Raw genomic sequence first — 72089 nt, 5'->3', positions numbered from 1 at the left:
TACACATCTCACTGGTTCCCAGCTTGCAAGATTCAGAACCAACCCATTAGAGCCTTTTGATAAAGTGAATATCGGGATTAAATCCATCTTGGCTAGCCATGTCATACAATCGAAGATCTTGGCGAATGCTCTTGACCATCGCAACATCTGTAGTTGAGTATTCCTGTTTGCACATCGCAGATAATAAAGAGCATGATTACTATAATACTGGCACTAGTGGAAGTCAACCTGCAGCTCCACTCGATGATTCAATTCATGCCACTTTTTCTGCAGTTCGCCTGAAATGAAGCAAAGATTGCATCATTCAGCTACGGCTCATCTTGCAAAGGCTAATAAAATGTTGGACGAGATTACCAGCAGAATTTGACGGAGATTTTGGAAACTCCAATCACCATTTTGTGCAGTTCCACCAAAATTGAGAGATGTTGCCCATGTAACATTTTAGTTGAACTGCACAAGACACTCATTCCAAAAAAGTGTTTTGTGCAGTTCACCAAAAGGTCACAATAGCAACAAGGTGAAATGGATATCCCCATCTGCACAAAAAGATAGAAAGTAAACAGTTGCTGGTCAATAAGAATATACGAAACATATACAAAATGAAAAGAAGCATCTTAATTATGTTCATGGCAATCACGCAAGGACAGTAGAAATTTTAAAACGTCAGCAATGCTTCATGTTACCAGAAGTATTACGATCAACAATGAGATTCCTCAGACATGGGATTACTTTAATGGTGGCATTGCTTGTTTACGAGACACAGTAAAACAACAGCAGCTAAAGAGTTGGTTTAAGGGCATGGGATCGTGGGGACACCAGGACACTCAGCAGCGTAAAGGAGCAACTTACTTATCATACTGGGGAAAACAACAGGAGTGCCATTTGTAACACAGTTTAATTGCATCTTATCACTGGAGGCGTTAGATTAACAATAACACTGGTTAGACATGTCCCTAAGGTAACAGTGTGATCGCTTCATTTTACATGCGCCCTTACATTAACAACAGCAAAAGGTTGGTATAAGGACATGCGATAGTGGATGCATCAGCACAATGTACCTACAAGCTGGCATAAAGTGGTGATGCCTAGTTTGTTCATGCTATGTGAGGGCAGCAAACCTAATCCTGGAGACCTTGTACTATGTGAGGGCAGCAAATCTAATCCTGGAGACCTTTTACCATGTGAGGGCAGCAAATCTAATCCTGGAGACCTTTTACCATGTGAGGGCAGCAAATCTAATCCTGGAGACCTTTTACTATGTGAGGGTACCAAATCTAATCCTGAGACCTTTTACTATGTGAGGGCAGCAAATCTAATCCTGAGACCTTTTACTATGTGAGGGCAGCAAATCTAATCCTGGAGACCTTTTACTATGTGATGGCAGCAAATCTAATCCTGGACATACTCTGTTGACTTGTCCACCAGCCGCCACTTTCTATCCTTTTTTTCAACCAATAATAGATCTGTTCCTTATCCAGTTTGTACTGCGTTTTCCCATTATTTCCCTTTTCAACCAAGAGACCGGTTGGGTATCCGGTCTCTACTACTTTCACCATATTATTTCCTCTTTGAATCAAGTCCTAGATTCATGCTACAACTTTCCCCCTTTCTTCATTGTTTGAACAAAGCCCTAGATTCGAATGCATGAAGTAGCTTTACCTCTAATAATACTAAAAATTTACGTGGCTTTGGAAGAGCTGATGGGAGTAGAAAAAGATGCACATGCAGACACGTGGGGAGCTGGGGCAATAGAGCAAGGCCGCTTTCGAAGAACTTATACCTGAGGGTCGCCGGGATGTCGGCGGCGGCAGGTCGGATCTGCGGACAATACGGCAGGGAGGAAGAAGGGTCGGAGGACCTCCCGAGCCGGTGCTGTGTCGGAGAGAACGGCACAGGGAGAGGACTGGGCCCCTCCGGCAGCTGTGGGTTTCCTCCCTCGGCGGCGATGACCGCGTGAACGATGCACCTTTTAGTCCTCTACACACACCGGCCGAAGGGATCCGACCGGATCTGTGACCAGCGGTGAGCAGAGAGAAAATGTCGCTACCGCTGTCTTGTTTATATCTTGAGAGGATGAGAGAATGAAGAGAGCAACCCTAGTAAAGCAAGCGCTCAGGCCCCTGCGTCCATATATAGTGGAGTGATTATCTTTTTTCTCTCCACAACAAGCGTTTCAATTTGTGTACGTGGCATTAAAGAAATGAAACTCTCTATTTAAGGTGACTACTGTACGACTCCTACTTACTACTAGTAGTACTACAGTATTGTTCACTTGTGCTCCCCGCCCCTCCATTCATTGAACAACCCCACAGGTGAATAAACATACAGTAAGTACTGTATTTATATAGAATGAACAAGCTCGAACTATTTTCGCGTAGTTAAAAGTTGAGGGCGGGGCTTTTCCCGAGCAGTACGCGCGGCAGTTTTCGGGTAGGCGGTTTGACAAAGAGGCGAGGAGGGTGAGTGAGTGGGGCTGTGCGATTTGACGGCGCGTTACTGCTGGAAAGACTTGTGATATGACCACTCACTATAGTCATGAATTACTGGCGCTCCGACCGGGGTGATGCCCCCCTTCCGTTCCGCGCTCTAATCTGGTGCATGACACGTCGACCCGGATGCTGGCTCTCCCACATGTCGGAGTAGTAAGAAGGAGCAAAGAATGATGCGGTACATACTAGTACTATACTACTCCCTCCGTTCCTAAATATAAGTCTTTGGAGAGATTTCACTATGGACCACATACGGAGAAAAATGAGTGAATCTACACATAAAATGCATCTATATACATCCGTATGTGGTCCACAGTGAAATATCTACGAAGACTTATATTTAGGAACGGAGGGAGTACTACTCAGGTCGGAGGAGTGCGAACCACGGCAGCCCAGTGAACCAGCAGTGTGAACCACGGTAGCCCAGTGAACCAGCAGTAGAAAACAATGTGGTGATATGGCCATAAAAAACAATGTGCTACGGTCCACACTGTAGCATGTACAGTAACACTCCTCTTTGTTTGGATCCCTGAGTTAGAGCTAGTTTGGGTTGAAATAGCCTCAAATTATCGAAATAAGAGGGGTTAGTTTGAGCTAGTTTGCTCTAACCCAGCTAAAAAAACTAGCCCAGTGGAGAGGTTCTAATTGGGTTAGTTATCCTCGGGCCCACTAAAAGAGAACTAAAATAATCTCCCCTGCCCGCACCAGATCGCTCCCCCCCCTCTCGCACGACTCCTCTCTGTTCCCCATAGGGCCGCTCTCCCTCTCTCTCCTCCGGCCGCCCTCTCCTCCGGCCTCCGCCGCCCTACTCCGGCCGCCCTCTCCCTCCGGCCTTCGAAGGTCGCCCCGCTCCCCCTTCACCAGTCGTTTTTCTCCCTCTGTCGTGCGCGGCGGCGGTGCATCTACCAGGGAGGTCGCGAGAGGGGTGAGTTTGTTCGTTCCTTCTCTGTCTCACGGCCATATCATTGATCTTGCTTGCTCTAGTGCTAATTCTGATTTGGAAAAGTAGATCCTGATCAAACTTGGTATAGATTTGTGGTGCACGCATGGAATTGTTTGATGCTGCTTGAGGAGGTAATAAATCTTTCTAGAGGCCCAAAGATTCAGGTCACCTTTCTAGGTATTTCAATTTCAGGCTTGCATTATTTCTAGAGGCCCAAAGATTCAGTTCACCTTTCTAGGTATTTCAATTTCAGGCTTGCATTATTTCTAGAGGCCCAAAGATTCAGTTCACCTTTCTAGGTATTTCAGTTTCAGGCTTGCATTATTTCTAGAGGCCCAAAGATTCAGTTCACCTTTCTAGGTATTTTAGTTATAGGCTTGCATTATTTCTAGAGGCCCAAAGATTAAGTTCCCAGTCGGCGGCAAGCGGCCCTGCTACCCATGCCGGTGTCGACCTCAACTCGCAAGGGCCGGCGTCAGAGGGGCTCCCGGGGCTTGGGCTCTACAGAGCCTTCCTCCAGAGCGACGATGGCGAGCTCCTCCCTCGGTGTGTGAGGGGCTCCGGGCTCCCTCCCTATCATGAATGACTTCTGTGATGAGTTAGCTCATTCTTTGTTTCATGAAGTGTTTTTTTATTTTGTGAAGCTTGATTGACGACTTGTATGTTTAAGTGGGATATCTCATTTGTATGGACAAAGTAAAAATTATCATGTTTTGCATGCTTGATTTGTATAGATGGTTCGTTTATATCAATTGTGAGCGGGAGGAGGCCACAGAAGAGCCGGCCACACTAAGAGGGTGCTTGGATCCAAGGGACTTATTTTAGTCTGACTAAAAATAGTCTCTTTAAGAGGCTAAAGTTCCAAGCACCCCTGACTAAAGAGGGGCTAAAACTAGTCTTGAGACTAAAAATTTTTAGTCAGGGGTACCCCTACTAAAATGTGGATTAGTCCTCTCTCTCGTCATTTAACTCCTCTCCTTTAACACAGGCGAGTTCTGGATTGGAGGGTTTGGAGGATAATAAATGCTCATTAACTTGATTTTAGTCTCTTTAGTATTTGGATCCAAGCATGGGTGAGGCTAGCAAGTTTTAGTCCCACTACTTTTAGTCATGGAACTAAAACGTATCCAAGCACCCTCCAAATCCGGCAGGAAATAGGGTCCAAAGTAGTCAAATGATTGAGATAGAGCATTTATTGTCAATCTAACCCTGCCATCCATACACCTCTTTGGTTTAGAGTTAGTTCAGGGTTAGAATCTAACTCTAACCTCTAACTGAGTTAGAGTTCTCCTCGTCTCGGTTCATCGCCATCATACTTTCCCCATTCCTGTGTTTTCAGTATCCTGCGAATCAAAGAGGCCCTTTTTTGCGGGAAAAATCAAAGAGGCCCTTAGACTGGTTTCGGCCCGGTCATTTTTTATAAACGTGTTATGTCCAAAATTTAATGAACGTGCTCCGGTTTCCACAAAAATAATCCGGTTTCATGTAGTAATTCATTCATTTATTTATTCTTCTGCGGGGGGTTTACATGTAATTCGTGAGGTCTGAAATGTAAAGTACCCCGGCATATGCTCCGAGTCGTGCATGCACTATGACCCAGATGCTCTATGTCCCACATGTCGGCGAATGGGAGCACATGGAAATAGCCTAGGAGTACATATAGGAGGATAAATGCGTGAAATAATATGTACTGTGAAGCGTAGCCGCGGTTCGAAAAGGAGACCTAAAGTGATGACAGCTATAGGTCGCACGCACCCAACTAGTGGTACTAGACATACGACTAATTTTTCCCTCAAAAAAAAAGAGGCACGAGTGCTCAGTACTCCTATTCTATAAACACGAGTCCCATCTGACAACAGCGTCCGTGCTATAGCTAGCTCTCCTCCCTCGTTTCTCTCTTCTAATTCTAAACTCGGCCGACGCCCGGTGGCCGGGGTGGGTTTGCTCTGCGGCCCCACCTCACAGTGAAAACGTTACGACTGGAATAAAAATGCCATATACTCCCTTCGTTCATAAATATAAGCCTTTTTAGATACTATTTAAAATGGAATACAACATACAGATGTATGTAGACATAGTTTAGAGTGTAGATTCACTCATTTTGCTCCGTATGTAGTAGTCACTTGCTGGAATCTTTAGAAAGACTTATATTTGGGAACGGAGGGAGTACTATACTAATAAAACATTAAGGCCACGAGGCGATGCAGTGCTGGTTACAGGAGGCAAGAAGAAATGCATCCATCGACGACGTCCACCTCCTCGACTCAGGGCGCCGGCCCACCGAACGGCGCCTAAGTAGCAGCGGCTTTCGTGGCCAGGTCGACGTGCTTCTGAACAATGGCGTCCAAAGATTCCAGCCGCTAGAAGAAGGCCAACGTCTTTCTGTCCTCGCTTGCTTTGTAGTGGCCTATGTAGATGATTTCCTCGTAGACGTGGATGTGCAGGTCGACGGTTTCTTGCATGGCGAGGTGCTGCGCGGCGAGCGCGGCCTCGAGGTGCACATTCTTTGTCGCGACCTCCGGCACCTGCAGGGCCACCAGGGCTTGAAAGAGTTCGTCACCATGGAGGCCGATGAGGGTGGCAGGCAATGAGGAGCCTGGGCGCGCGGGCTGGAGCAGTACGGCAAGGTCGTCCGCGCGCTTCTTGACGGCTGCGAACTTGCGGATGGAGTTGACCATCATGTCGTCCATGCAAGAGGCGAAGCCGGCGTCGGCGAGGGCTATGATGCCTGCGGTCGCCAGCACCGTCTGGAAATGCTGCGCGGTGCGGGGCCGCAGGCCGGGCCCTTGGATGATTTGGCACAGCCGACTGCCGCTCGCGTCCATCGCCTCCATAGGTGCTTGTGGCTTCTGGTCACTTGGTCTTGGATTGGAGTGAGCAGTGTTGCGCAGAGACTTGGGAGTAGATGGATTGGAGTGGTGGGGCGCCTTTATTATATGATAGTCCAAACTGTGTTGCATTCACATCGTGCTGCTTCTCCAATTAATTCCCTCTGCATGTAATTGAGGATGCATCATTGACCGTTCAACGTCTCGGGAACCGCTACCCTCTCCCTCCTTGGCATTCAAGCACCTATGGACCCGTCGACGACGAGGTGCCTATGGTGACTTCGTAAATTTCAAGATGATAGTGCCGTGCGTGTGTGCGTTCATAGGGGTGAGTGTATGCGCGTGTATATGAGCACTTGCGTCTGTACTGTGTAAAAAAACGTAAATGCGTGTCAAAAAGAGACTAGTCAGTACACTCAATATTGTGCACCTCGGAGAGGAAAACGGTAGAACTAGTACGTATTTATTTACGGTGCAGATTCACTCATTTTGCTCCATATGTACTCCGTCTCGGTGTAGTCTAGTCACTTGTTGAAATCTCTAGAAGGGTAAATACTCCTTTCTGGTTTACAGGGTTATACTAGCAAGTAGTTGTACGTACTAGTACAATAGTGGGCTCACATAGCAATTTTGTCTCATGCAAGAGCCTGGCTATATGCGTGCTCCAATGTTCGCAACTGGAACGTTCGGTTTGCGCTTGGCTCTTCGCCTCTTCGAGAAGACGAACAATGATGTTACTACTACTGCTTCTACAGTGTCGAATCCACTGCTGCATGTCCATCCACCGCGAGCGGGACGGATAGCTTGTTGTAGAAGTACTACTAAGCAAAAGCTTGTCCTCATTTGCGAGCAACCGCGCGCATGGGTGAGGGAGAAGGCGTGTAGTAAAATCAAGCTTCTCCTCGTTGTACGAGTTGACGCGACACATCATAGCATTGGCCCCACATGCTTGCCTCTAAACTTGGCTGAAAGACCCGGAGTGTACAATATATTTGCTGCAACCTCTAACATTTACCCACCACAAATTAAAATATATGTGGCCGTATGCATCGTTCTGATGCAGAGGCCGGGGAGTCCCCCCTTTTCGAAAAAAAAACAAATTAAAATATATATTCCTGTCTTGACCAGATGAGCATGCAAACTACAATCACCAGGGTGTCAGGTAGGGCCAGAAGACTATTTTAATATTTTTTTAAAAACTTCGAGACGGCCACATAGTATGGAGCCGACCCCAACGATTTTAAGCTTACAGGCACGGTACACGCTATCCTAGACTACTCTACACATGAAACTGCCAGACGAGCGTCCGGGCTGCGCTTGGCTCTTCGCCTCTTCGGGAAGTCGAAAAATGATGGAGTACTACTGCACTGGAGGAGTACTACAGTACGCTTTTGGCCATCTGACACCGATTGAACTGCTGCATGTCCACCGCGTGCGGGAGGGAGAGCGTGTAGCAAAAGCTTCTCCTAGTCTTGCCAGCCACCACGCTCATGGGCGAGGGAGGGACGCTCCTGCCTTTGCGTGTATGATAGGTGGGCCCGACAGGTGTGTGGCCAACCTGTCATACAACCAAAGGCAGGTGCAGTTAAGTCCGCGAGGGAGAGGATAATCAAACTTCTCGTTGATGTACGAGTTGACGCGACACATCAAAGCACTGCACTCGATATATTTCAATAATTTGCGTTTACTGATGCATTAATTACAACGCATGCATGCATGTCGTGACTCTCCTTTTCATACTTGCATGTGTTGATTTAATGCACCTTGAAGTAGTATAAAATATGTGACGGTAAAGCTTTGTAATACCCCGGCCCAAGTTGAGAGATGGTTGTGCACGAGGAGGGGGAGATCATGCAAACCGAATAGGACCCGACGATGGAGCTCTCTAAGGTCTTGATGGACCTCACCGTGCTCCACTGCCCCTTGTGCCTCCGCCCCTTGACGCCTCCAGTGTATGAGGTTCGAATACACCTCGTCCGTTCGGCTGATTGAGCAAGGTGCAGGTTTCTTGATTGATGTGTTGTTCGATTGATTTCTGCAGTGCAAGGGAGGGCACCTGGCCTGCGCTGACTACCGCGTCGAGCGCCCCGGGAACCAGCGGCAGTGCCAGAAGTGCGAGCGCGGCGGTGGCTTCGACATGCGGAACACGGCGGTGGACTCCGTCCTTTCGTCGGTGAGGGTGGAGTGCCCGCATGAAGGCTGTGGGCTCTACGTCACTTACCACAAGCTCGCCGATCACCAGAACGTGTGTCCGCTCGCGCCCTACAAATGCCCCGTACCCGTCTGCGGCTACGAAGGCCCGCCGCCGGCGCTCTACCACCACATCAGCACCGCGCATCCCATGCCCGTGCACAGGATCCAGTACGGCAAGGTGCTCCAGCTGCAAGTGCCACTGTCGGAGCCACGGCTCTTGCTGTTCGTGGAGGAGGACCGCCGCGCGTTTTTCTTGGTCGGCGGCGTGCTCGACATCGGCGCGCCTATCGCCGTGTCGGTCGTCTGCATCAGAGCGGGGGCGTCCCCACTGCCGCACTACGTGGCCAAGCTGTGGGTGAACGGCCCGCCGGGGGAGCCCGAAGGCACGACCGACGCCGTCAAGGTGGAAATGGAGGTGACAAGCAGCAAGGATCCCGACAACGTCGACGTGCAGGAGCTGACCTTCTTGACAGTTCCGCCCAAGCTGCTGGCCAGGGCTAAGCTTGTGTCCCTCCACATTCAGATTGACAAGCTCACGTCCTAAATGTTTCTACAGTGCCTTCTGTTTATCTTAGTAATATGCTAATATAGGGATTACCTTGGTCTATTTAGCTTAAGAAATGGTGGGTTTTGGTGGCGATGCAGCAATTACTTCGACATCAGATCAATAATTTCCAACAGTCGAATGGATATTTTGTGTCTGTTGGATATAAAGTTCCTTTGGGTAAGAAGTACTACTTGTCATCAAAATGGATAAAAGGAGATGTATCTAGACGTATTTTAGTTCTAGATACGTCCCTTTTTATCCATTTTGATGACAAGCACTCCCTCCGTTCCACAATACATGCCTTCCATTTGTCAAAATATAGATGTATCTAGACATGTTTTAGTATATAGGTACATCCATGATAGAGCCAATCGGATGGTTGAGAACACTACAATTTGTAGCTACAGATGCGTGTGTGACTCCCAGATGCAGAGGCCGGGGGTCATCATCCTCCTTTTCGAGAAAAAACAGACGCGTGTGTGAGAGCTCGCCACGCGGCTATTCCTGTCGAATGCACCATTAACCGTAAGATATGTATACGACGGTGCCAGTTATTGCACGTACACAGCAGTACTCCCTCCTTTCCGGTTTATAGGGCTTAATTCAAAAATCCCACCAACCAAGATGGTGAGTGGTGGAATATTTTTTGTAGTTTGCAAAAGCACCTAATTAATGCTCTTGTTTTTCTCCAAAAATTATGTTTATCAATGCATTAATTGCAATGCATGCATGCATAAAGTACATGTATTGGTCAATTTTCTCTTAATACTTGCATGCAATGATTTAATGCACCTTGGAATCTAAACATGTGTTGGGGAACAACCAAATTGAGCCTTATAAAATGGAAAAACTAAAATTTTGAGATAAGCCCTATAAAACCGGAAAGGAGGGAGTAGAAAAAGAAGTACTCCATCCGGGAATAGTGCCGCACTTCGAAACTAGAACCGTCAATAAATTTTGAGCTTGCGTCTTGTCACATTCCAAATTACTCCATGCTATATTGAATTGCAAACCTGTTCACACCGATCACAACCTAAACAGTTTCCCACTTAGGAGCATATTAGTACCATGCTATATTGAATTGCAAACTTGTTCACACCGATCGCAACCTAAATGGTTTCCCACTTAGGAGCGTATTAGTACTCGGTTATAAATACTAGTATGCCAAGATGACTGCACATTCCTCCTCAACTCCTCATCCACAAAAACAAACAAGTCATTCAGCATCCTTCCCTTGCGTCTGCCATGGCCAGCGTGAGTTCTGGGTCGAGAGATTGCCACCAAGGAGAGGCGAGCATGGAAGCGGAAGCACGAGAGATGTCCCGCCTCGTTGCGAGAGCAGCCGACATGTCCCGCCGCGCAGAAGTAGCAGCACAGAGGTCCCGCCGCGTCGCTGAAGCAGCATGGAGGTCCCGCCGCGCCGTCGATGCAGCAGACTGGTCCGGCCGCGCCGCGGAAGCAGCAGAGATGTCCCGCCATGCCACGAATGCAGCAGAGATGTCCCGCCGCGCCGCGGCGGCCTGGGAAAATTTCTCGCGGGCACGCGATGACTGTTACAGGTGCATGCATGCGATCATCCATAGCCAGATGGATCAGATCTCCGGCTGGGCGAGGTTGCAGGACGACATGAAAGCCTCGTTTGAACAGGCTACCAGCGTCATCCGGCAACTAAGGGAGGGCAATGAGAGGCTCCGGGCCGAGCGCGACCTGCTGAGGGAGAAGATCGTCCGAAGTGCAGACCAGCAGGAGGAGACCAGTGCCTTGTTGAAGAGGACCGGCGTCATCGTCAAGAAACTTATGGACGAGAATGACATGCTCCGCAATGAGCGCCAAAGGCTGGTGGAGGAATCCGTGGATGTTCTCAAGCAGCGTCTTGAGGACACGAAAGAGCTCATCGCCGCTTGCCGCGGAGACTAGTTCCCGCGGCCTGCAGCAACGCATCAAGACAGTAGAGATTAGCGAGCCAGATCCTTGTCTTCCGTCTTCTTTTGCCCTTGTGTATTTCGGGCGTAGCCGCATGTGGCTTTTTTAATTATCTTTCTAATTATGTAAGACAATTAATCGTCCTTATCTTTCTGTGGAAGATCAATGTTGCGAGGCTGGAATGAAGAAAACTCTTGCTGTGGCGACCCTGGCGTTGCTGTTCTTCTAGTTGCTGCTGGGCTTCCTTCAGTTTCCTGGTTTCTTTTGATGTAATAATCGGTTTAGGATGTGGATTGTGTCGTCGGTTGTGAAATGTTGGGTTCTAGCACGGATGTTTGGCCTTTGTTGGCCTCTTGGGATGTTGCGATTTCAATCTGGTAGCTTTTAGTCCTTCGTGTTAGGCTGGAGTTGTGTTGAACTTCTTGTGAATTGTGGTGGTTTTCAGTAATGAAAATCGGAAGGGGCAAGCCCTTCTTTGATAAAAAAAATTAATCGTCCTTATATATTCATCAGTCTTGCTATAAGTCGCAGTAGATGCTATATAGGTCTGTCGGATCTTACATCAAGATCCATGCTTTCAGATTTTCTTTTCTCTCTCTTAAATCTCAGTCGAGTGAGACATAGCCACGCCATTAAACAGAGGCTCGGGTGCCATTAATGGAGACCTTGGGAGAGAGGTGGACGGCAGATGGAGGTCAAAGGGCTCTCCTCCCGATAAGCACGCGCAGGGGTCTGATCGCACGCCTCTCGTACTCAAATAGCTACCCTGCACGACGCCTCCTAGCTAATAAAAAATGGGGACGCGTGGCGGCACGTAAATGGTACTAGTAAGTAGAACGCCCATAGTTTCAATAATACTTGTGTTTCCGATTGTAACGTGACAGCACTTGTTCCAAAATGACTTTGTTGATTGTCAATGTGTGCGCCTTGGCAAATCGGACTGCAAATTTACCACAGCATGTTGGTGCCATGTCATGGCACCAAGCCAAGTTTCATTATTTTCATGCATGTTTTGGATTTATAGGAATTAAAAAACTAAGTTTCTCAATGTTTCCAACCCAGCCACGACGCCCAGAATTTTGAATTTCATTCCCATTTCTTGCATGGAACCTAGAAATTTACCCGAGGACACATATGTGATTTTTCAACCAACTTTGGTGTACTGGAACATGTGCTTGTATTTCAAATTTGAATTATGCACACAAAGGTGACACGTTCCCTCCCAGAACCACGAGCCTTCTTGAGAGAAGCTCCAATTTGCAAGAAGCTTATACCAACATTTGTTCCTATTCGGCCAATTTTTTTTACCACGGCATGGTACTACCATGACATGACACCATGCCAAGTTTCATGATTTTAAAACCAAGTTTCTCAATGTTCTCGACCGAGCCACGATGCCCAGATGTTTCAATTTTATTCTCATTTTTGCATGGGACCTACTCCCTCCTTCCATCATATAGGGCCTAATGTGTTTTTCAAGACAGCCTTTGACTATTGACAAGATTAATAGCACATGAGATGTATACTATGAAAATTATATTATTGGAAGCTCCTTTGACATACAAATTTGAAGGTATGCTGTGTGTAAGTTTCATGATTTTCAGACGTGTTTTTGATTTACAAGAATTTTAAAACCAAGTTTCTCAATGTTCTCGGCCGAGCCACGATGCCCAGATGTTTTAATTTTATTCTCATTTCTTGCATGGGACCTAGAAATTCACCCGTGGACACAAATGTGATTTTTTCAACCAACTTTGGTGCACGAGAGCATGTGCTTGTAGTTCAAATTTGACTTATGCACATTAAATGACCAGAAACTCAATTAATGTATAAAAACGACAAACGAACCCGGAATAGTTCCAAAATTTAACAGGGCACTAATGTAGTTCTATGTTGCCTTTATTAAGAAACTCAAGGGGGGCAGCGTATATCGTTTCACACTCAAAGGTGGCACGTTCCCTCTTAGAACCACGAGCTTCCAAATTGGCCCAATTTTTTACCACAACATGTTAGTGCCATGACATGACACCATGCCAAGTTTCATGATTTCCAGGCGAGTTTTGGATTTACATGAATTTAAAATCAAAGTTCCTCGATGTTCTCGGCCGAGTCATGATGCCCAGATGTTTGAATTTCATTCTCATTTCTTCCATGGGACCTAGAAATTCAACCAAGGACACACATGTGATTTTTCAACCCACTTTGGTGCACCGGAGCATGTGCATGCAATTCATATTTAGATTATGCACATTAAAAGTCCAGAAACTCAATTAATGTATAAAAAGGCCAAATGAACCCGAAATAATTCCAAAATTTAACAGGGCACTCATATAGTTCTATGTTGCCTCTGTAAATAAAATCAGGGGGGAGGCAGCGTATATCGTTTCGCACACAAAGGTGACACGTTCCCTCTCGGACCACGAGGCTTGTTGAGAGAATCTCCGGTTTTGCAAGAGGCTTATACCAAAACTTGTCCAAATTCAGCCAAAAATTATATGTATGAAAACAGGGTTTAGATTATCCCAAACATCTCGCTACCTAGACCAATAATGTACTATGATTTGAATTCAACATAAAATGGATACAAATATTTGAATTGGAGAGCGTATGGTACATGTAGTTCATAGTGAACTATGATTACTGCTATATGTATGTTTTTTGTTATCAAGATAATATTTAAATTATTGTATAACTTGACAACAATCGTATTCAAATAAGGAAAATTGATTCAAATTTAGTCCATATGGTAGACGACAATATATATGTTCACATGGTGGAGTAAAATGTTCATATATGATGGAAGATCAAATTGTACGACTACATCAATTATAAACCGCAAGGTCACCTAACGATATATTCGAATTCAACATAACGTGGATTCAAAAATTGAAATTCGAGATCATGGCATCTGTAATCATATAAAAAGGGACATTACTCTTTCTTTGGTGGGAATTGATTTGTTTTTTGTTGTTGTTGAGGGAAGTGCGAATCAATTTGGTACTGTGCAGGGTAATCTTGTTCTCCCGATTTTTTTACATTTTTCTTGTAGTTTTTTCAATGGCATCTATAGCAATATAGTAAAGGGGACATGACTCTCTTGTGTCTTGTATGAATTGTTTTTTTACACGTTAAGTTTGTTCTGCCAAACAAGGAATCCGCACCTAGTTATCCCGAAATTTTCAAGCTCGAGTATCTTTTGTCTCACGTGCTTTGAAACTCCCGCTTCTTCAACCCGCGCCGCGCCTTGTTATCCCGAAATTTGGACGCGCGCGAGAACTCCCTCCTCATCCGAAATCGCTCCCGCAGCCCAGACACGCGAAATCCCCCTTCTACCCATCAGCCGAAAATGAAGCTCCACGTCGCGGTGTCAAAACCGGTGGGGGTACACTGGTAACTTACCCTACATTTCGGACAAGCACGTCCCTAAGCTTGGCTCCCCCTCCCCCTTCGCCCCCCCATTCATACACCGAGGCCGCCAAAACCTGCGAAACCCCACGCTCCTCCATCGGCCTCCCGACCGCCGCCTAGCCGGAGACTCTTCCCCGACTACGTAGTCCACCGCAACAGCTCGCCGTCCCTCATCCACCGCACCGGATGAGGATCCGTTGTCGATCTCGCAGACATGGCGTGTCTCCATCGATGGCGCCGTCGCCAGCCACATCATCCACGGCGTCTCTCCCCCATGTCGTTGCTTCCTCGGCGGCGACTTCCACAATGGCACTAGCTGCAGCTGCTCCGGCTCTCGCTCGTGCTGCGGCTCTGTTCTTGCTGTCGGTCGCGCTGCTGCACTGCTCCTGCTTTCGTTCGTGCTGCTGCTCTGCTCTTACTCTCGCTTGCGCTGCTGCTGCTGCACGACCTCTGGCAGCTACAGGAGTTGCTGCTTTAGCACTCGCTCGCGGTGCTACTGCACGACTTGCTCTCTGCTAGTGCGTTCCCTGCTCGAGCGTCTGCTGATTTAGATCACTACTTCTCTGCTACTAGTGCTCGAACGCCCTAAACATCTATTGCAATGCTCTGTTACTAGTTCAATCAGTTTCGACAGTAAAATTCAGTTTCGACTATGAAGTTCATTTTCTTCAGTTAAGTTCAGAGTGAACAGTACTTACAGCATCTGTCGGAGCGGCCGTGGCGCGGCTGATGCGTTTTACATCTAGCACTTTTTGGTGATGTATTTTACATCATCTATTGCAGATGATATTAGGGTCCCACTTCAGATTAACGTTGTCTATCTTGTCATGCTTCAGCCTCGTCGCCGTACACCTTAGCGGAGCTGCTCCAACGACGGAACCGTCCATCACAGCGGAGCAGTACCCTCGGCGCCGTTTCCAGAGGCCTCGGATCTCCTTCCCCGCCTCCGACAGTCACACCAGCATCATCACCATCCTCCACGTCCAACCCAATGATGCTGAGGTCCACAAGGCTATGCCAAAGAGGTTGTACACTCGTCGCATCACTTTGTTTCTCCATTCCTCTGTTCTTCCAATTCATGTGAGACAAACACCCAGGTTGACTGAAATCCTATGTTTCCAAATGCTCTGTTTTGCACATGCATTCCTATCATATTCCTGTGTTTTTCTTGTCCCTGCGTTTATAGAATCCTCCAATTCTAAGGAGCCCTTACAGAATTACTTCATTTTCAGATAGGCGTCAAAGAAAACTCTGTGTGTTATGTCCTGCTCCTGTTGTGCCGTCATCCACCCCACCTGAGGTGCACCATCGACAGAAGCGTTCACTGCAGCAGAGATCCCCCTGCAGACTTCCTTTCGCCGCCTCAGATCATCTTCCCCGTTGCCGGCAGCCACGCCAACTGCATTACCATCATCGACTGAGCAGATGAACCTGAGGACTACACAGTTCCGGAAGAGAGGTCACAGTCTTTCGTGTTTGCTTACGTTATACATCGGTTATTATTACCTGGTACTTTATCGTTCAATCTTGAGTTTTGAATTGCCCATGGGTCTCATATCGAGCCAGCAACGAATAGTATCTGTCTACTATCTGGTTCATCTGGGTCTTCTATGTGGTTCATGTTGGGTGGGCAACAAACAATAGATGATCCATTGTCTATCTTTTTAAACTGAAGCTATAATCTACTTGCTATCATTAGTTTTGGATCCATCCACTCATTTGCTACCATCAGTCTTGATTTTTGCATGCACCCCTTAGGCCTTACAAAATCTAACTATTTTTTATGCATGTCAGATATTGTACACAATCGTACTGAACATGTAGAGAAAAAGAGAAGACCGTTGCGTGCGAATATAATGTCATGCAAATGCCGCTCCATGGTGGGCGAAGTGGCCCCCCTCCTGCATTTCCAGATTGTATTCCAGAGGAAGATAACTATTCAGATGGAGATTCAGAAGGAGCCGACCACGCCTGTTTACCACCTGAGGTGTTTGCTCTAACCTGGCATGCTGATGTTGGTCATATCATGCATATGGCGCCTTGCATTTCTTACATTATACATCTTATATGTCATCAGCTTAGTTTAGATTTGCTTTGTGTGAATGCCACCTGTTTGGTTTCTATATCATACTCCCACCATTCCTAAATATTTGTCTTTTTAGAGATTTCAACAAGTGACTACATACGGAACAAAATGAGTGAATCTACACTCTAAAATATGTCTATATACATCCGTATGTGGTAGTCCATTTGAAATCTCTAAAAAGACAAATATTTAGGAACGGAGGGAGTATATGGGAATTATGCAATGCCATCTTCTTTAGCCAGGCATCATATACGTGAATCATGCAATGCCATCCTGTTTAGCCAGTCAGCGTATATGTGAATTGTATTGTGCCATATTTTTTTTCCATAATGTATTCCATTTGTCAACAATGTTTATACATTCATCTACTCTTCCTATGCATCAGCCATTTGAGTCGGTCATGGGAAAATCTGGAGTGAAAACAAGGTCTTCTGAGCAGTCAGTGCTACCTGTCGATGCAGATTTCTTGATGGTTACAGATAGCTCCTCAGAGGAGGATTCAGAGAGAGATGACCAGTCGTATTCCCCCCCCCCCACGAGGTGCATGCTCTAACTTGGCTAGGTTATATTGCTCATATCATGCATATGGTGTCTTGCATTGCCATGCCATCTGCTTAGATTAGACATGCTTTGTGTGAATGCCTCCTGTTTGCTTTCTATATCAGATATGTGAATTATGCAATGCCATGTTTTTCAGCCAGTTATCATATATGTGAATTATGCACCGCCATGGAGCCAGGCATCATATATGTGAATTATCTCATGCCATCTTTTTTTTTCATTACGTATTCCATTTGTCGACAATCTGTGTATATTGAACTACTCTTCATGTGTATCAGCCATTTGAGCCGGTTATGGAAAAATCTGGAGTGAAAACAAGGTCTTCAGAGCAGGCAATGGTACCTGTTGAAGCATATATCTCGATGGTTACAGGGAGCTCCTCAGAGGAGGATTCAGAGACAGATGACCAGTCCTATATCCCACCTGAGGTGTATGCTCTAAGTTGCAATGTTTATATTTCTCATATGATGCATATGGTGTCTTGCATTGCTTAGTTTAGACATCATATGCACAATATTGAATTCTATCTGCTTAGTTTAGAGATCATACATGCGAGTGCCAGCTGCTTAGTATATGAATCAATTATGTCAATTATATCATGCCATCCTGTATACTTAGACAACATGTATGTGAATTATTTCATCCCAACCTATTTTAGAAGGACATCATATAGTTTTGTCATGTCATCCTGTTTAGGTACTCATCATATGTTGAATTATGCCATTATATCCTGTTAAGTTATCCATCATATATCTGAAACTGTGTCATGCTATCCTGTTTAGTTAGGCATCATATATGTGAAATTGTGTCATGTTGTCCTGTTTGGTTAGACAACATATATGTGAATTACCACATTTGTCTATCATACAATATCTGTACGTTCAATTTCCTTTTTTGTTTATCAGCCATTTGAATTGGAGGGGGTGATGGCAGTATCTAAGGGAGCAAAAACCCGTTCTTCACAAAAGACAGTGCTACCCATCGATGCAGATAGAACCATGGTTGTACTGGCCCACAAACTAGCCCCACCACACATAATCGAGACTCTTCCAGATTGCACACTTACACCGTTGGGCAGAGAACCAGCTACAACCCATCTAACCGCAACCCCAGCGGATAGTAACCCACTTATAGTTGACAAAGCACCATGTCCACCACAAAGTACCCCCACACGAGCAGTTTGTAAAGCTACTGCAGTGCCCAAAGCACGAAGACCATCACAGCTAACCCAAACTCCATGTTTAAAGCAGAAGAGCAACTGTTCTCAGGTCAGATTCCGTAGCTATGGTCCATACTCCTTTGCTGTTGCATCACTGTATTTACTCATACCAACTACTTTCGAATTTGAAGGATCCAATTGAAACTCCAATGGCGCAACAGGTATGTTTTAAACCTATCTCTTTAACTGGATTGTTGTTCTAACTTCTTGCTCTATGTTGATTTCAGTTTAAGTTGTATAAACAGTTATGTTCTCATGTGATGCACATTACAAGTGCTGCCAATGTTGTGTAGTTTCTCACACTTATATTCTATCTATGCTGCTGTGTCTTAAAAATATATGAGTTGAACTGTGTCTCTATCTTGATTAGGGAACATAAACTAGAATGATATGGACAATACAGTGACCATAGTACATAGATATATGTTTGTTTCATGTTGTTATCCTGTCCACCTTACTACTGAACCGGTTTACCAAAATGAGTTTCGTATACTACAAGCTAAACCTGTGATGTGTCTGCTTGTTTCTCTTGTAGTATGCAAACAGAATATTGGAGAAGAGCACCCCACTATGCAATGGTAGAGAAAGTAATGCAGATAAGGTACAAGATAGTGAGACAACCCTGTTGGTCTCCAAGAAAGGTGATAAAAACGATCTTGTAGAAAGTGAGAAAACCCTGTTGGTCCTGCGTTGATGTAGTGTTCGAGTTACTGGCCAGTACCGCTGGCACAAGCTCTTCGAACTCGCTGCCTGAGTCACTTCGGCTTCTTCAGTCTCAGCTACAAGCTGAAAGCAATCAGTCAGCTGTGCTGCGGCAAGAAGCCGAAGGACTGAGGAAGTCCCTGCAGAATTCAGATGTGTACTTTCTTGTGCAACAGCAAGCGCTGGAGGATTTAAGCGCCAAACAAGAGAAAGTTAATAAGCTTGCTAAGCATCTTGCCAGCATTATGGGTACCCAGGATATTGTTTCTTGAACTCTTCTGAAGTGGTTTCAGTTCTGGACTTGTTTTGCAGCGGCGTTTATATGCTGCTTTGTTCCCTATATTTGCACTGGTGGCGAACTTTGATGCCCAGTGGATGTAATATGTGTAATAGCCGTGATAGCCTAGCATAAGTTGCTTGCTTATTTATTTCCTTGTTGTCTTGTTTATTTGTTTGCTTGTAGTCAGTGCAGTTCTTTTTCCGCGGTTTGCTAGTGGCTGCAATAACCTATTTTTTAAAACTAGGCCACAATAACCATGGGCTAATATTTACTGTAGTGATACTGGGCCTCATACGGGCCGTAGAAACAGTGGGCCTTCTACGGAACATAGAAACAGTAGGCCTTCTATGGGCTGTAGAAACAATGGGCCTTCTACGGGCCATAGAAACAATGGGCCTTCTACGGGCCGTATCATCAATGGGCCTTATACGGGCCGTATGATCGATTGGCCAAACATGGGCCAGTAACAGGCCGCATTATGGCCGTAAACGGGCTAGAGTTGGAATCGTCCGTTCATGGGCCAACCATAATGGGCCATCGTTAATAGGCCGTATTTGATGACGCTATGAAAATGGCCCAACGTATTAACGGACCACAAATGGGCCGACTGTAACCACGGGCTGAATTTGGCCCACAAGCAAAAAATGACAGTAACGGGCCGTAAGTAAACGAATGCTGGAAATGAGCCCAAGAATAAATGGGCTCTGAGAAGGCCGAAAGATAACATGGGTTGGAAATGGCCCAACGGAATAATGGGCCGTTAATGGGTATAAAGTGATACACTGTTCATTACGGGCCAGTTTCACCACGGGCCGTTAATGGGTGTAAAGTGATACACTGTTCATTACGGGCCAGTTTCACCATGGGCCGTTAATAGGCCAAGAGTTACATAGGGCCTCATATGGGCTGAAAGACGTCATGGGCCATACATGGGTCAAAAGTGAAAACGGGCTGGAATCATATTGGATGGCCCAGATGACGCTACTGGGCCTAATTCGGATAGGGCGTAACGGGCCTTGGGTTAGCGGGCTGTAAATGGGCTATATGCGAACAGGCCGTTAACAGGCTTTCCATGGGCCGGCCCGCCACCTTTTGACCAAGTCAAACGGGCCGGCCTTTTCACAGAAATGGGCCTCTGTTGGGCCATGCCACGTATCGACGTATCATAGGCGCCTTCTGTCCAATGAGTGGATGACATCTGTCCCAACGATGAGCCGACACGTGTTTCCTCCAGCCAATGATGATTTTACACGTGGAAAATCCCCATTGGTCGGGGCTGTTAATGGGTTATCGGATCCAAAACCCGACCCTGGCAATGAAGCCCTTCTTCTCCTATTCTATACTAAATAAACAATCTAATTCTAGGAAGAGTTTCGAATAGCTTAACGGTGTTCCGTTACGGTGGATGCCACGTGTCGGTCACCCTTGACGAAAGAACTTCTGTGACGCGCGATTTATCATCATGGAAGTGCACACTTCCGTGATGATAATTTTGGTAATGTCATGGAACACTTCTATGACAGCACAGGTATGACTATCTTGATTCTGTCATAAAATCGTCATGGATGTACATGCATGACAAAAAACGCGACCTACTGTGACAAACACATATCATCACGGAAGTGTATTTCTTTTATAGTGGCCGTCAGCTGGGCGCGATGACCGCTGCAGGAGAGGCGGCGTTCCTCCTGGAGAAGGGCACCACGGGCACGCGCAAAGGTGAGGCCAGCGGGGTTGATGGTGAGCGCCGCGATGCAATGGCCGAAGTCGTCGTTCAGCCCGTTGATGAGAGCGAGCAGCATGTCCTGATCGGAGACCGGTGAGCCGACGTCGCGAAGAGTGTCGGAGAGGCACTTGAGGCGGCTACAGAAGGCGGTGACGGACAGGTCGCCTTGGACAACGTTGTGGAACTCCCGCTTGGCGAAGATAGCACGCTGTAGACGGTTGTCGAGGAAGAGCTCGGCGATGACCGTCCATGCGTTTGTGGCCGTGTCGGAGGGCTTGATGATGATGTGCAGGATGTCGTTGGAGACGGTGATGTAGAGCCAAGACACGATACACTGATTGATCTGGGTCCACTCGACGTCGCCGAACATCATGAGAGCATCAATCGACCCATCAACATGATCGAGAAGACCAAGCTTGCGGAAGGTGAGGTTGAAGAAGGTTTGCCAGATCAAGAAGTTTGATTCTTCGAAGGTAAGGGTGATGGGGACATGGCTGCGGATGTTGATGAGTTGTACGGCGGTGGCGCTAGGGGGGGCTCGGCGGGGTGAGTGATTGGAGCCGGAGGTTGTGGAGGAGTGGTTGGAGGAGGGGTGGGAGAAAAGGTCGCCGAAGTCTTCCATGGCAGCGGCGGCTGGCTAGGACAGCGGCAACGGCAGGCTAGGGCGTTTGGCTAGGGGAGGAAGGTTCAGGCGTGAGCAGCGGAAGAGGTCACGATAATGGGAAAAACTGATACCATGTAAGATAGAATAGTTGGGAATATTGCAGCGCATTGTATTGATCCATAGGACAGTTACATATATACACAAGTATACTTGACCTCCAAGACCATATCTCTAGCTAAAACGAAAGAGATCAGCTGAGGCTAAGTATGGAAGTAAAACATCCTACGTGATTGCATGAGATACAATGCCTATATTCCTACACTTAGATTATCTTGGGGGTGCCATGGGCATCCCCAAGCTTAGGCTCTTGCCACTCCTCATTCCATAATCCATCAAATCTTTCACCCAAAACTTGAAAACTTCACAACACAAAACTCAGCAGAAAATCTCGTGAGCTCCGTTAGCGAAAGAAAACAAAAGGCCACTTCAAGGTACTGTAATGAACTCATTCTTTATTTATATTGGTGTTAAACCTACTGTATTCCAACTTCTCTATGGTTTATAAACTATTTTACTAGCCATAGATTCATCAAAATAAGAAAACAACACACGAAAAACAGAATCTGTTAAAAACAGAACAGTCTGTAGTAATCTGTAACTAACGCAAACTTCTGTAACTCAAAAAATTCTACCAAAATAGGACGACCTGGAAAATTTGTTTATTGATCAGAAGCAATTGGAATCAATATTTTATCACGTTCTGGTGATTTTTAACAATTATTTTCGTGAACAGAAAGTTTCTGGAATTTTCTGCAAGATCAAATAACTATCATCCAAGAAAATCCTATAGGTTTAACTTGGCACAAACACTAATTAAAACATAAAAATACATCTAACCAGAGGCTAGAACAAATATTTATTGAATAACAGCAAGGAAAAATATTGGGTTGTCTCCCAACAAGCGCTTTTCTTTAAAGCCTTTTAGCTAGGCATTGATAATTTTAATGATGCTCATATGAAAGACAAGAATTGAAGCACAAAGAGAGCATCATAAAACACGTGACAAACACATCTCAGTCTAACATACTTCCTATGCATAGGCATCTTATAGAAAAATAAATTATCATAGCAAGCAAAAACTAGCATATGCAAGGAAGCGGAAAGGAACAATAGCAATCTCAACATAACGAGAGGTAATTTAGTAACATGAAAATTTCTATAACCATATTTTCCTCTCTCATAATAATTACATGTAGGATCATAAGAAAATTCAACAATATAGCTATCACATAACATATTCTCAGCACGATCCACATGCATGCGAAGTTGACACTCTTCCAAAATAGTGGGATTATCAATAACTAAGGTCATGATTTCTCCAAGCCCACTTTTATCAAAAATTTCATAAGATTGAACATTATCCAAATATGTGGGATCTAAAGTTGACACTCTTCCAAACCCACCTTCAATATTATTGCAAACACTATTATCAATCTTATATTCATCATGGGGCTTAAATAACTTTTCAAGATCATAAGAAGAATCTCCCCAATCATGATTATTGCAACAGGTAGTGGACATAGCAAAACTAGCATCCCCAAGCTTAGGGTTTTGCATATTATTAGCATAATTTACATCAATAGAATTTATAATAAAATCATTGCAATCATGCTTTTTATTCAAAGATCTATCGTGAATCACTTCATCACAATTTTCAGATTCACGGATTTCAAGCAAAACCTTATAAAGATAATCTAGTGCATCCAAATCACTAGGAATTGGTTCATCATAATTGGATCTCTTAAAAAGATTGGCAAGCGGATGAGGATCCATAGATATTAGCTTCTCTGTTTAGGAATAAATACTCAACTATTTCAACCAAACGAGCAAACGAGCCAAGTAAGACATCAAGGAAAACGAAAAGACGAACGGAAAAAGGGCGAATAAAACGGCAAGGGTGAAGTGGGGGAGAGGAAAACGAGAGGCAAATGGCAAATAATGTAATGCGGGAGATAAGGGTTTGTGATGGGTACTTGGTATGCTGACTTTTGCGTAGACTCCCCGGCAACGGCGCCAGAAATCCTTCTTGCTACCTCTTGAGCACTGCGTTGGTTTTCCCTTGAAGAGGAAAGGGTGATGCAGCAAAGTAGCGTAAGTATTTCCCTCAGTTTTTGAGAACCAAGGTATCAATCCAGTAGGAGGCTATGCGCGAGTCCCTCGCACCTACACAAAATAAATAAATCCTCGCAACCAACGCGATAAAGGGTTGTCAATCCCTACACGGTCACTTACGAGAGTGAGTTGGTATTTTTATGATAAAGATGCAAAGTAAAATAAAAGCAAAGTAAAAGGCAACGGAAATAACTAAGTGTTGGAAGATTAATATGATGAAGATAGACCCGGGGGCCATAGGTTTCACTAGTGGCTTCTCTCATGAGCATAAGTATTTTATGGTGGGTGAACAAATTACTGTAGAGCAATTGACAGAATAGAGCATAGTTATGAGAATATCTAGGTATGATCATGTATATAGGCATCATGTCCGAGACAAGTAGACCAACTCCTGCCTGCATCTACTACTATTACTCCACACATCGACCGCTATCCAGCATGCATCTAGAGTATTAAGTTCATAAGAACAGAGTAACGCTTTAAGCAAGACGACATGATGTAGAGGGATAAATTCATGCAATATGATGAAAAAAAACCCATCTTGTTATCCTCGATGGCAACAATACAATACGTGCCTTGCTGCCCCTACTGTCACTGGGAAAGAACACCGCAAGATTGAACCCAAAGCTAAGCACTTCTCCCATTGCAAGAAAGATCAATCTAGTAGGCCAAACCAAACTGATAATTCGAAGAGACTTGCAAAGATAACCAATCATACATAAAAGAACTCAGAGAAGATTCAAATATTGTTCATAGTTAAACTTGAGCATAAACCCACAATTCATCGGTCTCAACAAACACACCGCAAAAAGAAGATTACATTGAATAGATCTCCACGAGAGAGGGGGAGAACATTGTATTGAGATCCAAAAGAGAGAAGAAGCCATCTAGCTAATAACTATGGACCCGAAGGTCTGAGGTAAACTACTCACACTTCATCGGAGAGGCTATGGTGTTGATGTAGAAGCCCTCCGTGATGGATGCCCCCTCCGGCGGAGCTCCGGAACAGGCCCCAAGATGGGATCTCGTGGGTACAGAAGGTTGCGGCGGTGGAGTTAGGTTTTTGGCTCCGTATCTGATCATTTGGGGGTACGTAGGTATATATAGGAGGAAGGAGTACGTCGGTGGAGCAACAGGGGGCCCACAAGGGTGGAGGGCGCACCCAGGGGGTAGGCGCGCCCCCCTACCTCGTGGCTTCCTCTTTTGTTTCTTGACGTAGGTTCCAAGTCTCCTGGATCATGTTCGTTCCAGAAATCACGTTCCCGAAGGTTTTGTTCCGTTTGGATTCCGTTTGATATTCTTTTTCTGCGAAACACTGAAATAGGCAAAAAAACAGCAATTCTGGGCTGGGCCTCCGGTTAATAGGTTAGTCCCAAAAATAATATAAAAGTGAATAATAAAGCCCAATAATGTCCAAAACAGAAGATAATATAGCATGGAGCAATCAAAAATTATAGATACGTTGGAGACGTATCACTCCCGGATCCGTGCGGCGCGAGCGTCCTGATCCGCGGGGTGCGGCCCTCCCGACGGTGTGGCGGATCCCGGAGGCGGCGGGCTCGCGGTGGTGCACGGGCGCCCAAATCCATGGGTGTGGGACTCCCGACAGCGTGCAGGCTCCCGGCGGCGGCGGGATCGGTCGACGGCGGGCTTGGGCGATGGCATCGGCCGCGTGGTGCCGGATCTCGTCGCTCGTGGCGGATCTCTCCACTCCGGCCATCGTGGAGGAACCTGGACCTGGGGCGGCGGCCCCGTTAGGCATGGCGACGGCGCCCTCGGTTGGCGATGTTCGCGGGGGGTGGATGGACGGCGTCTTGACCGTGTGGGCGGTGAGGTGCCGGTGGATCTCCTCCTCGCTGCAGGCTCTCTCCCGCTACACTTGGTGGCTTACAATCGCGGTCGTCGGCCTCGGTGCGTTCGCGGGGGCTGGTAGAGGTGCCATCGGACTGGAGGAAACTCTGGATGACTCGTTCATCCCGAGGGTGGCGACGACTAGGGTCGCCGTTCTCCTCCTTGCAGGCGCCGTCGAGGTCCCTGCCCTCCACCCCGACTCCAAGCCCGGGTGAAAACCCAAAATCTACTTAGATTTGGCGGCGGCGGCACTGCGTGTGTCGTACCCTTCTTGGAGGCACCGCCTGGGGCGTTTGGGTGCTCGGTTAGAGGAACTGCAGGTGGAGGGGATGGGACCAATGGCAACAGGTGGTGTTCGTGATGAAGGAGCGGCGTGGCATCTAGCACGTCGACAACGGCGGGTCTCAGCGGCATGGAGCAGCGGGGTCTCGCCGGTGGGCGTGTGATGATGGACGAGTGCAGGATGGTGGCGTTGTCTAGCGTCGTGGTGGCGCCGACGGCAGCTAGACCGGGCAAGGTAGATGCAGCAGTACAACACTAAAGATGGATTGGTGGCAGGTGGCTGCGGCGGCCTCATACCCGACAGGTGTCCTGGTTGAGTGCGCCGGATTGGTGGGTGCCCCATACCCGGCAGGAGTCCTGGTTGGGACCTCAGGTCTTAGATGTTAGGTTTGGCTGCGAGGTCTGTTTTGTATTAGACCCAGGCTATCAGCATCCCTTCATCAACTGGATAGGAGTAGCGACAGATGTTGCCTAGACGGTGGCTTTAGTCTTACTGTTGTATGACTTTGTAAGGTCTTATGTGAATAATTAATAAAGTGGCTGCATGCATCGTCCAGATGCAGAGGCCGGGGGTCCTCCTCCTTTTCTAAAAAAAGTTGTGCTCTTCCAAGTTTAACTACTCACAAACTTTGAAGGTTGCTCAAGCTTCCAATGGATGCAGGAAGAGAGCCACGCAAGCCCTTGTTGTAGGACAAGTCCCTGCAGCAAGAAAGAGGCAAAACCTAAGAAGCTTGATTACCATGAGAAATCAAACTATGTTAATGTTTAGGCGTGATTCTGAAGTTCTTCTCTGAACCCGGACTGAAGATTGAGTAATATGTTTACCTAAAAGTGCTTCTTTGGAACGAAGTAAATTAATCGGAAGCGCCTAAACTACAACGGAGAAGAAGTTACATACAAGTGTTGTAGTTCGGACAGAGATTCAATGTCCCCTGAAAGAGTCCCGGACAGTGATAAAGTTGACAGTCTTCGGCAAAACATCCAACAAAGGAGAGCGCCGCACGGATGAGCGATCATTGTTCATCATGCGACGGATAGTTCAGAAACAAATAATCAGGCTTAAATCTATGGTCAATCACCAAATGACACCAACAGGTAATCAATCATACCAACTCCTTGGAGAAAAATCTAAGCAAAACAAAAGGGTAGTGTAGTCAACGGCTCTGCCACTTGCATTGAGAAAATGACAGGATTTGCATAGTTTTAGCACTTGATTCAGTTATTGGTACCACGTCGCAATTGCATACAATCAGAAGATAAGCTATCAACGAGCATTGGTTGAAGAGCACGTACATACACGTATTTGACCAAGACAAAGATAAAGGAAGAGCATGTACATGCAAGGCTAGTGAGTAGAATAATGGAGGAAATTCCGATGTCGGAGCTGTTCCACATTTAGTTTCTTAGCTTTTTCTTTTGACGTGGAACAGTTTTGTTGTTTATTATGGCCAACGTGAGCTCAACATATTACTGTATAACCCAACTCATACTACACAAGAGGTCATCATGAACAACTATATGTTGAATGGATAGTTATTCTGCTACTGTCATGACCAACTCCAGACCACTTTGAAATTCCTGCATTGAGAAATTGTCATGACCTTCAGAGAGGACAAACATAATCAAAGTATCAAACAGCTAAGTTCTGAAATGTGCATTTTGCGCTCATTTTTGAGCCGAGTGTTCTAGACTGGCATTTATTCCAACAATTTTAAGGCGCACGCACTCAAACACCACTCCAAGGCTGAATAGATCATCCAACCACCAAATGCAGGATGATTAAGGATGAAGATGAAATGAGCAGTGCTCCCATCTGAAAGTGATTAGCAAACGCAATGCCAGACTAGCCAAACATGTCATCTAATACTAGTAGATACCAAATTGCCTCCTTGCACTTTAAATCACCAAACAAGACGTTGGTTTGTCTAAATTTTTGTTTTCTGTCTCAATCCATCTGCTGCATCCAACACCCCTGGTGCAGCTTCAAATTTTCTTTTGCCTACTTGACCATGTACCCCCTCAGGTTGCAGCTTCAATTCTTGTTCTGCCTCCTTGACCATGGGCCCCTGGTGCAGCTTCAAACCTTTTTTTGCCTCCTTGACCATGGAACCCAACTGTTCTAGTGCCTGAAGCCTAATTCCATAGCCCCACACAATTGTTTGGTACATGTCCAAGCAAGTCCGCTTATCGAGCTTATCTTCATAGCGATCTGCATCAGCCAGCAATTTTTCTACCTCGGTCTTTGACAGCATCTGAAAGAAAACAGACAAAAAAAAAGTTTGAAACTCATTACTTGCAACGAGAAATTTACATCACATGCACAGCCACAAACTGTGATACATTATTTTCGAGAAATCTGAGAATACATTTGCTAAACATTACAATTTACCTCTTCAGGACCGCCAGTTACATTATCCTCTTCAGGATCGCCAGTTACATTATCCTCTTCAGGATCGCCAATTACATTTTCCTCTTCAGAATTAACCTGCATAAAAGGAACACTACTTCATCTCTAACAGAATAAACACAAAGGGCAAAGTTTGCTGCGAGAATAACGTACAAATACTTGCGTTGGTGGCTTGAAGAGGGAAGCGCACAAACTATCGGAAAGTGTAACAGTACATGGCAGAGAGCAAACCATCTCAGGCACAGGAAAGGAAGTGATGAGCTCACCAAGTTGGCATCGACCTCAACGCCATGACGATCCAGGACCGATTTCATTCCTCATCTGATCTGGAGGCGGTCCTCATTAGTCAGTTCCAATTTTTCATCAGGCACTAACATCTTGATGAGATTCTTCAAGCCCCACATTACTTCCAGCACGGCTTCATCAAACAGGCAGTGAATTCCCTAGCAAAAATAAATAAATTCAGAACAAAAATTGTGCTCAAACTGTTCACAGGCATAAGCATACATGGGAAGTTTACATACTATAAGGAATCTTACACTCACCAAACTAGCTTCAATGATGTCTTTATATTCCTGCTTTCCAACAGCAAGTTTCTGACCAGGCCAGAGCGACCTCTTGATCATCTCAGCAAGCTCCGAACAAACACCATCACTATTAATGGCCCTGGCCTTGTCCTCGAAAATTTGAAATTCTTTAAAACTAACAGCCTGATAAAGGAATAAAAAAGACGAGCATGCATGTTAGCAGGGAAAACAAATAATCAGTCATACACCATGCCATGTCTCAATCATGACTAAAGAGGATGCATATTAGCAGGTATATGCCTCAACTGTAAAGATGTAGTCTATTTAAGTCATCGTTATCAAATTATTGCAGTCTAATTCAGAATAGGTTCATGCGCTAAGATAATGGGATGTGTGCCATTTTAAAAACATATGATAGTTGTGTCATTTGGTAGAAGTATCCTATTGCCATGCTCCTGGCAAAAATCCTATACTTAACCGGTTACCCTTTAGTCTAACTGATATGTTAAACCTGATACACTCCTGATAATTATAATTATATAATATCTGTAACAGAAGACATATTGGTTAACGTTGTTATCCAATTTGCGGTCACATCCCCCCTTTTTAGCTTCGTATACTGTACTTCCTATTGTGCGCTGCTCGCTCACTCGAATAATCTGTTATCCATTTTACTTGGCCAGCTATCAGGAACACTTCTTAAGGAAAAATCAAGTCAGACCTGATAGTAGAGGGAATCAAAGAAGTACTAGTTGCAAGAACTAACAGGAGGATAGAACGAACACAGAGGGGAAAGGCTGAAAACATTGATTCTTAAGAAGAGGAACTAATAGTACTTGGAGAAGAAAACAAACAGGAGCATGAATACTCAAAGTTCCTAACTCTTGTTCAAAAGAGTATCAGATCCCACTCATGTTTCTGATCGGTACAAATATCACGTCAGGCCTCAATCATCCTAGCTAGCAGTTAGCCCGAGAATGTGTTTTAGGACTGGTTTTTTTTTTTGGAAAAGGGGTGATACCCCGGCCTCTGCATCAGGAGGATGCATACGGCCACTTTGATAAAAAAATAAGTTCCACAATGTCAAGAAAGTCGTAAAAGAAAACTACGTCGAGCTCACATAGACCTCGTCAGGAAGATACAAAATAAAAAGGCCATAAAGCCACAACCGGCTGGCAGAAAATTAGGAATGGAAACTAATTGCCAATCCTATTACATGACCGCCATCCAAACCGGTTGAATATATCCCGCGCTACCATCTCCCACCGGACAGATCCAGTAACCAAACGCTCCCTGGCCTCCGTCGGAGTGAGTAGGGACCACATACGGATCAACGCCGTAGCTCGGAATACAACCTGCAAAAATGAATAGTAGTTATTCTGTTAAAAGCCAGATCATTTCTGCAGTTCCAAATTGCCCATAACAACGCACAAACTCCTACACGAATATGTCTAGCTGTACCGGACTCTATCCCATCCAGCCACGTTCCAAATAACGACCCGACCGAACTCGGAGGAGTAATGTTAAAAGCAATTTGCACGGAGCGCCACAAATTTTTTGCCAACGGGCACTCAAAGAATAGATGCTTAATGGTTTCATCCCGATCACAGAAACTACACCTAGTAGATCCTGTCCAATTGCGCTTAACCAAGTTATCCTTTGTTAAAATGACCTGTTTATGTACAAACCACATAAACACTTTGATTTTCAAAGGAACTTTAACTTTCCAAACATGTTTGGAGTTAGGAATGACACTCGAGTTAATAACATCGATGTACATCGATTTAACGGTAAAATGTCCAGACCTAGTAAGCTTCCAACACAACTGATCGGGCTGATTTTGTAGCTGAACCTCCATCAGTCTACGCACCAGATGAAGCCAAGCTTCCCATCTATTACCAACAAGCACCCTTCTAAACTGAATATTAAGGGGTGTGGCTTGCATACTCGTTGCCACAAGCGCATCACGGCGATGCACAATATGATATAGAGTTGGGTACTGTAACGCCAACGGAGTCTCACCAAGCCAGGTGTCCTCCCAGAAGCGAGTATCATTACCATCGCCGACTATAAACTTTGTTCTATTAAAAAAGGCTGTCTTAACTCTCATAAGCCCCTTCCAAAATGGCGAATCAGTTGGTCGCATTGTCACCTGTGACAATGTTTTGGATTGCAAATACTTGTTACGAAGTATCTGTGCCCAAGTCGCATCAGTCCCATCTGATAACTTATATAGCCACTTACTAAGCAGGCATCTGTTCTTTACCTCAAGATTCTCAATACCCAACCCCCCCTGATCCTTGGGACGACAAATAAATATCCCACTTGGCGAGTCTATACTTTCTTTTTAGATCATCACTCTGCCAAAAAAATCTTGACCGATAAAAGTCCAGTCGTTTCCGAACCCCAACTGGAACCTCAAAGAAAGATAGTAGGAACATCGGCAAACTTGTGAGCACCGAATTAATAAGAATCAACCGGCCTCCATAAGACAGAAGTTTGCCCTTCCAACAACTAAGTTTCTTTTCGAAACGATCTTCGATACATTTCCATTCTCTGTTCGTGAGCTTACGATGATGAATGGGTATACCTAGGTAAGTAAAAGGTAAAGCCCCTAATTCACAACCGAACAATTGCCTATAAGCCTCTTGTTCCTCCTTGGCTCGACCAAAGCAGAACAACTCGCTTTTATGAAAGTTAATCTTTAAACCGGACAACTGTTCAAATAAACACAACACGAGCTTCATGTATCTCGCTTTTGCCAAGTCATGCTCCATGAAGATGATTGTATCATCAGCGTATTGCAAAATGGAGACACCCCCATCAACTAGGTTAGGCACCAAGCCACCTACCTGACCGGCGTCCTTTGCCCTACCTATAAGAATGGCCAACATATCAACTACAATGTTGAACAATATAGGGGACATTGGATCTCCTTGTCTCAGGCCTTTGTGTGTCTGGAAATAGTGACCTATATCCTCATTGACTTTAATTCCAACACTGCCTTTTTGCGTAAAGGATTCTACCTGGCGTCGCCAGGCCTCATCAAAACCCTTCATGCGTAAAGCCTGTTGAAGGAAAGGCCATTTGACTTTGTCATACGCTTTTTCGAAATCCACTTTGAAAACAACCCCATCCAGCTTTTTCGTGTGGATTTCATGGAGTGTTTCATGTAGGACCACTACACCCTCAAGAATGTTCCTGTCCGGCATGAAGGTTGTTTGAGTAGGCTGCACAACGGCATGCGCGATCTGTGAGAGCCTATTGGTCCCGACCTTGGTGAAAATTTTGAAGCTAACATTAAGAAGACAGATTGGCCTGAATTGCTCAATTCTCACTGCCTCTGCTTTCTTAGGAAGAAGGGTAATCGTTCCAAAATTTAGCTGAAAAAGATGAAGCTGCCCAGCAAACAGATCATGGAACAAAGGCAACAAATCTCCTTTAATAATAAACCAGCATTTCTTATAAAACTCCGCTGGAAATCCATCTGGGCCAGGCGCTTTGTTAGTTTCCATTTGGGAGACGGCATGAAATACCTCTTTCTCGGTAAAAGGAGCCGTCAAAACATCATTCTCCACAACTGTGAGCTGAGGAACATCCTCAACCCTGGACTCATCCAGAGACACACAGTTATTGTCTGGAGGACCAAACAACTGCTTATAGAATTCAGTAATGTACAATTTTAGGTTCTCCTGTCCTATAATTGTACCCTCATCTTGCTCAAGCTGAAAGATCCTCTTCTTTCGATGCTTACCATTAGCAATCATATGAAAAAATTCAGTATTCGCATCCCCCTGGACTACTCTCCGGACCTTGGCCCGCAACGCCCACTTCAACTCTTCTTCCCTAAGAAGTTCCTTCAGCCTCAATTCCGCATCCCTCTTGGCTTGAAGCTCCGCTACTGGCAGCAGCGTGGTTTCTGCTCCCTCCGTCCCAAAATAAGTGCAACTATACATATAATTGGTCAGACAACTAATAGCCTACTCCCTCCGTCCCAAAATAAGTGTCTCAACTTTAGTACAACTTTGTACGAAAGTTAGCATTGAGACATTTATTTTGAGACAGAGGGAGACTTGCAAAGAAAGAAAAAACAAAACAACTAACGGCCAATATAATGTGCCTGAGTTCTTTCAGTTCGTCTCTTCAATTAAGAGGGGGGAATGAAACATAAATTAAAGAACGTGGGAATATGATGCAAGATTGAAATTAGAGGTACCGACCATTCGTGCCCAGGGCATGTCGATGAATTCTGACCAGATATCCTGCAATCAATCCAGACAAAATTTAGGTGGATGACAAAGAGGACAAGGGCAAGCAAGTATATCAATAAACAAATAAATAAAATAAAGGGAAGAATAAGAAAGCAAGATGGGGAAATGGGTACCTCCAAGGCGTTTCGACGAAAAAGTTTGACCCCATCATAATGCAAGACTGCAAATCCAGAGGGCGTCTCAAAGAGCACCAAGATTACCCCACTCTGTCCCAGCCAGCGGCCTGTTGGAGAAAAAAAAAAACAGAAGTGAATCAAACTCAGGCAAGCGGCAGGATTGTAGAGCATTCAGATTGGTGTCAAGTCCTCTGTTCGCCTCGGCTAAAGCTCTCTGTTCTCGCTGGTATATATGGTAAGGCTGGGGTTTCGTTTCTTATTCTGAAAAAATACTCACGTATGGGTGGCTTTCAGATTGAGAGAGGAGAGGAAGATGGAGGCGGGAGACTCACAAATGTCGGCGTACGGCGTCCCAGGGGGAGGAGGGGGAGAAGCAGCAGGAGCAGGACGAGGGGGAGCAGGGCGACGGCGAGCCCTCTTTCGCCTTGCGCGTTGCCCCATCGAAAGGGATTGCGGAAGGTGAAGAAGAGGCGGGACGGGATTGGATTTAAAGGGAGTCCGCCCCTGGTTTGATAATCCATCGCGGACGCCGGAGCGGCGATTTCCTATTTCTTCATTGTTTTTACTCTTAAGATTAGATTTAGGAAATTCTTCCTTGTTGGTACGCGGCGCTCAAGCGCCTCCCGCGCCGGCCCTTGTAACTTTCCGCACCTCCGGTTTTGGGAACCTACTAGCGCGAGAGCTATCTTTCGCCCATATCGATTTCTATTAGGAATCAACTACGATCTGGCGACTGTCGAGCCGGCCATCAACGCAGGTAGCTTGCTGCCTCTCGTGTCGCTGTAGGTTACCCTCTGCTCAGGTTCCCATCGGATTTTGTCATTTCTTGTTTTTTTTTTTGCGAATTTGTTCTTTTTTCTTCATTATCCTTTGGTTTTTTCTTATATTTTCAGTGGTTCTCTTCGGTTTTCTTTCTTTATTATACTTCTTGGTTTTCTTTGCTTTTATTTTTTGCTTCTTTGTCGGTTTTTATTGGTTATCTTTTTTAACACATGTCTACCTTTTCTCAGTACACAACTTACATTTTTATTTTTTTTGACACATGTGGGGCATTTTTCAAATGCATGATTTCCATTTTAAAAAATACATGGTTTGAACACTTTTTCCGTATGCATGGCAACATTTTCTAAATACACATTGTACATTTCTCAATGAAAATATTAAAAAAGACGATGTGAGATTTTTTTTACATTACAATCATTTTTTAACAAATTGACGGATATCTTTTGGAAACACGTGAATATTTCTTCAAAATTTCACGTACATTTTTAAAACCTATGTGAATATTTGTTTTCATTGTATAAACACTTTTAAAACATCACAATTTTTTTTGTGAAACACAGGAATATTTCTTTAAAATATCATGTACATTTTTTAATGGTACGAAACAAATTACATTGTATACACACTTCAAAAAAATAAAAACATTTTGTTGAAACGTCTAAACATCTTTTCATTGTCATGAAGATTTTTTTAAATTGTATGAGTATTTTTAAATACGCTATCATATTTTTATACCGTGTTAACATTTTCTAAATTCATGGTTTGTATTTTTTAAACTAAATTATTATTATTTTGAAATATATGCATTTGAAATATAAATAAAAGTAAAAAGGAAATTTTGAGCGACGTCAGCATGACGACACATGTCCCTGCTGGGCTGGCCCACCATCGGCTCCTTGTAACATGCTCGCGGGCGAGGCAGCCGTCCGTCTTGCTATAAGCGAGATATGAATGTGCCCAGCAACTAGGAGACTTCCTGCTCAGCGCATGCGGCGCCACCTAGTGAAGCAAGGCTCACACAGTTGCTCGCCTGGCAGGTCACGCGCTCGCACTTGACGTTCGGTTCACGGTGGACCAGTTGACTGTCGAACGTTGGCATTTTGGAAAAATACAAAAAAAATCATGAAATTCAAAAGAAATACTCACAAATATTGGGACTAACTCATTTCATCATTTCAGAAAGACAAACTAGTGCATTTTTCAGGACAATATTCCGACCATTGGTAGTGATACAACATGATTTTCTCACACTTCTATGTAGACAATTTGCTGCCATTTTTAGATATATTGTCATTCTCACTAGCCTGACATAGCCCTACCAACATACATAGCTAATGCAATGGAAATAAACCATAAAATATTGCTAAACCAACTCCAGTTTGACTTCATCTTCAATGATTTGGGATCTACAACTGATCCTGCAATTGCTACATTTCAAGCTTGTGCATTGCTTTGGTAAGATCATGGTCTGAGACTTCTCTGTTGGAAATATGCCCTAGAGGCAATAATAAAATGGTTATTACTATATTTCCTTGTTCATGATAATTGTCTATTGTTCATGCTATAATTGTGTTATCCGGAAATCGTAATACATGTGTGAATACATAGACCACAACATGTCCCTAGTGAGCCTCTAGTTGACTGCTCGTTGATCAATAGATGGTTACGGTTTCCTGACCATGGACATTGGATGTCATTGATAACGGGATCACATCATTAGGAGAATGATGTGATGGACAAGACCCAATCCTAAGCATAGCACAAGATCGTGTAGTTCGTCTACTAAAGCTTTTCTAATGTCAAGTGTCATTTCCTTAGACCATGAGATTGTGCAACTCCCGGATACCGTAGGAATGCTTTGGGTGTGCCAAATGTCACAACGTAACTGGGTGGCTATAAAGGTGCACTACGGGTATCTCCGAAAGTATCTGTTGGGTTGGCACGAATCGAGACTGGGATTTGTCACTCCGTGTGACGGAGGGGTATCTCTGGGCCCACTCGGTAGGACATCATCATAATGAGCTCAATGTGACCAAGGAGTTGATCACAGGATGATGTGTTACAAACGAGTAAAGAGACTTGCCGGTAACGAGATTGAACAAGGTATAGGGATACCGACGATCGAATCTCGGGCAAGTATCATACCGGTAGACAAAGGGAATTGTGTACGAGATTGATTGAATCCCCGACATCGTGGTTCATCCGATGAGATAATCGTGGAGCATGTGGGAGCCAACATGGGTATCCAGATCCCGCTGTTGGTTATTGGCCGGAGAGATGTCTTGGTCATGTCTGCGTGCCTCCCGAACCCGTAGGGTCTACACGCTTAAGGTTCGATGACGCTAGGGTTATAGGGAAAGTTTGTACGTGGTTACCGAATGTTGTTCGGAGTCCCGGATGAGATCCCGGACGTCACGAGGAGTTCCGGAATGGTCCGGAGGTAAAGAATAATATATAGGAAGTGAGGTTTTGGTCACCGGAAGTGTTTCGGACGTCACCGGTAATGTACCGGGACCACCGGAAGGGTTCCGGGAGTCTACCGGGTGGGGCCACCAGCCCCGGAGGCTTGCATGGGCCAAGAGTGGGAAGGGACCAGCCCCTAAGTGGGCTGGTGTGCCTCCCACCAGGGCCCAAGGCGCAGCTAGGAGGGAGAGGGGAAACCCTAGGCGCAGATGGGCCTAAGGCCCACCCTAGGGCGCGCCCCCCTCTCTTCCCCTCTTGGCCGCCCCCCTCCATCCCATCTAGGGCTGCCGCCACCCCTAGGGGTGGGAACCCTAGAGGGGGCACACCCCCTCCCCTCCTCCTATATATAGTGGGGGTTTTGGGCTGCCAACAACACGAATCTCTCTCCCTCTTGGCGCAGCCCTACCTCTCCACCTCCTCGTCTTTCGTAGTGCTTGGCGAAGCCCTGCTAGAGAACCACGCTGCTCCAACAGCACCACGCTGTCGTGCTACTGCTGGAGTTATCTTACCCAACCTCTCCCTCTCTCCTTGCTGGATCAAGGCGTGGGAGACGTCACCGGGCTGCACGTGTGTTGAACACGGAGGCGCCGTTGTTCGGCGCTTAGATCGGAATCAACCGCGATCTGAATCGCTGCGAGTACGACTCCTTCATCCGCGTTCTTGTAACGCTTCCGCATCGCGATCTTCAAGGGTATGAAGATGCACTCCCCTCTCTCTCCTTGCTAGTTTCTCCATAGATTGATCTTGGTGATGCGTAGAATTTTTTTAATTTCTGCAACGATCCCCAACTGTGGCATCATGAGCTAGGTCTATGCATAGTTTCTATGCACGAGTAGAACACAAGTTGTTGTGGGCGTTGATTTTGTCAATTTACTTGCCGTTACTAGTCTTATCTTGATTCGGCGGCATCGTGGGATGAAGCGGCCCGCACCGACCTTACACGTACGCTTACGTGAGACAGGTTCCACCGACTGACATGCACTAGTTGCATAAGGTGGCTAGCGGGTGTCTGTCTCTCCCACTTTAGTCGGATCGGATTCGATGAATGTAAGTGCATCTAGTGCCCCTTAGTGATTTTGGTGTATTGAAGACTTATAGGTTAAGAGACTAATGAGTTTATGAGTGTACACCGGTCTATAAGTCTATGAGGAGTTTGATATTTACAGAGAAAGTCGACCCCTAAAAATGAAGTTCTTCGACTGAAGACTTTGAAAGTGAAGAAATTGGTGTGACCTTGAAGACTTGATATTCATTCAAGGAACATGAAGCGTGAAGACTTTTGTTTTCGTAGTTTCATTTTCTCTTTCTTGAGTCATAGGAAACACCGTACTGTTAAAGGGGGTCGAGGAAATACTAAGGAAAAATTTTCATGTGATGCTCAACTCAAAAACCTACACCTACCAATCCCTTCGAGTGAAGCCATTGGAAATCTCATATAGTTCAGTCATATTCTTCAGTGACAGAGACGAAGTTCTTCTGGTCTCTGAGGAATTTGTTCTGACTGAGGAGTTAGGGATTCGCCAGTGCGGACTGCCTACACAGTGACGAACATGATAGCCCTGAGGAATTTGATACTCAAAATTCCGACCGTTGCTGTGCTACGCGCCAGCTGTCCCAAAATATCTACCCACCTAACGGTCATATCATTGAACGGCATTTATGTCTTATCATGTCCAGCTGCTCCCTAGGCTATAAATAGCCGCCCCCTACAACCACTAGCTGGTTGGCTGCTCCGAGAGAAACTGACACTTGTCATTTGAGAGCATCCCATCCTCCGAGGACTTCGAGCGAAAATCATCGAGTGAGGAAAACCCAAACCCAAACACCTACAAACCCAAAGTGATTGAGCATCACTAAAGAGATTGATCCTGCATGGATCCGACGCTTGTTACCTTTGAAGACTGTGCTTCTTCCAGACGGTTAGGCGTCATGGTCTAGAGCATCCAAGATTAATTGTGGATTGCCGAGTGACCGAGTTTGTGAAGGTTCGGAAGTCACCTGAAGACTTACCACGAGTGATTGGGCAAGGTCTGTGTGACCTTAGCTCAAGGAGAATACGGTGAGGACTGTGTGTCCGGGACTGTGTGTCCTCTGGTTTAAATACCTAGCCGCTCCAACCAGATGTACAACTGAGACAACAGTTGGAACAGGTCTACCAAATCATTGTCTTCACCAAGCCTACTGGTTTTATTTCCTCAACTCTTTCATTTCCTCATTACTGTGTTGTGTGCTTGTCATATCTGTGTTTGAAGACTTTGAGTGAAGACTTTCTCAATTTCCTCAGTTCAATTTCTTCAGTCTGTTTGTCTTCATCCTGTGTTATCCTGTGTTTACGCTTTCTGTACTCTGAGCTTGTTTTCATTTCATCATGATGACCATGCTTGTGTTCTGTTATGTTTACTGTTGAGTACTTATTCCGCTGCAAGTAATTCTTCGCTAAGGAATTTCCTCACCGGCAAATTGCTTAGTGAAGAATTCATAAAAATCGCCTATTCACCCCCCTCTAGTCGATATAACGCACTTTCAATTGGTATCAGAGCAAGGTACTCCCCTGTTCTGTGTGATTTTGGTTTAACCGCTTGGAGTTTTAGTTATGTTGACTGCAGGTATGATCAAGGTCTCTGCTGGGTGTCCTACCTTCGATGGGACAGACTACCCCTACTGGAAGAATAAGATGCGAATGCATCTTGAGGCAATTGATAACGATCTCTGGTATGTTGTGGAAAATGGTGTCCCCTCTGTCACACCTTCTCTGAATGCTGCTGATGTGAAGAGATTCAGGCAACTCGATTCTCAAGCGAAGAATATCATATGTGGCCATCTGAGCAAAGGACAGTATGGAAGAGTGAGTGCTTTGGAAACTGCTAAGCTTATCTGGGATAGGTTGTCCAAAGTGAATGAAGGAGTCTCAACACAACGTGACTCTCGAGTTGATGTTCTTCGCAATCTCTTCAACCGCTTCAAAAGACTCGACAATGAAAATGTTCAACAAACCTTCGATCGCCTCATTGACATCTCAAATGAGCTTCAAGCACTTGGTGCCACTGACGTCACCGACCATGAGGTGGTGAAGAAACTGCTGAGATCGCTTGATTCCTCATTTGATACTCTGGCATTGATGATACAAGAACGTGCTGATTACAAGTCACTTGATCCCGCTGATATCCTCGAGAGGCTGAATACTCATGAGTTCCAGCTTGCTGAAAAGAGAGATCTCTATGGTTCGAGCTATGGCAGATCACGTGCACTGAAGGCCAAGGCAATTTCTGAGTCTGAAGATGAAGATTCTAGTAGCAGCCTTGGTGACCCTGAAGAACCGAGTCACGAGCTAGCACTGCTCGTGAAGAAATTCCAGAAGTTCTCAAGACGTGGTCGCTTTGGAAGACCCTCAAGGAGCAATGATTCCTCATCCAGTGACTACACGAAGAGGCTTTGTCACAAATGCAAGAAACCTGGACACTACATTCAAGATTGTCCTCAGTGGGAAAAGGAATCAAAGAAGAAGAAATACAAGGATTACAGTTCTGATGATGCGAAGAAAAAGAAGAAATCCTCAAAATCTTCATCATCAAAATCCTCAAAGTCTTCATCTCAAAAGAAGAGCAGCTCCAAGAAGGCTCGGGCATTCATTGGCAAGGAAATGGACTTTGAGGCTGAACCTAAAGAAAATGAGGAAGAGGAGGCATCTGAGGAGTCAGAATCCGGTGTGGCGAGCCTAGCCCTCGCTACTGCATTCGCCAGCAAGTTTATCTTCAACACTGAAGAAAATGACCTCACCAATAAGGCTGATGAAGGCAATGATGACTACGCTCCCACCTATTGCTTCATGGCAAAGGGTGACAAGGCACTCAAATATACCTCCTCTGAATCAAGTGAGAATGAATCTGATGAAAATCTCAAGCCCAGCTATTCTGAACTTGCTAAGATTGCTGTGAAACAACAAAGGGCTTTTGAAAAGTTTCAAAACATGCTAGACAAAAGTGATGATATGTTGGGTGAATAAATGGATCGCACTAAAACCTTGACTGAAAATCTTCAGAGACTTCAGACTAGGTTTGACAACCTTCAAGGTCATCATAACACTTTCTTATCTGATCATGAGAAGCTTTCTTATGAATTTCTTCAAAGAAAGCAAGATCTTGAGAAGCTAAGAGTGAGTTATGAAGATCTTCAGAAGGAGCGTGATTCATTACTTGCTCAACAAATCAGCGCTGCTCAGGAAGAATTTGTTCCTTCATGTTTGAAATGCATTGAACGTGAATCTGCTAATTCTTCACCTGAATGTTCAAATTCTTCTAATGTTACAAATTCTTCACCTGCCTCTGCTATCACTAATTCCTCATCTGAGGACATTGCTAGTATCACTGATGATGCAGGGCTAAAGGAATTGTACATTACAGGCATGTACAAAAGCCTCAAAGGGCATCAGACTCTTTGTGATGTGCTTAAAAAGCAGATCCTCAACAGGAACTCTAGAAAGAGGGTATTGCCTTTGAGAGGAAACTCAATGCTGATGGTACATATTGGAAGCCTGAGCAGTACCCCAAAACCTCGTGGGTTGCTGCAAAGGGACCTCCAGTTGATCCATCCAATTTATCAGGCTTTACATGCGAATCTCCTCATTCTTCTGATGAGTCATTTGACTCCAACTATAAACTATTCAAAAATCAGAATAGTGAAGTATTTGCTAGATATGTTGGCACTAACTGCAGGAACGGTTCCCCTATGAAGAAAATCTGGGTTCCCAAAAGGTGCCTTGAAAGTCTTCAGGTGAATGTCCTCATGACACCACCTGTGAAGAATAGGAACCCCAGATCAAATTCTTCATATGGACCAAATTCTTCATATGGATCCAAGTCCTCATACGGACCAAATTCCTCACGTGGATCAAATTCCTCAAAAGGATCAAAGTCCTCATATGAATATCATCGTGCTGACAACTCTATTTCGCAGGGAAGAGCTAAGGGCTATGAATATGAGCATTATTCTTCTAATCATTATGTTCATAAGTCCTCGAAGAATTTCTCTGCTTATTCATATGCTTACCCTAACTCCTCTTATGTGAAACGAAATGGATTGGCTTCTATGCCACCTTTCTCGTATGGAGCTCGCACAATGATGAACTCTTTGCCACCCCTTCAGATGTGGGTGCTGAAGAAAAAGAACTAATCTCTTCTGCAGGGTCAGGTCTCCAGACGTGCGTGAACGTCTGAAGAATTTGCTGGAGACCTGAAAAGTGCCTGAAAGGACGCAGGCTAATCATGAAGAAATGAACTTTCATTTCTCACATCCTCATACTCCTTTATCTATTCTATTACTTAATGAAATTGATCTGATGAATTGTGATGTCATATTCTTCACTGATGAAGTATATGAAGTTCGTAAGTTGCACTAATTCATCTGCAGGATGATCAACCCAAAGCCACTGAGTGGGTCCTCGATAGTGGATGTACAAATCACATGACTGGTGACAAGAATCTATTGATGGATGCTCCCTTATCACCATCGCATCTGAAGCATATCATCTTCGCTGACAAAGGCAAAAGTCAGGTATTGGGTCTAGGTAAGGTTACGATCACAAAGGATCGACACATGGACAAAGTCATGCTTGTCGAGTCCTTAGGATACAACCTCATGTCTGTCTCAATGCTTTGTGATCTTGATATGGTTGTTGTCTTTGGCAAGTATCGTTGTGTTGTGGTTATGGAAGCTGACAATTCCAAAGTCTTCGAAGGCTTTAGGAGAGGAGACTTGTATATTGTTGATTTCTCTACAGGACCGCAACCAGCCGTGTGCCTACTTGCAAAAGCTTCAGAAGGCTGGCTATGGCATCGACGACTTGGTCATGCAGGCATGAGGAATTTGCACACGCTTGCGAAGAAGAAGCATGTCATTGGCATTGAGAATGTCAAATTCCTCAAGGATCACTTATGCGGAGCCTGTGAAGCTGGGAAGATGACAAAGGCTAAGCATCCAGCGAAGACTATCATGACCACTACTCGACCATTCGAATTGCTTCACATGGACCTCTTTGGTCCTAATAATTACTCAGCAGTCACAAATGATGCATCTCTCTATGGCTTTGTTATTATTGATGATTACTCTCGTTACACTTGGGTACACATTGTTACTTACAAACATGAAGTGCAGGAAGTCTTCAAACGATTTTCCTCGAGGGCGTCAACCAACTTTGGTGTGAAGATCAAGCACATCAGAAGTGACAATGGAACAGAGTTCAAGAATTCTGGTCTTGATGACTATCTTGATGAACTTGGTATTACTCATGAGTTATCTGCTCCTTATACTCCTCAGCAGAATGGCGTCGTGGAGCGCAAGAATAGAACTCTTGTTGAGATGGCTCGCACTATGCTTGATGAGTACAAGACGCCTCGTCACTTCTGGATTGAGGCAATTTATACTGCGTGCCACATCATCAACAGAGTATATCTTCACAAATTCTTCAAGAAGACTGCCTATGAACTCCTCACTGACAAGAAACCCAATGTGAGTTATTTCAAAGTCTTCGGTGCTAAATGTTGGATTAGAGATCCTCATCACAACTCAAAATTTGCACCGAAAGCACATGAAGGTTTTATGCTTGGTTACAGAAAGGACTCGCACACCTACAGAGTCTTCGACAACGTTCTTCACAAGGTTGTTGAAACTGTAGATGTGCGGTTCGATGGAACTAATGGCTCGCAAAGAGAGCACCTACCTTCTGTGATAGATGAACCAGCACCTGAGGAATCTATCAAGATCAAGGCTACTGAGGATGGCATTCCTACTGAAGAATTCATTCCAGAGCATGAAGAACGTCGAGCTAATGCACCTGAAGAAAATGGTGCTGAAGAAAATGCTGATCGAATTCCTCGACGACAACCAGGTCATCCTCACGTTGCAAAAGAAGTGCAAGTTGAAAAGATCATCGATGACATTGAAGCACCAGGTCCTCTCACACGCTCAAAAGCTTCACATTTATATAACTTTTGTGGGCACTATGCTTTTGTCTCTATCACAGAGCCCACTAAGGTAGATGAAGCATTTCTGGAGCCTGAGTGGATTCAGGCCATGCAAGAAGAATTACATCAGTTCGAGCTCAACAACGTCTGGGAACTGGTCAAACGTCCAGACCCTCGCAAGCACAGTATCATTGGCACAAAGTGGATCTACCGCAACAAGCAAGATGAAAATGGCCTTGTGGTGAGGAATAAGGCACATCTTGTAGCTCAAGGCTACACACAGGTTGAAGGAATTGATTTTGATGAAACTTTTGCACCTATCGCTAGACTTGAGGCTATTCGCATATTACTTGCTCATGCTAACCATCATGATATCAATTTATATCAAATGGATGTGAAAAGTGCATTCCTCAATGGTAAGCTTGAGGAAGAAGTATATGTTGCTCAACCCCCAGGTTTTGAAGATCCAAAGCATCGTGACAAAGTCTTCAGACTCAACAAGGCCCTCTATGGTCTCAAGCAAGCCCCTCGGGCGTGGTATGATATTTTGAAGGAATTCCTCATGAAGAAAGGCTTCAAACCCGGTTCACTCGACCCTACTCTTTTCACTAAATCTTATGATGATGAATTGTTTGTGTGCCAAATATATGTTGATGATATTATCTTTGGCTGTACTGACCAACGTTATAGTGATGAATTTGCCTATATGATGAGTGAAGAATATCAAATGTCTATGATGGGAGAATTGAAATTCTTTTTAGGTCTTCAAATTCGTCAACAGCGCAATGGCATATTCATATCTCAGGAAAAATACCTCAAGGATGTACTGAGGAAATTCGGCATGCAAGATTGCAAAGGCGTCAAAATTCCTATGCCCACAAATGGCCATCTGTGCACTGATGAAAATGGTATTGACTTCGATCATAAGGTATACCGCTCCATGATTGGTTCTTTATTGTACTTATGTGCATCTAGGCCAGATATAATGCTTAGTGTTTGCATGTGTGCCCGATTTCAAGCTACACCGAAGGAATCACACCATAAGGCTGTGAAGCATATTCTTCGATATCTAGCTCACACACCAACACTTGGATTATGGTACCCCAAGGGCTCGGCTTTTGATCTCATTGGATATTCTGACTCTGACTATGCTGGTGATCGTGTGGACCGCAAGTCAACATCTGGTACATGTCATTTCCACGGACGATCTTTGGTCTGTTGGTCCTCGAAGAAACAGAACTGCGTATCACTGTCTACTGCTGAAGCTGAGTACATTGCTGCTGGTTCTTGTTGTGCTCAATTGCTGTGGATGAAGCAAACTCTCGAGGACTACGACGTCAACGTGAAGAATGTGCCTCTCTTCTGTGACAATGAGAGTGCCATCAAGATTGCTCACAACCCAGTTCAGCACTCGAAGACAAAGCACATTCAGATTCGTCATCATTTTCTTCACGATCATGTGTTGAAGGGCGACATTTCTATTGAGCATGTGAAGACTGAAGAACAGCTAGCCGATATCTTCACAAAGCCCTTGGATGAGAAGAGATTTAGCAAGTTGCGGTGTGAGCTAAATATCTTACAATCTTCGAATGTTCTTTGAGAAGGACACTCATCCAAACACTTATGCAAAATTGATGACTTAGATGTGCAACACATGAAGAAACGTTTTTCTTCAATCAATGAAGAATAACACTCTAAGTGTGAAGAAATTAATGAAGAATTTGATTCTCAGAGCCCTACGACAATTGTACGCGGTGTCTGAAATCATCATTCTTACATGGTGGGTCACGCCACCACAAAAGTTGAAAATCTTCAATTTGAGTTTTTTTTTTCAGTTTTGAAATTCCTCAGTTGTTCATTTTCTTCAACTTTGCATTGTCTTCACTATTTTCGTCATTTTTCTTCATTGGCTATATATATATATATATATATATATATGAGTTTATGTCCTCTATAGCATTCACTTATGGCTAATTTTTTAAGTTGGTTTTTCTGCTAAGTGAATGTGATCGGACCCTTCCCCCTCTATGCTAAACTCAACCCAATCTATTCACAAATTCTTCATGTGCATCTATTTGAAACTCGTTCAAAATCTTCACTGTGTCCTTGTCAGCTGAAGAATTTGCGAACGGAACGTTAAAAGTTATCTTATCCAAATTTTCGGTTTTGCCGCTGAAACTGTTCCGCATCTCAAGAAATACTTATCTATTCACCCACGAACGCACACGATCTCCACTTCTCAGTACGTGGGTGACACATGTCAAGCGAATGAGAAGGGCCAGGGGCACGTTCGTCCAAAATCTTTGGGCGAACGGTTTTTTCACCGTGGCTATAAATACCCCCTTCCCCTTCCTCACTTCCTTTACCCCGCTCGACCTCTCTCCAGCTCGAGCTTCTCAAACCCTAGCGCCGCCGCTACTTCATCGTCGCCGGTGAGGAAGAGCTTCACTGCCTCGACCTCGTCGCCGTCGTACTCGCGCCGGCCACGGAAATCTTCACTCCGCCGCCGCCGTAGCTGTCTTCCTCCGCCGAGTTAGGGCGTGGAAGATCTGCACAGACGAACTTCTAATCTCTACATCCCAGTTCGTCATGTTCTTCGTCCAGGGTAATTAAAAGTTACTTTTACAGCCCTCTTTGATTCAAATGATTTCTACAAAATCTTCAAAGGTGTTTATTCTTCAAATTCTTGACACTCTAAACACCTCACATGTCATCTGTTCTTGATTCATTTCTCTAAGCTTTAATTTCTCTTCAAGATTCCTCAATTGTGCGGATTTCTGATCTGTACAACTCTGGAACCTAAGACTAAGAATGCTTAGTGAAATTCTTCAAGACTCGTCTGGTCAAATTCCTCAAACTTGTTCTTTTTGAAAAACCTTTTGAGAACGCATATGACCTCTCCAAATTCCTCGCAACTATACTCTGTTCACAGGTACTCATGTCCGCTGCTGAATCACTAGGTTCTCATCAACTTAACTCATTTGCAGCGTTGCTCGAAGAAAAGTTGCATACTTCTTCAGAGAACTCTATTGTTCAAATTCCTCAACTGAAGAAAATGGCTGACGGTAAGAAGCCACAGAAAGGAGGAAAGAGGCCCGAGGTCAACATTGCTTTTGAAATCCCTGATGACATATACAAGGATTATTGCACTCCTGATGAGGCCAAATTTGGAAAAGAGGACAAGAATCAGCGCAATGTGCACAGAGGATAGAGAGGAGATGGGCAAGAGAGTGGAGGGAGTACAGATATGTTACTCCCAAATACATGAAGAAATTCGCACTCAATCCTCCATGCCCAAGACCTCCATTGGCACTTGGCCAAATAGCTGATCCCACCAGCCTCAAGCGCGGTGAGGATTATCCTGATGAATGGGCCAAGCGCCAGGCCAAGCTGGCTAGACAAGCCAGAGAAGCAGTGAGGAAATTTAACGAAGACTCTGCTGCCGCTGAGGCCTCTCTCAAGCCGAAGAAATCCATGGCAACGAAGCCTGCACACAAGCCAAGTGCTTCACCTTCAATGCCCTCATGGCCAGAATCCTCAAAGCCCTCACGGCCAACTCCTCATGCTGCTCCCGCTCCAAAGTCCTCAGCTGCTCCGACCAAGTCCTCAGCACCTGTGCATCTTGCCACGTGCCAAAGGACTAGAGGCATCTCTATTGCCTCAGGAGCTTCTGCTAGTTCCTCAGCTGCACAAAATTCTTCAACGGGACCCTCTCTGCTGAAGACAAAGACCACTGCTGGACGAGGTTCTCGCCCAAGTCCTCACAAGAAGCAGGTCGCCTTCCAAGTGCCGTCTGATGAAGACGAAGCTGATGATGAGGAACTTGCTGAAATCATCAGAGATAGGAAAGTCAGGGCCGCTAGAGCCAAGGGCACAAATGTGCCTCTGCTTTTGGATCCAAAGTTGATCCTCGACTACATTGATCTCTGGCACAAGGACCCAAACACTCCTTTGCCTGATTTCAAGTTGACTCCTGGCCAAAGTCATATGCTGACTGCCTTCATCCAAGAAGAAAAATGGAAATATGAGAAGGCCAGGCAGATCAAGAAAGCGCAGTACAGGAAGGAGCACTTCCTGAAGAAAAATGTTGTCTCTATGACAACTGAAGAACTTGTCACTATTCAATCTGAGATCAAGAAACTCAGTGATGAATTTGACGCATACCATGCTGACTGGCTTGGAGCCAAAGTCAGGTTTGTGAAATTGTCTGAAAAGTTCACCTCCAATGTTGCAGCCTCAACGCAACAAGAAAATCCTCAGGCTGAAGCATCTGCTCAGCCAACTGAAGAACATGCCAGCACCGCTGGTGACATTCATGCTGCTGAAGAAAATTTGAGTTCCAGGACGGATGACTGCATTCCAGCCGCTGATGAAATTGCCAGGGCATCCACTAGTGGTGCGCCTGAAGAAAATGAAGAGGTCAGGGCAACTGCATTAGTTGTGCCTGAAGAAACTCAACCACATTCCTCTGCTCCTCCTGCGCCTACCCCAACTCCAATCCTTCCATCTGCTTCAGATGTGAAGAAGACTAAGGCTGCCGAGCGTGCAGCAGTGAAGAAAAGGAAGGCATCAGCTTCTTTAGATTCTTCAGCTCGGAAAAAAATGAAGTCTCTGACCAGCTCATTTGCAAACCCCATTGATGATGTTCCTATCTCATCCATGCCATCAAAGGACCTTGTTCCTTATGATGAAGAATATGTGATTCCTAGCGAATCCGATGAAGAAAATCCTTCTGCTGCTTCGTCAGAGCAGTTTGATGAAGAAATTTAAGTGGATGAAATCCCTTCAACTCCAGCTGTTTCCTCGCCTATGCCTCAGTTTACTGCTGAAGAGGCCGGCGTTGAAGAAATGGAAGATGAAGATGTGGACATTGGCTGTACCACACCTGTGCTAAATGATGACTTTTGGGAAAGTCAACACCCCAACTCTCCACTCTTCACACCATCGCAACAAATTCCTCAGTCCCCAGTAACTATAGTACAAATGGGATCTGATGAACCACATGCCACATCGTCTGTCCATGAAGAAATTCCAGCCACTAGTGCTAAAGAAAATGAAAATGAAGAATTAAAGACCCAGGCTGTCATTGGAGTAGAAGCTGAAATACCTCAGCCTGAAGAACCTGAGATTGTGAATCTGAGGTGATAATGCAATTGACTGACACTCCTCAGCCCAAGCCAAAGGATCCATTCTCAAAGAAGCAGAAATTCAAGGCTAATGATTTCTTCGGCGAGCACGTGTTCTTCACTGACTACAAACCTTATGATTCTGCTCGTCTTAGAAGGAAGCGCTTCTGGACTGCCAGCCAGGCCAACTTCTATTCTTCACTGCTCTTCAACAAGGATAAAGTCTTCGACCACGAGCATATTACTCATGTGGACATGGAATCCCTGCCATGCTTCACTCCTGTCCTCTGTGTGCTTCATTACACAGGCCTCCTCAACTTTTGCACAGACATGGTTGATTGGAATGAAGAACTCATTCTTCAATTCTACGCAACTCTGCACATCACAGGAGATCCTGACAATGTAAACTCCTGGGTTTTGGACTGGATGACTGAGAACACTCACTATAAGGCACCGGCGTCTGAATTGCTTCACGCCCTGCCCATCAGTCCTCCACCTGAAGGAGCTCGTTGCATGTACCAAGAGCCTGAGCTTACTGATCACTATATGCAAGTGCTGATGAAGCCATTGAAACCTGGTCAAGCCTCAAGGACAAAATTCCTCGTGAAGGAATTGCAATATGTACCAAGGACAGTCTATCGCATTCTGACGAAGACTATGAGTCCAATCAAAGGGCACGACTCATCTGATGAGGAAATTGTTGGCATCATGAAGAATCTAGTATTCAACATCATTCATGGCATCCCTGTCAATTATCACGATTTCTTCATGAGGACTCTAGCAAATGTTGCACTTTCACCGTTTGAGCTGAAGCCTTATGCACCCTGGATCATGAGATTCCTCAGGACAAGGTCTTCACTCAACTACAAAGCTGATTTTCAGAATCACCTCAGCTACTTGCCCCCGATTGAAGTCCTCAAGCGGACCTATTCCTCAGCTGATGAAAAGGGCAAGGCACCAGCTGTTATTGATGAAGGCATTCGTCCATTGGATGTTCAGTTTCGCAAGGCTGCATCTTATTCCACCAATGATGACTCTGCCACTCATGATTCTGCTGCCCATGCCTCCAAGCCAAATCCTCAAGCCACTGTTCCTCGTGTGATGACTGACCGTGAACTTCTGCTAAGTCTTCATCAGAAGGTGGATCGAAACCATAAATGGGTTAAGCGTCAGTTTGGTTCAACTCTTCACAACATGACTGCTACACATAATGCAGTGAAGAAAAACCATTACTACCTCCATGAAGTCTTCGATTGCACCTGGGCTATTCTGTCAAATGTATATGGTGAAGAAGATCTGAAGAACATGTGTCTCAAGGAGTACTTTGACTGGTCTGCACCTCCACCGAAGAAATACAAGAAGGTCAAGGTTCTTTCCTTGGTGGCCATCTCCTATTCTTCATAGCGCGAAACCGACGAGCGTGAAGACTTGGACGACACTACGGCAGGCCCTACATCAACAAACGACCCTAACAACGCTGGCGCTCCTTCATCAACTTGATATTATTCAGGGGCGTTAGTCCTCATTTTCAATCCTTTTGGTCATTCGATGACAAAGGGGGAGAAATTTGAGTTAGTTTTCAAGCGGGTCTATCTTATATGGGCTTTTTTTGCTAAGTTACAACTCTCGTTCTTTTGATGACTTTGCTGGATCGAGTTGTAAACTTAAACTCTATGGTGGCCTGATACTTTTGCTGCGCCACTCTGCATGCTTATTCCTCGTTAATGTTATTGCACGCATACTGAATTACATCAGTCACTATATTTCATCATGCATTTCAAATTCTTCATATTATATGTCAAATGCGTGTATGAATTACAAGATATAGGGGGAGATCTCCATGATTCAACTCTTCAAGTGTGCATTGCTTCAAAAGCAAATTCCTCACTATGCACATCTTCAGGGGGAGTTCTTCTATATCTTGCAATCAAATTCCTCAATATCAGTATTTACACTTCATATGTTTATCCCCGTTGAAAACTTAACCTATATTGTCATCAATCACCAAAAAGGGGGAGATTGTAAGTGCATCTAGTGCCCCTTAGTGATTTTGGTGTATTGAAGACTTATAGTTTAAGAGACTAATGAGTTTATGAGTGTACACAGGTCTATAAGTCTATGAGGAGTTTGATATTTACCGAGAAAGTCGACCCCTAAAAATGAAGTTCTTCGACTGAAGACTTTGGATTTCTGAAGACTTTGAAAGTGAAGAAATTGGTGTGACCTTGAAGACTTGATATTCATTCAAGGAACATGAAGCGTGAAGACTTTTGTTTTTGTAGTTTCATTTTCTCTTTCTTGAGTCATAGGAAACACCGTACTGTTAAAGGGGGTCGAGGAAATACTAAGGAAAAATTTCCATGTGATGCTCAACTCAAAATCCACACCTACCAATCCCTTCGAGTGAAGCCATTGGAAATCTCATATAGTTCAGTCATATTCTTCAGTGACAGAGACGAAGTTCTTCTGGTCTCTGAGGAATTTGTTCTGACTGAGGAGTTAGGAATTCGCCAGTGCGGATTGCCTACACCGTGAGGAACATGATAGCCCTAAGGAATTTGATACTCAAAATTTCGACCGTTGCTGTGCTATGCGCCAGCTGTCCCAAAATATCTACCCACCTAACGGTTATATCATTGAAGGGCATTTATGTCTTATCATGTCGGGCTGCTCCCTAGGCTATAAATAGCCGCCCCCTACAACCACTAGCTGGTTGGCTGCTCCGAGAGAAACTGACACTTGTCATTTGAGAGCATCCCATCCTCCGAGGACTTCGAGCGAAAATCATCGAGTGAGGAAAACCCAAACCCAAACACCTACAAACCCAAAGTGATTGAGCATCACTGAAGAGATTGATCCTGCATGGATCCGACGCTTGTTACCTTTGAAGACTGTGCTTCTTCCAGACGGTTAGGCGTCATGGTCTAGAGCATCCAAGATTAATTGTGGATCGCCGAGTGACCGAGTTTGTGAAGGTTCGGAAGTCACCTGAAGACTTACCACGAGTGATTGGGCAAGGTCTGTGTGACCTTAGCTCAAGGAGAATACGGCGAGGACTGTGTGTCCGGGACTGTGTGTCCTCTGGTTTAAATACCTAGCTGCTCCAACCAGATGTACAACTGAGACAACAGTTGGAACAGGTCTACCAAATCATTGTCTTCACCAAGCCTACTGGTTTTATTTCCTCAACTCTTTCATTTCCTCATTACTGTGTTGTGTGCTTGTCATATCTGTGTTTGAAGACTTTGAGTGAAGACTTTCTCAATTTCCTCAGTTCAATTTCTTCAGTCTGTTTGTCTTCATCCTGTGTTATCCTGTGTTTACGCTTTCTGTACTCTGAGCTTGTTTTCATTTCATCATGATGACCATGCTTGTGTTCTGTTATGTTTACTGTTGAGTACTTATTCCGCTGCAAGTAGCTCTTCGCTAAGGAATTTCCTCAGTGAAGAATTCATAAAAATCGCCTATTCACCCCCCTCTAGTCGATATAACGCACTTTCAATGAAAAGGGTCCTTATGAAGGGTAAATAGAAATTGGCATATCACGTTGTGGTTTTTGCGTAGGTAAGAAACGTTCTTGCTAGAAACCCATAGCAGCCACGTAAAAACATGCAACAACAATTAGAGGACGTCTGACTTGTTTTTGCAGGGTATGCTATGTGATGTGATATGGCCAAAAGAATGTAATGAATGATATATGTGATTGATCATGTTCTTGTAATAGGAATCACGACTTGCATGTCGATGAGTATGACAACAGGCAGGAGCCATAGGAGTTGTCTTAATTATTTATGACCTGCGTGTCAATGAAAATGCCATGTAATTACTTTACTTTATTGCTAATCGTTAGCCATAGTAGTAGAAGTAATAGTTGGCGAGACAACTTCATGAAGACACGATGATGGAGATCATGATGATGGAGATCATGGTGTCATTCCGGTGACGATGATGATCATGGTGCCCCGAAGATGGAGATCAAAAGGAGCAAAATGATATTGGCCATATCATGTCACTATTTGATTGCATATGATGTTTATCATGTTTTACATCTTATTTGCTTAGAATGACGGTAGCTTAAAATAAGATGATCTCTTACTAAAATTTCAAGAATTGTGTTCCCCCTAACTGTGCACCGTTGCTAAAGTCCGTTGTTCCGAAGCACCACGTGATGATCGGGTGTGATAGGTTCTAATGTTCGCATACAACGGGTGTAAGCCAGATTTACACATGCAATACACTTAGGTTGACTTGACGAGCCTAGCATGTACAGACATGGCCTCGGAACACAGAAGACCGAAAGGTCGAACATGAGTCGTATAGAAGATACAATCAACATGAAGATGTTCACCGATGATGACTAGTCCGTCTCACGTGATGATCGGGCACGGCCTAGTTGACTCGGATCATGTATCACTTAGATGACTAGAGGGATGTCAATCTGAGTGGGAGTTCATTAAATAATTTGATTAGATGAACTTAATTATCATGAACATAGTCTAAAACTTTGCAATATGTCTTGTAGATCAAATGGCCCACGCTAATGTTGCCCTCAACTTCAACGCGTTCCTAGAGAAAACCAAGCTGAAAGACGATGGCAGCAACTACACAGACTGGGTCCGTAACCTGAGGATTATCCTCATAGCCGCCAAGAAAGCATATGTCCTTGAAGCACCGCTAGGTGACGCACCTATTTTCCTAGCAACTCAAGACGTTATGAACGCCTGGCAGTCGCGTAGTGATGATTACTCCCTGGTTCAGTGCGGCATGCTTTACAGCTTAGAACCGGGGCTCCAAAAGCGTTTTGAGCAACACGGGGCATATGAGATGTTCCAAGAGCTGAAAATGGTTTTCCAAGCTCATGCCCGAGTCAAGAGATATGAAGTCTCCGACAACTTCTACAGTTGTAAGATGGAGGAGAACAGTTCTGTCAGCGAGCACATACTCAAAATGTCTGGGTTGCACAACCGCTTGTCTCAGCTGGGAGTCAATCTCCTGGATGACGCGGTCGTTGACAGAATCCTTCAGTCGCTTCCACCTAGCTACAAGAGCTTTGTGATGAACTTCAATATGCAGGGGATGGAAAAGACCATTCTTGAGGTATATTCAATGCTGAAATCAGCGGAGGTGGAGATAAAAAAGGAACATCAACTGTTGATGGTGAATAAAACCACTAAGTTCAAGAAAGGCAAGGGTAAAAAGAACTTCAAGAAGGACGGCAAGGGAGTTGCCACGCCCGGTAAGCAAGCTGCCGGGAAGAAGCCAAAGAATGGACCCAAGCCTGAGATTGAGTGCTTTTATTGCAAGGGAAACGATCACTGGAAGCGGAACTGCCCCAAGTACTTAGCGGATAAGAAGGCCGGCAATACCAAAGGTATATGTGATATACATGTTATTGATGTGTACCTAACCAGCGCTCGTAGTAGCTCCTGGGTATTTATACCGGTGCGGTTGCTCAATTTTGTAACTCAAAATAGGAGCTGCGGAATAAGCGGAGACTGGCGAAGGACGAGGTGACGATGCACGTCGGGAATGGTTCCAAGGTCGATGTGATCGCCGTCGGCACACTACCTCTACATTTACCTACGGGATTAGTTTTAAACCTCAATAATTGTTATTTAGTGCCAGCTTTGAGCATGAACATTGTATCTGGATCTCGTTTAATGCGAGATGGCTACTCATTTAAATCTAAGAATAATGGTTGTTCTATTTATATGAGAGATATGTTTTATGGTCATGCCCCGCTGGTCAATGGTTTATTCTTATTTAATCTCGAACGTGATGGTACACATATTCATAGTGTGAATGCCAAAAGATGTAAGGTTGGTAATGATAGTCCCACATACTTGTGGCACTGCCGCCTTGGTCACATTGGTGTCAAACGCATGAAGAAACTCCATGCAGATGGACTTTTGGAGTCTCTTGATTATGAATCATTTGACACGTGCGAACCATGCCTCATGGGAAAAATGACCGAGACTCCGTTCTCCGGAACAATGGAGCGAGCAACCAACTTATTGGAAATCATACATACTGATGTGTGCGGTCCAATGAGCGTTGAGGCTCGTGGTGGTTATCGTTATGTTCTCACCCTCACCGATGACTTAAGTAGATATGGGTATGCCTACTTAATGAAACACAAGTCTGAGACCTTTGAAAAGTTCAAGGAATTTCAGAATGAGATAGAGAATCAACGTGACAGGAAAATAAAGTTCTTACGATCAGATCGTGGGGGAGAATATTTGAGTCACGAATTTGGCACGCATTTAAGGAAATGTGGAATTGTTTCACAACTCACACCGCCTGGAACACCTCAACGTAATGGCGTGTCCGAATATCATAATCGCACTCTATTGGATATGGTGCGATCTATGATGTCTCTTACCGATCTACCGCTATCATTTTGGGGTTATGCTTTAGAGACTGCCGCATTCACTTTAAATAGGGCTCCGTCGAAATCCGTTGAGACGACACCGTATGAATTATGGTTTGGGAAGAAACCTAAGCTGTCATTTCTGAAAGTTTGGGGATGCGATGCTTATGTCAAGAAACTTCAACCTGAAAAGCTCGAACCCAAGTCAGAAAAATGCGTCTTCATAGGATACCCTAAGGAAACTATTGGGTATACCTTCTACCTCAGATCCGAAGGCAAGGTCTTTGTTGCCAAAAATGGATCCTTTCTAGAGAAAGAGTTTCTCTCGAAAAAAGTAAGTGGGAGGAAAGTGGAACTTGATGATGTACCGCCTCTCGAACCGAAGAGTAGCACAGCGTAGGAAAATGTTTCTGCGGTGCCTGCACCAACTAGAGAGGAAGTTAATGATGATGATCAAGGAACTTTGGATCAAGTTACTACTGAACTTCGTAGGTCCACAAGGACACGTTCCGCACCAGAGTGGTACGGTAACCCTGTCCTGGAAAACATGTTGTTAGACAATGGTGAACCTTCGAACTATGAAGAAGCGATGGCGGACCCGGATTCCGACAAATGGCTTGAAGCCATGAAATCCGAGATAGGATCCATGTATGAAAACGAAGTATGGACTTTGACTGACTTGCCCGATGATCGGCGAGCCATAGAAAATAAATGGATCTTTAAGAAGAAGACAGACGCGGATGGTAATGTAACCATCTATAAGGCTCGGCTTGTCACTAAGGGTTATCGACAAGTTCAAGGGGTTGACTACGATGAGACTTTCTCACCCGTAGCGAAGCTGAAGTCCGTCCGAATCATGTTAGCAATTACCGCATTCTATGATTATGAGATATGGCAAATAGACGTCAAAACGGCATTCCTGAATGGTTTCCTTAAGGAAGAATTGTATATGATGCAGCCAGAAGGTTTTGTCGATCCTAAGAATGCTGACAAGGTATGCAAGCTCCAATGCTCAATCTATGGGCTGGTACAAGCATCTCGGAGTTGGAACATTCGCTTTGATGAGATGATCAAAGCGTTTGGGTTTACACAGACTTATGGAGAAGCCTGTGTTTACAAGAAAGTGAGTGGGAGCTCTGTAGCATTTCTCATATTATATGTGGATGACATACTATTGATGGGAAATGATATATAATTCTTGGAAATCATAAAGGCCTACTTGAATAAGTGTTTTTCAATGAAGGACCTTGGAGAAGCTGCTTATATATTAGGCATCAAGATCTATAGAGATAGATCAAGACGCCTCATTGGTCTTTCACAAAGCACGTACCTTGACAAGATATTGAAGAAGTTCAATATGGATCAGTCCAAGAAGGGGTTCTTGCCTGTATTGCAAGGTGTGAGATTGAGCACGGCTCAATGCCCCACCACGGCAGAAGATAGAGAAAAGATGAGTGTCATCCCCTATGCCTCGGCCAAAGGGTCTATTATGTATGCCATGCTGTGTACCAGACCTGATGTAAACCTTGCCGTAAGTTTGGTAGGAAGGTACCAAAGTAATCCCGGCATGGAACACTGGACAGCGGTCAAGAATATCCTGAAGTACCTGAAAAGGACTAAGGATATGTTTCTCATTTATGGAGGTGACGAAGAGCTCATCGTAAAGGGTTACGTCGATGCTAGCTTCGACACAGATCTGGATGACTTCATGTCACAAACCAGATACGTGTATATTTTGAATGGTGGGGCAGTCAGCTAGTGCAGTTGCAAGAAAAGCGTCGTGGCGGGATCTACATGTGAAGCGGAGTACATGGCAGCCTCGGAGGCAGCACATGAAGCAATCTGGATGAAGGAGTTCATTACCGACCTATGAGTTATTCCCAATGGGTCGGGCCCGATGACTCTCTTCTGTGACAACACTGGAGCTATTGCCCTTGCCAAGGAGCCCAGGTTTCACAAGAAGACCTGGCATATCAAGCGTCGCTTCAACTCCATTCGTGAAAATGTTCAAGATGGAGACATAGATATTTGTAAAGTGCATACGGACCTGAATGTCGCAGATCCGTTGACTAAACCTCTTCCACGAGAAAAACATGATCAACACCAGAACTCTATGGGTGTTTGATTCATCACAATGTAACTAGATTATTGACTCTAGTGCAAGTGGGAGACTGTTGGCAATATGCCCTAGAGGCAATAATAAAATGGTTATTATTATATTTCCTTGTTCATGATAATTGTCTATTGTTCATGCTATAATTGTGTTATCCGGAAATCGTAATACATGTGTGAATACATAGACCACAACATGTCCCTAGTGAGCCTCTAGTTGACTAGCTCGTTGATCAATAGATGGTTACGGTTTCCTGACCATGGACATTGGATGTCATTGATAACGGGATCACATCATTAGGAGAATGATGTGATGGACAAGACCCAATCCTAAGCATAGCACAAGATCGTGTAGTTCGTCTACTAAAGCTTTTCTAATGTCAAGTGTCATTTCCTTAGACCATGAGATTGTGCAACTCCCGGATACCGTAGGAATGCTTTGGGTGTGCCAAACGTCACAACGTAACTGGGTGGCTATAAAGGTGCACTACGGGTATCTCCGAAAGTGTCTGTTGGGTTTGCACGAATCGAGACTGGGATTTGTCACTCCGTGTGACGGAGGGGTATCTCTGGGCCCACTCGGTAGGACATCATCATAATGAGCTCAATGTGACCAAGGAGTTGATCACGGGATGATGTGTTACGAACGAGTAAAGAGACTTACCGGTAACGAGATTGAAAAAGGTATAGGGATACCGACGATCGAATCTCGGGCAAGTATCATACCTGTAGACAAAGGGAATTGTGTACGGGATTGATTGAATCCCCGACATCATGGTTCATATGATGAGATCATCGTGTAGCATGTGGGAGCCAACATGGGTATCCAGATCCTGGTGTTGGTCATTGGCCGGAGAGATGTCTCGGTCATGTCTGCATGCCTCCCGAACTCGTAGGGTCTACACGCTTAAGGTTCGATGACGCTAGGGTTATAGGGAAAGTTTGTACGTGGTTACCGAATGTTGTTCAGAGTCCCGGATGAGATCCCGGATGTCACGAGGAGTTCCAGAATGGTCCGGAGGTAAAGAATAATATATAGGAAGTGAGGTTTTGGTCACTGGAACTGTTTCAGACGTCACCGGTAATGTACCGGGACCACCGAATGGGTTCCCGGGGACCACCGGGTGGGGCCACTGAAGGAAATATGCCCTAGAGGCAATAATAAAGTTGTTTTTTATTTCCTTATATCATGATAAATGTTTATTATTCATGCTAGAATTGTATTAACCGGAAACATGATACATGTGTGAAGACATAGACAAACAGAGTGTCACTAGTATGCCTCTACTTGACTAGCTCGTTGATCAAAGATGGTTATGTTTCCTAGCCATAGACATGAGTTGTCATTTGATTAACGGGATCACATCATTAGGAGAATGATGTGATTGACTTGACCCATTCCGTTAGCTTAGCACTCGATCGTTTAGTATGTTGCTATTGCTTTCTTCATGACTTATACATGTTCCTATGACTATGAGATTATGCAACTCCCGTTTACCGGAGGAACACTTTGTGTGCTACCAAACATCACAACGTAACTAGGTGATTATAAAGGTGCTCTACAGGTGTCTCCAAAGGTACTTGTTGGGTTGGCGTATTTCGAGATTAGGATTTGTCACTCCGATTGTCGGAGAGGTATCTCTGGGCCCACTCAGTAATACACATCACTATAAGCCTTGCAAGCATTGTGACTAATGAGTTAGTTGCAGGATGATGTATTACGGAACGAGTAAAGAGACTTGCCGGTAACGAGATTGAACTAGGTATCGAGATACCGACGATCGAATCTCGGGCAAGTAACATACCGATGACAAAGGGAACAACGTATGTTGTTATGCGGTCTGACCGATAAAGATCTTCGTAAAATATGTAGGAACCAATATGAACATCCAGGTTCCGCTATTGGTTATTGACCGGAGAGGTGTCTCGGTCATATCTATATAGTTCTCGAACCCGTAGGGTCCGCACGCTTAACGTTACGATGACAGTTATATTATGAGTTTATATGTTTTGATGTACCGAAGGTTGTTCGGAGTCCCAGATGTGATCACGGACATGACTAGGAGTCTCGAAATGGTCGAGACATAAAGATTGATATATTGGAAGCCTATGTTTGGACATCGGAAGTGTTCCGGGTGAAATCGGGATTTTTTCGGAGTACCGGGAGGTTACCGGAACCCCCCGATAACTTAATGGGCCTTATTGGGCCTAGGTGGAAGAGAGGAAAGGAGGCCAAGGCAGGGCCGCGCGCCCCTCCCCCCAGTCCGAATAGGACAAGGAGAGGGGGGCGGCGGCCCCCCTTCCTTCCTCCCCTCCACCTTTTCCCCCTTCCTCTCCCAGTCCAACATGGAAAGGGGGGGAGTCCTACTCCCGGTAGGAGTAGGACTCTTCCTGGCGCGCCTCTCCTCTAGGCCGGCCGAACCCCCCCTGCTCCTTTGTATACGGGGGCAGGGGGGCACCTCTAGATAAAACAATTGATCTATTGATCTCTTAGCCGTGTGCGGTGCCCCCCTCCACCATATTACACCTCGATAATATCGTAACGGTGCTTTGGCGAAGCCCTGCGTCGGTAGAACATCATCACCGTCACCACGCTGTCGTGCTGACGAAACTCTCCCTCAACACTCGGCTGTATCGGAGTTTGAGGGACGTCATCGAGCTGAACATGTGCTGAACTCGGAGGTGCCGTGCGTTCGGTACTTGATCAGTCGGATCGTGAAGACGTACGACTACATCAACCGCGTTGTGTTAACGCTTACGCTTTCGGTCTACGAGGGTACGTGGACAACACTCTCCCCTCTCGTTGCTATGCATCACCATGATCTTGCGTGTGCGTAGGATTTTTTTTGAAATTACTGCGTTTCCCAATAGTGGCATCCGAGCCTGGTTTTATGCGTTGATGTTATATGCACGAGTAGAACACAAGTGACTTGTGGGCGATATAAGTCATACTGCTTATCAGCATGTCATACTATGGTTCGGCGGTATTGTGAGATGAAGCGGCCCGGACCGACATTACGCGTACGCTTACGCAAGACTGGTTTCACCGTTGCGAGCACTCGTTGCTTAAAGGTGACTGGCGGGTGTCTGTCTCTCTCACTTTAGTTGAACCGAGTGTGGCTACGCCCGGTCCTTGCGAAGGTTAAAACAGCACCAACTTGACAAACTATCATTGTGGTTTTGATGCGTAGGTAAGAACGGTTCTTGCTAAGCCCGTAGCAGCCACGTAAAACTTGCAACAACAAAGTAGAGGACGTCTAACTTGTTTTTGCAGGGCATGTTGTGATGTGATATGGTCAAGACATGATGCTATATTTTATTGTATGAGATGATCATGTTTTGTAACCGAGTTATCGGCAACTGGCAGTAGCCATATGGTTGTCGCTTTATTGTATGCAATCCAATCGCCATGTAATTGTTTTACTTTATCACTAAGCGGTAGCGATAGTCGTAAAAGCAATAGTTGGCGAGACGACAACGATGCTATGATGGAGATCAAGGTGTCGCGCCGGTGACGATGGTGATCATGACGGTGCTTCGGAGATGGAGATCACAAGCACAAGATGATAATGGCCATATCATATCACTTATATTGATTGCATGTGATGTTTATCTTTTATGCATCTTATCTTGCTTTGATTGACGATAGCATTATAAGATGATCTCTCACTAAAATTTCAAGATAAAAGTGTTCTCCCTGAGTATGCACCGTTGTGAAAGTTCTTCGTGGTGAGACACCACGTGATGATCGGGTGTGATAGGCTCTACGTTCAAATACAACGGGTGCAAAACAGTTGCACACGCGGAATACTCAGGTTAAACTTGGCGAGCCTAGCATATGCAGATATGGCCTCGGAACACTAAGACCGAAAGGTCGAGCATGAATCATATAGTAGATATGATCAACATAGTGATGTTCACCATTGAAAACTACTCCATTTCACGTGATGATCGGTTATGGTTTAGTTGATTTGGATCACGTAATCACTTAGATGATTAGAGAGATGTCTATCTAAGTGGGAGTTCTTAAGTAATATGATTAATTGAACTTAAATTTATCATGAACCTAGTCCTGATAGTATTTTTGCAAATTATGTTGTAGATCAATAGCTCGCGTTGTTGCTTCCCTGTGTTTATTTTTGATATGTTCCTAGAGAAAATTATGTTGAAAGATGTTAGTAGCAAAGATGCGGATTGGATCCGTGATCTGAGGATTATCCTCATTGCTGCACAGAAGAATTATGTCCTTGATGCACCGCTAGGTGACAGACCTATTGCAGGAGCAGATGCAGACGTTATGAACGTTTGGCTAGCTCAATATGATGACTGCTTGATAGTTTAGTACACCATGCTTAACGGCTTAGAATCGGGACTTCAAAGACGTTTTGAACGTCATGGACCATATGAGATGTTCCAGGAGTTGAAATTAATATTTCAAGAAAATACCCGAGTTGAGAGATATGAAATCTCCAACAAGTTCTATAGCTAAAAGATGGAGAAGAATAACTCAAGCAGTGGGCATGTGCTCAGATTGTCTGGGTACTACAATCGCTTGAATCAAGTGGGAGTTAATCTTCCAGATAAAATAGTGATTGACAGAATTCTCTAGTCACCATCACCAAGTTAGTAGAACTTCATGATGAACTATAGTATGCAAGGGATGACGGAAGTAATTCCCGAGCTCTTCGTGATGCTGAAATCGACGAAGGAAGAAATCAAGAAAAACATCAAGTGTTGATGGTTGACGAGACCACTAGTTTCAAGAAAAGGGCAAAGGGAAGAAGGGGAACTTCAAGAAGAACGGCAAGCAAGTTGCTGCTCAAGTGAAGAAGCCTAAGTCTGGTCCTAAGCCTGAGACTAAGTGCTTCTACTGCAAAGGGACTGGTAACTGGAAGCGGAACTACCCCAACTATTTGGTGGATAAGAAGGATGGCAAAGTGAACAAAGGTATATTGGATATACATGTTATTGATGTGTACTTTACTAGTGTTTATAGCAACCCCTCGGTATTTGATACTGGTTCAGTTGCTAAGAGTAGTAACTCGAAACGGGAGTTGCAGAATAAACAGAGACTAGTAAAAGGCGAGGTGACGATGTGTGTTGGAAGTAGTTCCAAGATTGATATGATCATCATCGCACACTCCCTATACTTTCGGGATTAGTGTTGAAACTAAATAAGTGATATTTGGTGTTTGCGTTGAGCATGAATATGATTTGATCATGTTTGTTGCAATATGGTTATTCATTTAAATTAAAGAATAATTGTTGTTCTGTTTACATGAATAAAACCTTCTATGGTCATACACCCAATAAAATGGTTTGTTGGATCTCGATCGTAGTGATACACATATTCATAATAATGAAGCCAAAAGATGCAAAGTTAATAATGATAGTGCAACTTATTTGTGGCACTGCCATTTAGGTCATATTGGTGTAAAGCGCATGAAGAAACTCCATACTGATGGGATTTTCGAATCACTTGATTATGAATCACTTGATGCTTGCGAACCGTGCCTCATGGGCAAGATGACTAAAACGCCGTTCTCCGGAACTATGGAAAGAGCAACAGATTTGTTGGAAATCATACAGACAGATGTATGTGGTTCGATGAATATTGAGGCTCGTAGCAGGTATCATTATTTTCTGATCTTCACAGATGATTTGAGTAGATATGGGTATATCTACTTAATGAAACAGAAGTCTAAAACATTTGAAAAGTTCATATAATTTCAGAGTGAAGCGGAAAATCATCGTAACAAGAAAATAAAGTTTCTACGATCTGATCATGGAGAAGAGTATTTGAGTTACGAGTTTGGCCTTCAGTTAAAACAATGTGAAATAGTTTCACTACTCACGCCACCTGGAACACCACGGTGTAATGGTGTGTCCGAACGTCATAACCGTACTTTATTGGATATAGTGCAATCTATGATGTTTCTTACCGATTTACCATTATAGTTTTGGGGTTATGCATTAGAGACAGCTGCATTCACGTAAAAAAGGGCACCATCTAAATCCGTTTGAGACGACACCGTATGAACTATGGTTTGGCAAGAAACCAAAGTTGTCGTTTCTTAAAGTTTGGGGCTGCGATGCTTATGTGAAAAAGCTTCAACCTGATAAGCTCGAACCCAAATCGGAGAAATGTATCTTCATAGGATACCCAAAGGAGATTGTTGGGTACACCTTCTATCACAGATCTGAAGGCAAGACATTCGTTGCTAAAAATGGATCCTTTCTAGAGAAGGAGTTTCTCTCGAAAGAAGTGAGTGGGAGGAAAGTAGAACTTGATGAGGTAACTGTACCTGCTCCCTTATTGGAAATTAGTTCATCACAGAAAACGGTTCCTGTGACGACTATACCAATGAGTGAGGAAGTTAATGATGATGATCATGAAATTTTAGATCAAGTTGTTACTAAACCTCGTAGGTCAACCAGAGTAAGATCCGCACCAGAGTGGTACGGTAATCCTGTTCTGGAGGTTATGTTACTAGACCATGACGAACCTACAAACTATGAAGAAGCGATGGTGAGCCCAGATTCCGCAAAATGGCTTGAGGCCATGAAATCTGAGATGAGATCCATGTATGAGAACAAAGTATGGACTTTGATTGACTTGCCCAATGATCGGCGAGCCATTGAGATTAAATGGATCTTCAATAGGAAGACGGATGCTGATAGTAGTGTTACTATCTACAAAGCTAGAATTGTCGCAAAAGGTTTTCGACAAGTTTAAAGTGTTGACTACGATGAGAGTTTCTCACTCGTATCTATGCTTAAGTCTGTCCGAATCATGTTAGCAATTGCCGCATTTTATGAAATATGGCAAATGGATAAACAAAACTGCATTCCTTAATGGATTTAATAAAGAAGAGTTGTATATGATGCAACCAGAAGGTTTTGTCAATCCTAAAGGTGCTAACAAAATATGCAAGCAGCAGCGATCCATCTATGGATTGGTGCAAGTATCTGGGAGTTGGAATATACGCTTTGATAAGTTGATCAAAGGATATAGTTTTATACAGACATGCGGTGAAGCCTGTATTTACAAAAAAGTGAGTGGGAGCACTACAACATTTCTGATAAGTATATGTGAATGACATACTGTTGATCGGAAATAATGTAGAATTATTCTGCAAAGCATAAAGGAGTGTTTGAAAGGAGTTTTTCAAAGAAAGACCTTGGTGAAGCTGCTTACATATTTAGCATCAAGATCTATAGAGATAGATCAAGACGCTTGATAAGTTTTTTCAATGAGTACATACCTTAACAAGATTTTGAAGTGGTTCAAAATGGAACAGTCAAAGAAAGAGTTTCTTGCCTGTGTTACAAGGTGTGAAATTGAGTAAGACTCAAAGCCCGACCACGGCAGAAGATAGAAAAAGAATGAAAGTCATTCCCTATGCCTCGGCCATAGGTTCTATAAAGTATGCCATGTTGTATTCCAGATCTATTGTATACCCTACACTGATTTTGGCAAGGGAGTACAATAGTGATCTAGGAGTAGATCACTGGACAGCGGTCAAAATTATCCTTACTGGAATAAGGATATGTTTCTCGATTATGGAAGTGACAAAAGGTTCGTCGTAAAGGGTTACGTCGATGCAAGTTTTGACACTAATCTAGATGACTCTAAGTCTCGGTCTAGATACATATTGAAAGTGGGAGCAATTAGCTAGAGTAGCTCCGTGCACAGCATTGTAGACATAGAAATTTGCAAAATACTTACGGATGTGAATGTGACAGACCCGTTGACTAAAATTATCTCACAAGCAAAACATAATCACACCTTACTACTCTTTGGGTGTTAATCACATAGCGATGTGAACTAGATTATTGACTCTAGTAAACCCTTTGGATGTTGGTCACATGATGATGTGAACTATGGGTGTTAATCACATGGTGATGTGAACTATTGATGTTAAATCACATGACGATGTGAACTAGATTATTGACTCTAGTGCAAGTGGGAGACTGAAGGAAATATGCCCTAGAGGCAATAATAAAGTTATTATTTATTTCCTTATATCATGATAAATGTTTATTATTCATGCTAGAATTGTATTAACCGGAAACATGATACATGTGTGAATACATAGACAAACAGAGTGTCACTAGTATGCCTCTACTTGACTAGCTCGTTGATCAAAGATGGTTATGTTTCCTAGCCATAGACATGAGTTGTCATTTGATTAACGGGATCACATCATTAGGAGAATGATGTGATTGACTTGACCCATTCCGTTAGCTTAGCACTTGATCGTTTAGTATGTTGCTATTGCTTTCTTCATGACTTATACATGTTCCTATGACTATGAGATTATGCAACTCCCGTTTACCGGAGGAACACTTTGTGTGCTACCAAACGTCACAACGTAACTGGGTGATTATAAAGGTGCTCTACAGGTGTCTCCGAAGGTACTTGTTGGGTTGGCGTATTTCGAGATTAGGATTTGTCACTCCGATTGTCGGAGAGGTATCTCTGGGCCCACTCGGTAATGCACATCACTTAAGCCTTGCAAGCATTGCAACTAATGAGTTAGTTGCGGGATGATGTATTACGGAACGAGTAAAGAGACTTGCCGGTAACGAGATTGAACTAGGTATTGAGATACCGACGATCGAATCTCGGGCAAGTAACATACCGATGACAAAGGGAACAACGTATGTTGTTATGCGATTTGACCGATAAAGATCTTCGTAGAATATGTGGGAGCCAATATGAGCATCCAGGTTCCGCTATTGGTTATTGACCGGAGACGTGTCTCGGTCATGTCTACATAGTTCTCGAACCCGTAGGGTCCGCATGCTTAAAGTTCGATGACGGTTATATTATGAGTTTATGCGTTTTGATGTACCGAAGGTTGTTCGGAGTCCCGGATGTGATCACGGACATGACGAGGAGTCTCGAAATGGTCGAGACGTAAAGATCGATATATTGGACGACTATATTTTGATACCGGAATGGTTCCGGAGACGTGTCTCGGTCATGTCTACATAGTTCTCGAACCCGTAGGGTCCGCATGCTTAAAGTTCGATGACGGTTATATTATGAGTTTATATGTTTTGATGTACCGAAGGTTGTTCGGAGTCCCGGATGTGATCACAGACATGATGAGGAGTCTCGAAATGGTCGAGACATAAAGATTGATATATTGGAAGCCTATGTTTGGACATCGGAAGTGTTCCGGGTGAAATCGGGATTTTTCCGGAGTACCGGGAGGTTACCGGAACCCCCCGGTAACTTAATGGGCCTTATTGGGCCTAGGTGGAAGAGAGGAGAGGAGGCCAGGGCAGGGCCGCGTGCCCCTCCCCCCAGTCCGAATAGGACAAGGAGAGGGGGGCGGCGCCCCCCTTCCTTCCTCCCCTCCACCTTTTCCCCTTCCTCTCCTAGTCCAACATGGAAAGGGGGGAGTCCTACTCCCGGTAGGAGTAGGACTTCTCCTGGCGCGCCTCTCCTCTAGGCCGGCCGAACCCCCCCTTGCTCCTTTATATACGGGGGCAGGGGGGCACCTCTAGACAAAACAATTGATCTATTGATCTCTTAGCCGTGTGCGGTGCCCCCCTCCACCATATTACACCTCGATAATATCGTAGCGGTGCTTAGGCGAAGCCCTGCGTTGGTAGAACATCATCATCGTCACCACGCCGTCGTGCTGACGAAACTCTCCCTCAACACTCGGCTGGATCGGAGTTCGAGGGACGTCATCGAGCTGAACGTGTGCTGAAGTCGGAGGTGCCGTGCGTTCGGTACTTGATCGGTCGGATCGTGAAGACGTACGACTACATCAACCGCGTTGTGTTAACGCTTACGCTTTCGGTCTACGAGGGTACGTGGACAACACTCTCCCCTCTCGTTGCTATGCATCACCATGATCTTGCGCGTGTGTAGGAATTTTTTTGAAATTACTACGTTCCCCAACAGCCACCAGCCCCGGAGGCTTGCATGGGCCAAGAGTGGGAAGGGACCAGCCCCTGAGTGGGCTGGTGCACCTCCCACCAGGGCCCAAGGCGCAGCTAGGAGGGAGAGGGGAAACCCTAGGCACAGATGGGCCTAAGGCCCACCCTAGGGCGCGCCCCCCTCTCTCCCCCTCTTGGCCGCCCCCCTCCATCCCATCTAGGGCTGCCGCCCCCTAGGGGTGGGAACCCTAGAGGGGGCGCACCCCCTCCCCTCCTCCTATATATAGTGGGGGGTTTTGGGCTGCCAAGAACACGAATCTCTCACCCTCTTGGCGCAGCCCTTCCTCTCCACCTCCTCGTCTTTCGTAGTGCTTCGCGAAGCCCTGCTGGAGAACCACACTGCTCCAACACCACCACGCCGTCGTGCTGCTACTGGAGTTGTCTTCCCCAACCTCTCCCTCTCTCCTTGCTGGATTAAGGCGTGGGAGACGTCACCAGGCTGAACGTGTGTTGAACGCGGAGGCGTCGTTGTTCGGCGCTTAGATCAGAATCAACCGTGATCTGAATCGCTGTGAGTACGACTCCTTCATCCGCGTTCTTTTAACGCTTCCGCATCGTGATCTTCCGCGTTCTTGTCCCACCACTCGGAATATCCAACACCTCCAATCTTACAAAAAACGAGAAAAAAAATCCTAAAGCAAACAACCAGAGAAGATAGAACATTGTAGGATATGGGGCGACGGACCAGAAGAGAGACACCACGAGAAATCCTACCTTCCTTCTCCTGCATTTTTTATATGTTCCATGCTTGTCATTGCTCTAGCAAATCCATCGAGGGGTCTTCGATCTGCAAGTGCAATTGAGCAGACGACTCCCTGTTGGGGATCAGTGGACCAACATTGCAGAGGGTCAATGACGACGCTTATGACCGTGATGAACCAGAGCTTCTTGTGTTGCGCGCCGCCATGGACCGTGCTTGAGCAAACGAGCACTAACCCTAGCTAGCTGGGGGAAGAAGAAAGGGGAAAGAGGATTTCCTCTGCGCTCATTCTGAAGGTGCTCGAATTTTTTGCGCATTTTCTACCCATCTTCCACGCCTCGCTGGCATGAGTCATTTGCCACATCCCAAAACCGCCGTCCAAAACCACCAAATGGCATAGGGTTGCGTGCTTTGTCTGGTTTCTGTAGGTTTATGGGATTAACTAAGCTAAATTTGAGTCCAGGGGTGCTTTGGTCCAAATGTGAGAGCTTAGGCGGTTATATACATTTAACTCGATATGAATCAGATAGTGATCGAGGCGTTCAGATCTGTCAATAAAAATAGACCATTCACCTACATTAGGAGAATTCTAAAACTATGAAGTCAAAAAAATCCCTGGTAACCAAGCAATTCTGGGTGAGATCTCGGTTTTCTTGGTTGCTACTCACTCATTTGTATATGCTTCTCCATCACATCAAATTTTCCATTGAATTCATGTTGGTACTATGCCTTGGCGACTCATCATTGGTGAACCCACCTGTCACTAAAGCAATGAAGACAGCGACGTCACAAGCTAGAAATTTCTCTTTCTTTTTGAACAAGATTTAGATTAAATTTAGTGCAAAATTTCCATGTTGTACGGACAGGAAAATAGGCATAGTGTTCTAGACTTAGATCTGTGTGACTATGAACCACTATCTAAATATTTGGCTCTGGATTTTGCTCTCAGTGGATTCACTCAAATCTTTTGGAGAGAGGGTGCTATGACAAACTCTTCAGAAACACATGGAGCAGCCGACCAACCTGAAAGGCGCAGGGTGGCTATTTATAACCGGAGCAATTCCGAGGGTGAAATGACCATTCAGGAGACGGCGTCCAGACAATGGCCAACTGACACATATCTAACAATCGGATTTCAAACGCGCCTGACAAATTTATTTGAGGAACAGGCAAAGTTGACTCCTCAGTTCAAACATTTCTCTCGCAGCCTAGAAGATCATCGTCTCTGGCTGACAAGTAAATGTCTCGAAGCACAAAGAGATTTCTCTCAACTCACTTGGGATATGTTTCGGTTAAGCACCAGATAAACATAAGTTTCGAAACACTTCAACCCCTCTTAATAGTATGATGGCCCAATGACTTAACTAGGAGATGACGACCCCCCTAGTCCCGTGTCGCTCCCGCGCGGGCGGCCCGGGAGAAACCCTAGCCGCCGCCGGCTACTCCCACCCTCATCCTCGTTCTCCTCCTGCCGCCGCCAAAGGGCGACACCGGGCAAAGCCCGTGAGGAGGTGGCAGCGGTGGGGATGATTGTTCCTCCTCCCGGCGGGGCATAGCGGCGCGGGGCGCAGTCTGGTGGCGGGGGCTCACATGCATCCCAAGGAGCGCCGGAGGGGTGGCGCTGTGCGGTGACGCGGTGGCGTGGCTGGCTGGTCGCCCGGGGACTCGCCACAGCTCTGTCCAGGGGAGCTCCAGCGCCAGATCTGTCTCTCTTGGGGTGGCGGCTTCCTCGGCCAGTGGTCCATGGCTGCGTAGGGGAGAAAGCAGGTCGTCGCAGAGCTGATTGTCAGCGGAGCACTCTAGAGGCTCAGGCCTGCTGCCTTGCTCAGTCTGGGGGTTTCCTCTGCTCCCAGATCTGGCTGTCCAAGGCGGCGGCTCGCTCGGCCGTCGATCAACGTGGTTGCGGCTGGGGGGTCGGCGGTGGTGCTGTCGGCGGGGTCTTCTCTGGTGGAGGTTGTGCGTGGTGGTGGACGGCATGAGATTGGATGCAGTGGGCAGCAGGGTCTTTCCTGACTCCGGTGTGTGCCAGGGCTCGAGGTGAGCAACTGTGGCTTCGGATGCCTCCTTCTGGCCTTGATGTTTGCTTGAACTACGTCGGTATTTCCCCAAAGAGGAAGGGATGAAGCAGCACAATAACGGTAGGTATTTCCCTAAGTGATGAGACCAAGGTTATCGAACCAGTAGGAGAACCACGCAACACCACATAAACAGAACAAATACTTGCAACCCGACGTAAGAGAGGGGTTGTCAATCCCTCACAGGTAAAAAGATAGATAAAATTGTAGTAGATTGGATAAATAGATCTCGCGGGAACATGAGATAAAATAAATAACAATAAATTGCAGCAGGGTATTTTTGTATTTTTGGTTTAATAGATCTGAAAATAAAAGCAAATAAAAATAGATCGCGAAGGCAAATATAATAAAGAAGAGACCCGGGGGCCGTAGATTTCACTAGTGGCTTCTCTCGAGAAAAATAGCAAACTGTGGGTAAACGAATTACTGTTGGGCAATTGATAGAACTTTAAATAATCATGACGATATCCAGGCAATGATCATTATATAGGCATCACGTCCAAGATTAGTAGACCGACTCCTACCTGCTTCTACTACTATTACTCCACACATCAACCGATATCCAACATGCATCTAGTGTATTAAGTTCATGGAAAATGGACTAATGTAATAAGAATGATGACATGATGTAGACAAGATCTATTTATGTAGAAATAGACCCCATCTTGTTGTCCTTAATAGCAACGATGCATACGTGTCGGTTCCCCTTCTGTCACTGGGATCAAACACAGTAAGACTGGACCCATCACAAAGCACCTCTTCCCATTGCAAGATAAATAGATCAAGTTGGCCAAACAAAACCCAAATATCAGAGAAGGAATACGATGCTATAAGCAATCATGCATATAAGAGGTCAAAGAAGACTCAAATAACTTTCATGGATAAAAACATAGATCTGATCATAAACTCAAAGTTCATCGGATCCCAACAAACACACCGCAAAAAGAGTTATATCGTATGGATCTCCAAGAGACCATTGTATTGAGAATCAAAAGAGATGGAGGAAGTCATCTAGCTACTAACTACGAACCCGTAGGTCTACAATGAACTACTCACGCATCATCGGAGAGGCACCAATGAGGATGATGAACCCTCCATGATGGTGTCTAGATTAGATCTGGTGGTTCTGGAACTTACTGCGGCTGGAATTGATTTTTGTCGACTCCCCTAGGGTTTCTGGAATATTGGGGTATTTATAAAGCAAAGAGGCAGTGCGGGAGGCCACCAAGGTGGGCACAACCCACCTGGGCGCGCCTGGGGGCCCAGGCGTGCCCTGGTGGGTTGTGCCCCCCCGGGTGCTTCTCCGGCCCATTGGGTGTCTTCTGGTCCATAAAAATTCCAAAAAAAGTTTCGTTGCATTTGGACTCCGTTTGATATTGATTTCCTGCGATGTAAAAAACAAGCAGAAAACAACAACTCGCATTTGGTGATACGTCTCCAACATATCTATAATTTTTGATTGTTTCATGCTATTATATTATCTGTTTTGGATGTTTAATGGGCTTTATTATACACTTTTATATTATTTTTGGGACTAACCTACTAACCCAAGGCCCAGTGCAAGTTGCTGTTTTTTTGTCTATTTCAGTGTTTCGCAGAAAAGGAATATCAAACAGAATCCAAATGAACTGAAACCTTCGGGAGCGTGATTTTTGGAACAAACATGATCCAGAGGACTTGGAGTGGACGTCAAGAAACGAACGAGGAGGCCACGAGGTAGGGAGGCGCGCCTGCCCCCTGGGCGCGCCCCCACCCTTAGGGGCCCCTCGCAGCTCCACCGACATACTTCTTCCTCCTATATATACCCATATACCCCGAAAACATCCAGGAGCACCACGAAACCCTATTTCCACCGCCGCAACCTTCTGTACCCGCGAGATCCCATCTTGGGGCCTTTTTCGGTGCTCCGCCGGAGGGGGAATCGATCACGGAGGGCTTCTACATCAACACCATAGCCTCTCCGATGATGTGTGAGTAGTTTACCTCAGACCTTCGGGTCCATAGTTATTAGCTAGATGGCTTCTTCTCTCTCTTTGGATCTCAATACAAAGTTCTCCTCGTTCTTCTTGGAGATCTATTCGATGTAACTCTTTTTGCGGTGTGTTTGTCGAGATCCGATGAATTGTGGGTTTATGATCAAGATTATCTATGAACAATATTTGAATCTCCTCTGAATTCCTTTATGTATGATTTGTTATCTTTGCAAGTCTCTTTGAATTATCAGTTTAGTTTGGCCTACTAGATTGATCTTTCTTGCAATGGGAGAAGTGCTTAGCTTTGGGTTCAATCATGCGGTGCTCGATCCCAGTGACAGAAGGGGAAACGACACGTATTGTATTGTTTCCATCGAGGATAAAAAGATGGGGTTTATATCATATTGCTTGAGTTTATCCCTCTACATCATGT

The 72089-nt window shown here is 44.9% G+C and overlaps 2 protein-coding genes across 3 annotated transcripts; both read right to left on the bottom strand.

Annotated features, from left to right (window-relative positions):
* Positions 1-27739: 27739 nt before the first annotated feature.
* On the bottom strand, positions 27740-29399 carry LOC123142627 (uncharacterized). Its single transcript, XM_044561456.1, has 4 exons — positions 28767-29399; positions 28488-28664; positions 28204-28299; positions 27740-28066 (listed from the first exon to the last, which is right to left on the bottom strand). The coding sequence occupies exons 2-4, from the start codon at positions 28533-28535 to the stop codon at positions 27740-27742; spliced, it is 471 nt and encodes a 156-aa protein (XP_044417391.1). The 5' UTR covers positions 28536-28664; positions 28767-29399.
* A 212-nt stretch (positions 29400-29611) lies between these two features.
* LOC123141706 (uncharacterized) lies at positions 29612-33793 on the bottom strand. Of its 2 annotated transcripts, none has more exons than XM_044560787.1 (4): positions 33468-33793; positions 33133-33242; positions 32969-33010; positions 29612-30103 (listed from the first exon to the last, which is right to left on the bottom strand). In XM_044560787.1, exons 1-4 carry the CDS (start codon positions 33574-33576, stop codon positions 29945-29947), a joined length of 420 nt encoding a protein of 139 aa, XP_044416722.1. In that variant the 5' UTR covers positions 33577-33793; the 3' UTR covers positions 29612-29944. The 2 variants fall into 2 exon arrangements, with proteins under 2 accessions (XP_044416722.1, XP_044416723.1); XM_044560788.1 differs by lacking the exon at positions 29612-30103 and adding an exon at positions 31837-32696.
* Between the last annotated feature and the right edge of the window lie 38296 nt (positions 33794-72089).

This window comes from Triticum aestivum, chromosome 6D, assembly GCF_018294505.1.
Source record: "Triticum aestivum cultivar Chinese Spring chromosome 6D, IWGSC CS RefSeq v2.1, whole genome shotgun sequence".
Classification (NCBI taxonomy): Eukaryota; Viridiplantae; Streptophyta; class Magnoliopsida; order Poales; family Poaceae; genus Triticum; species Triticum aestivum.
This window is presented reverse-complemented; position numbering and strand designations above follow the sequence as displayed.

Bases quoted from the DNA above. Each gene is read 5' to 3' on its own strand.
- LOC123142627 (XM_044561456.1), bottom strand. From the start codon at position 28,535: ATGAAATCGGTCCTGGATCGTCATGGCGTTGAGGTCGATGCCAACTTG. The intron at 28,300-28,487 runs GTGAGCTCATCA...CCTTTTATGCAG, and splicing joins TTGAGGTCGATGCCAACTTG to GTTAATTCTGAAGAGGAAAA. The intron at 28,067-28,203 runs GTAAATTGTAAT...GTTTTCTTTCAG, and splicing joins TAACTGGCGGTCCTGAAGAG to ATGCTGTCAAAGACCGAGGT.
- LOC123141706 (XM_044560787.1), bottom strand. From the start codon at position 33,576: ATGGGGCAACGCGCAAGGCGAAAGAGGGCTCGCCGTCGCCCTGCTCCC. The intron at 33,243-33,467 runs GTGAGTCTCCCG...TTTCTCCAACAG, and splicing joins GACGCCGTACGCCGACATTT to GCCGCTGGCTGGGACAGAGT. The intron at 30,104-32,968 runs GTCGGTACCTCT...TCATTTTTGCAG, and splicing joins ACATGCCCTGGGCACGAATG to GTTGTATTCCGAGCTACGGC.